The 62,403-nt window shown below is 38.7% G+C and overlaps 2 protein-coding genes across 2 annotated transcripts in view; both read right to left on the reverse strand.

Annotated features, from left to right (window-relative positions):
- The window catches only part of LOC127627809 (calmodulin-regulated spectrin-associated protein 1-B-like), a 30,897-nt gene extending 28,300 nt beyond the window's left edge, over window positions 1-2,597 (reverse strand). The window contains 2 exon segments of the mRNA XM_052104369.1: window positions 654-811; window positions 2,469-2,597. Coding sequence (XP_051960329.1) covers window positions 654-810 — 157 coding nt within the window. The 5' untranslated portion in view covers window position 811; window positions 2,469-2,597.
- Window positions 2,598-6,586: 3,989 nt separating this feature from the next.
- notch1a (notch receptor 1a) lies at window positions 6,587-46,467 on the reverse strand. The gene is made up of 33 exons (XM_052104368.1): window positions 46,137-46,467; window positions 43,896-43,968; window positions 35,249-35,511; window positions 34,713-35,051; window positions 32,503-32,625; window positions 32,149-32,382; window positions 31,911-32,066; window positions 26,947-27,132; window positions 26,731-26,844; window positions 26,522-26,635; window positions 26,109-26,342; window positions 25,174-25,284; window positions 22,747-23,085; window positions 20,685-20,798; window positions 20,187-20,306; window positions 19,858-20,010; window positions 18,650-18,878; window positions 18,140-18,341; window positions 17,885-18,038; window positions 17,576-17,760; window positions 17,195-17,327; window positions 16,786-17,043; window positions 15,282-15,394; window positions 13,171-13,742; window positions 12,638-13,051; window positions 12,227-12,375; window positions 11,910-12,120; window positions 11,121-11,202; window positions 10,869-11,031; window positions 10,439-10,737; window positions 10,189-10,336; window positions 9,960-10,057; window positions 6,587-8,661 (listed from the first exon to the last, which is right to left on the reverse strand). The coding sequence occupies exons 1-33, from the start codon at window positions 46,198-46,200 to the stop codon at window positions 7,483-7,485; spliced, it is 7,326 nt and encodes a 2,441-aa protein (XP_051960328.1). The 5' UTR covers window positions 46,201-46,467; the 3' UTR covers window positions 6,587-7,482.
- Window positions 46,468-62,403: the final 15,936 nt, after the last annotated feature.

Here is a 62,403-nt window from a genome sequence, read left to right on the forward strand (position 1 = left end):
CACACACACACACACACACACACACACACACACACCTCTCTCCTAGTCTGTGTGGAGCCATAGCCATAACACTCTGTGGGTTATGACTATGAATATTGCTGACTCAGAATCAACACACACACACACACACACACACACACACACACACACACTCTCACTGACACACACACAACCTGTCATTTTGGGACAATTGCATTTTTGTCAGTCACCACGTGTCATTGCCATCATCCCGGGTGGCATCACTTTGACGGATGTTATGAGTGTGTTGCGCCCAGCACAAAACAGTACCAAAAAGTACCATAAAAATGCAAAGGAGTTTTTTGGACATGGTACTCCCAAATATTGTCCCAACTAGCCTAACAGAGTTGTCTCAACAAATACTTTCATTTTGAACAATGTTGCTAATTTTAGAGTTCCCTGCATGCATTGCAATGACGTTTTGACTATTTATACTCTTGTTGTTATTTTTTTGTTACCACAAAGCCATTTTACTGAGGACAGTTATTAAAAGTGCATGCAAAAAATCTTACTGCATCATGTTTCATATCAAAGTACCACGGTATTGACATTGGGTACCGTCGCTGTACCATGGTACCGCTACAGAACTATTTTGAAAAGGCGGTTACAGTAGTAAGGGTGAGAAATGTACGTACCTTCGCCGTAAGCTTTGGCAAACAGCCAGCGGAGGTTGGCTTCTATCTTGGCCCGGGCGGAGTCATACATTTCCAGAGGAACAATTTCAAGGCCCCCATCAACCGAATCCACTCTTCTCGGGCCAACATCCCCACCTGCCAATGCTCCTACATCCATCCTAAACACATAATATTGTCAGTGAACGATATACAGTAGGAGTCATTGAAATCCTGGCTGCATTTGTCACTTAAATTGAGAACGGATGGTGACTTCAACCAAAACATGAAAAGTTTTAGTGAATAATGACCTAAATGGATAGTTCACCCAAAAACATTATTTACTCACCCTCATGCCATCCCAGATGTGTATGACTTTTTCTTCTTCTGCAGAACACAAACAAAGATTTTTAGAGGAATATCTCAGCTCTGTTGGTCCATATAATGCAAGTTAATGGGAGTCCAAAACTCTGAAGCTCCAAAAAGCACATAAAGGCAGCCTAAAATAATTCATATTACTCTAGTGGTTTAATCCATGTCTTTAGAAGCAATAATCGGTTTTGGGTGCAGAGCAAAATGAAACTCCTATTTCACTCTACATCTTGACACTGCAGGCTCTAGGCACCATCGTGGTTTCTAACTCGATTACACTTCCTTGTGCTTGACATATGGGCAGAGTTTTAGATGGCGCTAGGAAGTGTAATCAAGCTTAAAATCATGATTGCCAAAGAGACTGCTGATGTCACGATTTATAGCGATTTATAGTGAACAAGAAGTTACATTTTGGTCTGTTTCTCACCCAGAATTAATTAGTTAACTTCAGAGGACCTGGATTAAACCACTAAATTTGTGTGGATTACTTTTATGCTGCTTTTATGTGCTTTTTTGAGCTTCAATGTTCTGGTCACCATTCACTTGCATTGTATGGACCTACAGGGATGAGATTTTCTTCTAATATCTTCATTTGTGCTCTGCAGAATAAAGTAAGTCAAGAGGGTGAGTAAATAATGAGAGAACTTTCATTTTTTGGGTGCACTGTCCCTTTAAATTTCAGCCTGTTCGTTCCAGAAAGATAACATATTGCTTTAGAAGACTTTGAATATAGTGCGCAAGTCATATAGACTACTTTATGGTATTTCTTTGACCTTTTTGGAGCTTGACAGCTGTGGCAAGCAGTTACTTTCATTATATGGAAGGGTGCAGCCTGGACATTCTGCTAAACATCTCATTTAGTGTTCTACAGAAGAAAGTCATAAGGGTTTGGAACGGCACGAGACTGAGTAAATGATGACATAATTTTAATTGTATTATTTCTTTATCCTGTAAAGACAGCTAACATCTTACAAGCACTTTTTTTAAATGACCAGGGTATTACAGAGCCATGGAGTAACATGTAAATTACATGCTATTGAATATGGTAATCATTCAGTATCATATAAAAGTACCATGGTAAAACACTATCTGGTACCATGAATGTAGCTTGGAAAACCATGTAAATACCATGGTTTATCACATAAAAAATATGTTTTTATTTTTGTATTTAAATGCAATGTTTCAGTTACTGGTGAAATATCTCCTACCAATAACCTATGACATGACACAATCGATGAATGACTAGTTAATAGTGAATGCATGTTTTGAAATCATTTTGAGGCAGTTTATAAATGATGTATTTCCATGTGCATCTATGAGCAATCTACAACAAATAATGGTCAACAAACGAGAGATGATGAATGAATGAATGGGAGTGTTTTACTATCACCATTACAGAAAACTAATAGACGTGCACCTGTCAGCCGGACATCATACCGACCTAAAGACAATCTAAGGTCAAATTACCTTGAACGCCGCGTGAAATCCACGATCCAGCTTTGAAAATGTCCGAATATTCCCGATGCTTTTGATTAGAGATCTCTCAGCCGTCTGGTCAGTCCCCCTCCCCACCCAGCAACGCAATCCAATCCAGCGCGGCCTCCGCTACATGACAACCGCAGCACGCGACGCCGATATATTCAGGAATTATGACGTAAACGGATAAAACGAGATTCAAAAATTTAAGAATTCAAAAAGGCATATTTGCACGTGGCTCTCCCGCCACCCGGACGCCGTTACATTGTCTGGAACCCGTTGTCATGGGGAGACGCCGCGGACAGTCGGTGGATTCTCGCGGTGTTATTGTCACTATGGATATATGCTGCGCGCTCGTGAGGGGCCAGTGTACATGCGTGCGCACCTACCGGAGCGTCCTGAGATGATTCAAGCAAAGGACCCCATATAATCAGTGATGTCACTCATTCCTCTCATTGTTTTTTTTAATTTTTTTTTATTTTATATATATATACAAATCCAGTAATTTGAGTTTGTTAACCTGGTACTTTTACTGCAAATCTTATTTTCTTATTTAGATTCTTTTGTCTTTAAACATAGTTAAATATACTTGAGAAGCAATTTAATTTTTTTATCAGAATTATTTTAATTTGTATTAATGCTTAAAACAAGAAAAAAATATTTGACAATGAGGTAGAAAAGGTAGGAAAAATAAACGTAAATCAATGGGACATTTTTATTTATTTTATTTAAATAAACGTTTATTTTTCTAACCCACATTGTGTAATACTTATGTGTCATATCATTAGATATATATATATTTTTTTTACCGGAAAAGAAGATAAGAATACGAATAAAAACAGATATAAGAAAAAAAAATATTGCAGCTTAAACGGAGTAAATATCATATGCATAACAGTTAAAAAAATAAAGATTTTGTTTACATGTTTTTTTATTATTATTATATGAATACATTCTTGATTAGTATCATCCCGTATTATATTATCTTGCGATTTTGTTTGTTTTTTGTTTGTTTACTTCACTACAAAACTTATTTTCTTACTTAGTACTTTTATCTTGTTTTTTTTTTTCAATACAAATATTTTTATAATATTTTTTAAACAAGTTAAATGTACTAAAATTTGTACAATATCGTCTTTTACACACACACTGTATATAATATATATAAATATAAACTATTTGTCTATTTGTTTATTTTACAGCTTAAACAGAGTAGATATCATATCTGTTAATGAAAAAACAAAATGTATTTAACATCATCATGTGATCTATTTCGAATTTGTGAGAGAAAAATATTTTTGTATTATTTTAATGCATTCTTGATTAGTATCGTCCCAGGTTATTTTGTCTTGCTTCTTGCAATTTTGTTATTGTTGTTTTTGAGTTTGTTAATCTGAAAATGACAAAAATGAAATCAAATTAATTTCTTAGGATTTGTTATGTCTCATTTGTAGCATAATGACAGCAGTTAGACAGTCGATTTAAATGCAGAACTTTCTAGACTTCATGCATCAAAAACATCATAGTCAATAAATAGGTGACATATACATGAGATGCCTAAAATCTTAATCTTACAAACAAATTAGACCACAGTGCATCATCTAAACATAGCACACACTAATTCAGGATTATGGATGAAGGTACCAGAAGGTTCTTTTTAGCTCTACAGTGCCCTCTGCTGCAGACAGGGGTTGGGTAACATGTTCAGTCACAGAGGGCAAAGCAGCACACCATCAACTCATCTGACAGCTGGTTAGTCCCTTGTGTATTCTAAACCAGCCCCCTGCTGAGAATACTGGGAACCATCGATTCATGCTGGCCAGATGGATGTATGTGGTGTGTGTGACAGAGAGAGAAAGGGCACAAATGAGAAACGTGATTTGGAATTATCATGAAGTCTGAGTTTATTTGACATGATTGTGATCAGAACAAATCCACCGAATGCAAAATAGTCTTTCACAATTCCCAAAGTTTAAAACTCATCATAACTGTGAGTCTTCTGACTGTCAACGCGCATACAGATTAATCAGACACTTTCAGTTCACTACACATGTTGAATCGATTAAACAGTGTCGCTCAGGGACGGTCACTGACAGGAGCAAAACACAAACTAAAAGCTGCTCTTATTTAGAGGCGTGCTGGTCCTTTCATGTGGGCTAAATGGTAATGACAGATTTGAGATGTTTGGAACATTATTTTGGTCCATCCAGTCCCTTTTCAGAGTGTAAATGGGGTCGCCCCATTTCATGTTTAAACAGCCAATGGAGGACTGTAAAAGATTCATTCTGTGAATGTCAGTTTCCACTTCAAACTGGGAAAAGCATTTCCACGCAGGTATCCTGAGGGGTCAAGTCGATTTTAAAAACACAGTCACGTAACACTAAGTGGGAGTAAAATCCATCACAACCTTTTTAAATAGAAATACAAGTGAGATTATTAGATGAAAATGCTTTTTCTTTTGCTACAAATTTAGAAATCTTAGCCTATAAAAATGTTGTTGTGAAGTAAACAAAGCAGAAAAGATTAAATAAATTTTACACTAAATAAATTAGTTTATTAAGTAAGTATCTATCTGTCTATCTGTCTGTCTGTCTGTCTGTCTATCTATCTATCTATCTATCTATCTATCTGTCTGTCTGTCTATCTATCTATCTATCTATCTGTCTGTCTGTCTGTCTGTCTGTCTATTTATCTGTCTGTCTGTCTATCTATCTATCTATCTGTCTGTCTGTCTGTCTATCTATCTATTTATCTGTCTGTCTGTCTATCTATCTATCTATCTATCTATCTATCTATCTGTCTGTCTATCTATCTATCTGTCTGTCTGTCTGTCTGTCTGTCTGTCTATCTATTTATCTGTCTGTCTGTCTATCTATCTATCTATCTATCTGTCTGTCTGTCTATCTATCTATCTGTCTGTCTATCTATTTATCTGTCTGTCTATCTATCTATTTATCTGTCTGTCTGTCTATCTATCTGTCTGTCTATCTATCTATCTATCTATCTATCTGTCTGTCTGTCTGTCTGTCTATCTATCTATCTATTTATCTGTCTGTCTGTCTATCTATCTATCTATTTATCTGTCTGTCTGTCTATCTATCTATCTATTTATCTGTCTGTCTGTCTATCTATCTATCTATCTGTCTATTTATCTGTCTGTCTGTCCATCTATCTATCTATCTGTCTGCCTGTCCGTCTGTCTGTCTGTCTATCTGTCTGTCTATCTATCTATCTGTCTGTCTGTCTGTCTATCTATCTGTCTGTCTGTCCGTCCGTCTGTCTATCTGTCTGTCTATCTATAGTGCATTCGGAAAGTATTCACAGCGCTTCACTTTTTCCACATTTTGTTACGTTACAGTCTTTTGTTTGTACAAAATTTATTTTTAATTTTTTTACATTTCAAATAACAAGAACGCTTCTGATGTCCTTCAAGGTATATTTTACATCCTCAAAGGTTAAAGTTTTGCACAACATCTCTTAAAACTAACAAAATTATATTTAAGGCAGATTCATGATTAAAAATGATACTGTCTCTAATGAACGTGCTGAAAATATCACATGAATATCTGCAAAAACATACAAATCTTACAATTATTTTAAAAGGATTTCTGCACATATGCATAGACAAAAGAACCATTAATGATGCGTTACTTGAAATGTAGCATTAAATCAGTGTCTGGAATGACATGCAGTTTGCCCATAATGGTGAACAAACTCACTAGGGAAAATATCCTTTCCCTTATAATATCAAAAAGGTGTTTAATGCTTAAGCAACTAGTAGATATGTTACACAGAATAAATATATTAACTTAAACCAATAGTAGTTTTATTGAGAAAGCACTTTGTTTTTGTTGACATGAAATGTTCCACCAACTATAGAATGAGCCAAGTAGTGTTGTGCAGCTCTATATATAATTTGTATAAATGGCTATGTTGGGGAAGCCATTTTGAAATTGTAGCTACTCATTTACTTAAAGTTTAACAATCTACTGTAGCCTGACTGTAGTTTAAGTATTCTTTAAGTTACTGCGTCTATGTTATTATCTATGCTAATGTATTAAAGACAGAACAATTGATACTTCATACACATTTTAAAAAGTAATGTCACCAAACAGTGTCCTTTATTGTGTCAAGAATGGGTATTATACAAAATCATTGAACAAAATACTTATTTTTTTTACAAACTACAAGCACTGAGGTCTTTTTCATGTCATCAGTTACATTACAACATTTGATCTGCATTTATATAACATAGGCTAAGTCTGGAACTTGAATGTGTAATCGCATTGTGACACACACATCTGCACTGGTTACCCATCTCTCTCGCTCTCTCTCTCACACACACACACACACACACACACACACACAAACTCATATACATGTCTAGAATATGTACTAAATGTCTACAGCAGGCAATAAATAACAGTGATCACTATGCTACATATGAAAAAAGTTCCCCAAAACACCTTAAGCGAGGTACCATGGGATAAACATTTGGGTTCTACACGAACTCAGAACAGTTCAGTCACAAACCTTACGACGGCTCGTGTTCAGTGAACAGTGTCTACAGACAATACTCGGGTAACATAGCATAACTCAGTCATAAATGTGTAAATGTATGTGTGCACATGTCCATATGAATACATCCAAGCGTTACATCACAAAATTAAGACTCTTTTTCTACTTTTGTTCAAAGAAATCTAAAATTTTGGTTAAAAAAAAAATAAAAAATGCCCATAAAAATTCTAATTAATACTGAAATTTTAATTAAAAACAAAAACACTAGCATTAATTAAAATAATATTCTGGCATTATCATAATTTTCTACATTATTTTCAGAGCAGAATAGAAATAAATGGTATAAATAAAAAAAAAAAAAAAAAGCACATAAATAAATACAAAAATGAATAAAAAAATGGTTCTTAGCATTATATAAAATCATTTAAAAAGTCTTTTCCATAAATTCAGTACTTTAGCAACTAGCTTCACAATGCTGAAGCCCCGCCTACTTAAAGGCCTCGGGTATATGGTTCATCTGCATACTGGTAGGCGGGCTTGAGATCCCCTCTGACCAATCAGACAAGTTGGAATGTGGAGACGAGCTGGACCATTGGTCAGGAGAGCCAGGGGAGGGCGTGAGGAATGGGTGGTCAGGAACTTGCGGTTGGTGGTTGGGCGTGTTGTCCATGGGGTTGGAATAACTATGTTGAGAAGGCGGGGTTAGGAACTGTGTGCTAGAAAGGGGCGGGGCCATGCGTTGGGACTCCTGCGTCAGGATGGTCTGGATGGGGGCATGTCCTGAGCTGGACTGGAGGTCCAGCCCACTCAGGTCTCCCAGGAAGTGGTGCGAGAGGGCGGAGCTAGAGTTTTGGTGCTGCATAGTCACAATATTCTGGTGGGCGTGGTTATGCATCATGTGCGACGGCGCGCCGAGATGGCTGCTTTGCATCATCGGATAGCCCATGACCTGCGGCATGGACGCGGCAGGGTGCATTGTGGGTATAAGGGTCTGGAAACCTGCCTGCTGTTGCACCCTCTGTAGCCAATCACAAGCCCCTGTTTGAGCCCCGCCCCCATTGTTAGCCACTGGGAGATGGGATAAGCGTGGAGGGGCGGGGTCAAATGGCTTGCCCATACTCTGATGAGCTCCGCCCATGTGGGAGTCAGCCAATCCTTGGAGTTGATTCAAAGTGATGGGTGGGGACTGTTGAAACGGTGACTTCATCATGGGTGGCGAGGAGACATCTGATAGGTAACCGTGCGGTGACTCCAGTGAATCGACTGGCGAGAGAACGCCCACTTCCATGATGCCTCCATTCTTGCCCTCATTCTTCTTCTTTTTAATTCTCAACTCTTTACCTCCATCCTTCCCTCCTACACCTTTACCTCCTGGTTTCCGCGACTTCTTGCCCATGGTGTTGTTGTTGGCACCGCCCGGACTGTGTTTGATGCCCAGGTAGGTGTTCGGTGAGCAGAGGGGCGGCGATAGAGGCAGTTGTGGACTGCGGACCAGGTTGTATTCTACCAATAGACGGACGATGTCATGGTGCATGCGTTCCTGTGCGATGTCTCGTGGAAGTTGATCCAGGTGATCGGCAATGTCACGGTTAGCCAGGTGGTCGAGCAGGGCTTTTGCGGTTTCGTAACTGCCTTCGCGAGCGGCCAGGAATAGAGGCGTCTCCTCCTGCACAAACACACACAGTCAATATCAGTGCTTGTAGACCTTACATACAAAGATCCTGATGAAATGATATTGGCCAAAAATTTTACTTCCGTAATGTGAAGCATTTCTGAGTGAAACAGTATGTTACAATCAGGACTGGACTGGGACGAGAAATCGGCCCAGGATTTTACATGGCAACTGGCCCAAAAGCTGTTGAGCGCCGTCCTTTTCTGCTTATTGCAGCGCCGGATTGTGGTCCATTCTGCATAACGCGGCGGCTCATTTTAGCTTATCGTGGCCCATTTCGAGGCCGACCCACCGGCCCGCTCGGTTCTCCCGATGGCCAGTCCGCCCCTGATCGGCCCCAAAGTGCGTCGGCCCACCGGGAAAATGCCCGGTATGCCAGATTACCAGTCCAGCCCTGGCTACAATCCATCTTTATTTGCTATGATGGAGGCTAGCGGGTATTAACATTAAACAATAGCCAAGACAAAACGTTGCTTCAGAGGCGAAGCAAGTTACGAAGACAAACAACACCAACAATGTGTATTAAGGAAATAAACATGATCCATTTTCATTTCATGTTGAATTATAAAAGTAATGCTTGTAGTGTTAATGTCTTCAATGAAATTACAGATGAAAATAATGTTATTTTTTTAGACGATAACAAAAATGAAACGAAAAAGACGCATTATGAGAATAATCAAACAGTTGTTCATTAAGACTGACAAGAAAAAATACAGCAAGATATATTAATGATGCACACAAAATAAATACATTTTAATTTTTGATAAAATTTGTCAAATTAGTAAAAAACTAGAAAGATTTTAATCAAATAAATAGAAAATAGTATGTTGGAGATATCAAGACTTAAAATCTTAAATATTAAACAAATTAATCTTTAATTATATTAAGTACATTTAACTAATTATATTAATATTTATTATTAATTATATCAATAATTACTATTTATGTGAATTATATAATTATTGTATTAATTAGAATATATCATATATTCTATCATGTTATATTTATTATATTTACTAATATAATTAAATCATATTAATTCTTAATTATATTTGATTATATTAATATATAATGTTTTATACATGATTAAATAATTGTTGTTTATAGTCGTTTACACATTTAAAAAAATATTTGAATATTTGAATGTTTTTTTGTGTCAATTTGCACATTATTGTCAACAAAAATGTAATTTTTGTTGACTAAATGATATGCCATTTTAGTCAGAGTAAAATTGACAAACATATGAATATAACATGGAGGAAAAAAAAAGGAAAACAAATAAACACACCCACCTTGTTATTCTGTAGGTCTTTATTTGCGCCATTTTTCAAAAGAAAGACAGCAGCATCTACATTATTAACTGCGGCCGCCCAGTGAAGAGCTGATTTGCCTACAGAGACAAAAGTGAACGAAATTAGAGGACATCCATGCGCCTTCTAAATGAGGCTATAAAATGTGCATTTAAAGAAAAGCCAACTTTGAGTGTTTTTGACAGTGTGTAATGTGTGTGTGTGTTCATACCAGAATCATCAACAGCATTTGGATCTGCGTGGCAGTTAATGAGCTCATCCACCATTCCCTCAACAGCCAATCGGGTGGCCAGGATTAGCGGGGTTGTTCCGTCATGCATGCGGGCATCCAGATCTGTCGCTCGGTTCCGGATCAGAATCTATACCAAGTGGAAGGCAACGTTTTAAAACTGCACCCTCCTGAATGATAATAAATATAATCTGCATTTGGTTCATTAGTGTGACCGTAGGGTTGTTATTACCTGGAAGACACCCTGGGCATCAGCAGCAACAGCAGCGTGGAGAGGCGTGCGGCCCATGTTATCCTGAACGTTAGCATCAGCGCTCGACTCCAGCAGGCGTTTGGCTGCATCGGAGCGGGCGTAGCGGGCAGCCAGGTGCAGCGCGGTCTCGCCCGTGCGGTCTGTCTGATTGTGAAGGTTGGCACCGTGGTAGATGAAGTCAGTGATGACATCAGTGGACGGATCATCTTCTCCCTCGCCATTTTCATTCTCAAGACCGCCACCACTGCACGATGCAATCATTAGTGGAGTGAAGCCGTCTAAGAAAGAGAGGATTGTTTAAGAATATTACAATACACATATAAAATTGTGGAAAGCAATATACATTTTAAATGTTTGTGTTTTTGTGTTATTTCTATGGCACACGACGAAAAGGTGTAAGTTCACTTACCAGGCCCGCGGACGTTGACGTCCATGCTGTCATTCTCAATTTCTCCTTGTGGAGGCGTTGGGGCCATAGAGTTCAAACGCAAGTCAGCGGCATCCAGATGCTGTTGTGTCCATTGACGATGATCCAACTGGCCCGTCATGTCCAGAATGGACTGCTCCTCAAACTACATGCATATATAAACAGTTATACAACCAACAGGCCAATAATATCAACCAAAAGACTATTTGCTCAACAGTTAGAACGTGCACTCACCCTGAAGCGTTTAGCGGTGTCATCTTCTGCCCATTCGTTCAACTGTTCGTCCATTAGAGCGCTGTCAGAGTGTTTCAGAGGTCTGATGGGACATGAAGTTGCATGTTGTTATTTTGAGGTTTATATATCATCCATCATTTTGTTTTATAACTTTGGAATACATCTAAAGATTGGGTAGTACCGACTACATTGGACTCAACAGCAAACCTTCAAAGCGTGAATGATGCAACTAATTTAAATGCAAAAACGTTGACAGATGTCTTAAAGGAACAGCAGCAAAAACAATCATAAAATCTACGATATCTAACGGGGCCTGGGTAGCTCAGTGCTAAAGACGCTGGCTACCACCCCTGGAGTTCGCTAGTTCGAATCTCAGGGCGTGCTGAGTGACTCCAGCCAGGTCTCCGAAGCAACCAAATTGGCCCGGTTGCTAGGGAGGGTAGAGTCACATGGGGTAACCTCCTTGGGGTCGCTATAATGTGGTTAATTCTCGGTGGAGCGTGTGGTGAGTTGAGCGTGGATGCTGCGGTGGATGGTCTCCACACTCGCTGTCTCCGTGGCAACGCGCTCAACAAGCCACGTGATAAAATGAGGTTGACTGTCTCAGACGCGGAGTGTAAAGCCCTTTGAATTACAATTATGTATAACGTGCTACAAATTATCTTGCCTTAACCTAATACATTCTATAACATATTTTTGTTTACATGGAAAAAGGTATTTGAGTATTATAATATTAAAATATGGAAGTTTAAGAAATGGCCACTTTAAATCAAACATTTGCAAACTCACTTGAGTCCGACAGAATCCTCTCCCACTGGTTCTCTTCGTTTCTTTTTGGGTTCTGTCACTTTAAATCCCTCGGGGAACCAGAGCTGTCCATGTTCCCGTTTGCGCTTCCTGGACATCACAACGCCCACAGCGGCCAGGGCCAAAATGGCCAAAGCAAGCAGCACCAGGAACATGGGGTACATCTCGCCCGCCTTCGGAGGTTCACCCTCACCTGCAGATACACACACTATTAATATAGGGTGTGATTGAGTGTGTGTGTGTGTGTTTTCAATCATGCTTTTTCCTTGGAGTACATTAATGTGTGTTTGGGTACTCACTGGTGACTGCCTCAATGATGTAAGGAACATTGAGATTCCCGCTAGAGGCCAATGCTCCGAGAAATGCTGCCACATCTGTAGCGCTCTGGAAACACTCGTCAGATTGCTGATAACACTGACGATTGTCGATTTCTAAATAGACGATAGACCTGCAACAAACGCTTATTGTTACTATAATACAACATAAATAATATCACTAAAATATAATAGACTATAATAAAATGTAATATTATATTGCAAAACAATTAAATATAACTATAATATATATGCAATACAAAACAAATCATAATACAAAAATAAATATGTCTTATATTATATAAATACAAAATATCCAAAACTATTTAGCACGTATTTTAGCATGTACGTGAGAAGATGTGATTTTATCGGTCAAAATTGCAATCGCTCACTCACCCTTTGATCTCCATTTGATCCAGCTCTCGTCGTAGGCGTGGCTTTATAAATGACGTCAGGCTCCTCCTGGCGCGCTGCAACAGCTGGGCAGGGTCAGCCCAATCGGCACGTTTGTGTTTACTCAGCTCATGCTCGTTGCCATAGTACGGGAAAATGAGTGGTTCTCCATTAGTGTCACGACGAAACACTACGTTCGTATGCAGCAGTCTGCTGAGCTCGCGGAGGAACGATGAGGAACGGTTGTGAAGCTCCTCCGGTGGGATATGGACCACGAGAACCAGACTTCCCACAGCGAGTTTCTGAGGAACGTCCTCAGCGCAGTCAAGACCGTCCCATTCACACTCTGCGTTATTACAGCCCTGATCACAGTGACCATCCGCGTAGTGATCCTTACAGTATTGATCATACAGCGGACTGGAGAGAGAAACAAACAGAGAAATATTTAGGGGGAGATATTTCTCAAATAAAATCATAAAAAAAAATGATTTGTCCTCTTGTATGTTTGTGTGTACATGTGTCTGTATATCACTTACTTGCATTGTCCTTCTAGTCTTTGGCAGTCAAATCCATCGTAAAGGCAGCCAGCGTTAGCGCACTGCTCGTCGCATTTTCCATCATTAAAGTACCTCCAGCACTGCAGGGCGGCACTACAGTTTTGCCACGGGTCGTCGAAATTCAGAGAGCAGTCGCCGCCGTCCCAACCACAAGCATGATTATTACACTGCGTATCACAGATCGCGTTTCCACCCCTGCCTTCACACTGAGCGATTTCACATCGGATATCGACCTCTGGAGGCGGGGCTATGTCACGGCCCTGCCCACCATTGAAGGAGTAGTCGAGGATGTGGCAAAGCAGCCCGTTGAAGTTGGCAGGGCAGGAACAGCGGTAGAACGGCGCCTCGTTGATTGGTTGGCAGGTGCCTCCGTTGTAGCAGGGGTTGGTCAGGCAGGGTGAGTCCATCCGTGTTTGGCACTCGTGCCCGCTGAAGCCGGGTGGGCAGAGACAGCGTGGATTCAAGTGGCCAGAGACGCAGGTAGCACCATTACGACAACGCAAAGAGCCGCAGGACTGGGCATCGTAATCGCAGGAGGAGCCAGAGTAACCCTGAGAGAGAGTAACAGAATGAGACAATATACAACAGGTATGAATGCTATAAGAGTACGTAAAAGGTGTCGGAGATTTCGACAATTCAAGCGCAAATCAAGCTTGGTTAATTAGGTTGGCTTGACGAAACCAACATACTGTTATTCAGTAGCTTTCAAGCTACATCAACCAAACTTGGTACAGACCTTCAGACTGTTCTGTCTCGCATTGCTACCAATTTTCTAACTGATCGGAATAACGGTTTTCGCTCAATAGACGATCAAAATATTGAAACATTTAATATGGCGAATTCCAAACTGCGTTTTTGCGCCCTTGAAGGGCACTGAGGCAAGGGGATACCACACAAAGGGGTGTTCCAAATGAAAGTGAGCAACTCAACACCCTCCATAAAGGGCCCGTTTGTGAAGGGTACATGCGATGGTCACGTCGAGGACATTTTACATTTACATTTATGCATTTGGCAGACGCTTTTATCCAAGGCGACTAATAGTGCACTCATACAGGGACAATCTCCCCGGAGCAACCTGGAGTTAAGTGCCTTGCTCAAGGACACAATGGTGGTGGCTGTGGGGGTAGAACCAGCAACCTTCTGATTACCAGTGATGTGCTTAAGCCCACTATGCCACCACCACTCATTTTACCACTTATGATCACATGACCCTGGTGGCGTGTCCTCGGGATATACTTTAAAGCAAGGTCATCGGTCAGAACATATTACATGTTCAAACGCTCACGCAAGCGCTATAGCCCTTTTATAACAGATACTTCTCCTCCGCTGTTTACATTAGTCCTCATACATAAGATAGTAGACAACTATAAGCAGAGAGATGCTCCAAAAACAGGGTCCATTTTTTCATGTAGACTAGTCTAAACCCTGTGATTTATTATTTATTTATTATTAAAACCTCTCTTGCACCAAATAACGTTCGGCAGGAAATGTTCATTAGTGTATTTTACATAAATGTATGTATAGATATATTACTATTACTACTATATTATTATTATTAAAATAAATAAATAATTTAAATAAGACACAAAAAGGCAATGTTTGAAAATAAATACAAAAATTATAAAAAGTCTAGCTGCGCTGCGTCGTCATGGTAACGTTTTAGGCGAAGATACAGTGGAAGTCACGGATGTCTTTCATCTGTCTGTCCCTTCATCAAGTGTGTTCCAAACTGCCATACATGAGACGCGTGTGCCCTACTCCCTTCCAGAGTTCCCAATTCAAGGGCTCAGCGCTTCGGAAGGAGGAGGGCATAGGGATGCTCACTTCCATTTGGAATTCACCCATAGACTTACATTGACAGAACGTTTAAACAGGCCAGCGGAATGCTCGTTAATTCAAACTCTAAAAAGAACTCTTAATTCAAAAAATTTAAATGTAAACAAACCCACACAAGACCTGCCAGTTCAATACAAACTATCCATTTATCAATCTTTCTGAAGGTTTTATCTGACGGTCTACTTGACAAACTTTTTAAAAAGATTTTGTCTTGACAAACGTTAGCGATCTAAATTGAAGTTGCTGTTACTCACCGGCTGACATTTACAGATGTATCCGTGTTTAGTGTTGCTGGCAACGGCACATGTTCCTCCATTTTTGCATGGTGTGTCTTTACAGCCATTAAACACAGTTTCACAGCGTTTGCCTACAGAGACAAAACAATTTAAAAACATTTAGAAACCTGTCAAAAACTTTCTACAAACACTAACTACTAACACCACTTACTGGATTGATATGGAGCAGACTCAAAGATACATATTCTTCTTTTTTTAAATAAGTAGAGAAATGGTTTATGTTGATTGTCACGATTTTCATGTGATTTTGGTTCTCTTAACTGTTCTTAAATGTCTGTATTCTTCTGCTCAATCTAAAATACTTTGCAGCAGCATTGCAAAAAATATTGTCGATATTAGTAATTAAATATCTAAAAAATAATGCAATTAATTGTGCCCACTGACGTAAATGTAAATTCCGTAACAAAAGTACATATTTTCCTACCATACGAGCAATTTAAGGTTAAAGTACATCTGTTTTAGTGGCAGCGAGCCTCAACAAACCTCCCAACAAGCAGCGCAGCCAAAGAATAACAACTGTTCACTAAGCACTACAGGTGCATGATTTTCAAAGATTGCACTACTTTTTATTTAACAAAGCATCCTCAAAATGTGCCATTTGTGACACTGAATAACAGTGAGATGCTCCAAACATGTCCGTCTGAGGCATGCACGTGTACATAGAGCGACGATTAAAAATAATGCAGACGGAACGTAAGAGCACGTACTGTGAGAATTGGACATATTGTAGGCTTGTTAAATGATATGAGAATATCAATATATTGAGTTCTTAAGCCACTTTTTGCATTGCCTAATCAATGCTTTATCTGTCATAATAATGCAATTTATTTCAAACTGAATTTCAATCCGTATAATATTTACATTTATGCATTTGGCAGACACTTTTGTCCAAAGCAACTTACAGTGCACTTATTACAGGGACAATCGCCCCAGAGCAACCTGGAGTTAAGTGCCTTGCTCAAGGACACAATGGTGGTGACTGTGGGGATCGAACCAGCAACCTTCTGCTTACCAGTTCGGTGCTTTAGCCCACTACGCCACCACCACTCCAGATATATTATAGGCATTATTATGCATGAATTATATGAATTCTCTCATTTTCGTGGCCTTTCTTAGCAAATAATGATGTATGCGATTAATTTGATTAATCGGCATGTCAAGCAATGAAATCATTTTAAAATGTTAGTCGAATTACAGCCCTAGTTTTAGAAATGATATGCTTCTTTTGCGTTGTCCTTGTTGCGCTCAACAACAAACATACAGTGCGACCAGACTAGTCAGATTTGACTAGTTCTGATATAGTCAGATATTACTTTTCTGTCCCGGTTATTTTAATGAATCTTTCAAAATGACTCGCATCTCTGTCTTTAACTCATTAAACAACCAGAATCGTTAAACTGCAAACAGTATGCAGCTCCAAGTGTTTGTGTATATATAAGAGTGCCTCTTGGTTTGTTCGTACCTGTGTATCCTGTACGACACTCGCAGCGGAAATCGTTGTTAAGCTGGACGCAGTTGTAGGATCCGTTGGGGTCACAGGGGTCAGACAAGCACTCGTTAACGTCACCCTCACAGCGCTCGCCGACAAAACCGGCCGGACACACGCACCCGTATCCGCCAACACGGTCCACGCAACGCCCGCCGTTGAAGCACCGTGACTCGCCGGTTAACGGGTCCACGGCCGGGGAACAGTCGTCAACGTCAATCTCACAGTGAACTCCTGAAAAGACACGCAGAGAAAACATTTCACTAATTGCTTCCTTTTTGCAATTTTCTCAAAATCCCACAACATTTTCAATGAGGTCTCAGACTTTTAGACCCCAATATTTGTGTGCGTGTATGTCCGTACATATACGCGAGTGTGGGCGTACCTTGCGTTCCTCGTGGGCAGGAGCATTTGTACGTGTTGACAAGGTCGATGCAGGCTCCTCCGTTCTGGCAGGGTTGCGACAAACACTCGTTTATCTCCTTACTGCAGTTCACACCATGATATCCAGGAACACACTGAAACGGAAAGGCCCTTATTACACGGCTCTCTGGAATACTGGATTCTGATTGGTCAAGATACATTTTACATACATTGGAATTCTGCGGTCCTCCATTTTTGGATCCACTCCTCTCAGTAATTACAATACAATCATTTGTTAATTTAGTCTTGTCATAAGTTCCGTGTTGGGGTCTGATTGGACATTATCCCTTACTTATATGATGTGAGTTATTATTGGCACAGGCGTGTGTCTTTATGTTCATACCTCACAGCTGTATCCTCCCAGGTAATCGGTGCAGGTGGCTCCATTCTGGCAGGGGTTCGGCATACACTCATCCACCTGCTCCTGACAGTAGCTGCCCGTGTATCCGGCCTGACAACTGCACAGGTGCGTGTTCCCAACGTCAACACACTGACCCGCATTGCGACACAGAACCGTCACGGACACTCCTGAGAGAGAGTTCATTTAATACGTATATATATATTTAAGACTTCATAAGTGGGTAAACTTATAAACTATTGTAATCTAACCTATGTGCCTACCGTAAAGCCAAACAGAAACGTTCTTTGCTACCTTGCTGTTGGGCGGCGACCTCACAGCTGACACTGGGCACGTCACAGTAGATGCCCGTCCAGCCACTGGCACACTGGCAGGTAAAAGACGATCCCTGCTGCCAACACGAGCCACCGTTCTTACAGGGGGTGGAGTCACACCAGCGGACCAGACTCTATAACATACAAAAACATCAGTTATGTATTAAATACGCCTACATCATACATTTAAGCTTAATAAAAGTTAAATTAAGGAGGAGTGTGTGCGTGTGTGTACCTGGCAGTTGAGTCCGGTGTAGCCGTGCGGGCAGGTGCATTTGTAGGTGCCGTATCCATCTTGACAGGTGCCTCCGTTTTGGCATGGCCGCGAGTCGCACTCGTTCACATCGTGCTGGCAGTAATTTCCGGTAAATCCCGGCAAACACACGCAGGAGAAGGAGTTTATGCCATCCACACATGTGCCGCCATTAAAACAGGAGCTGAAGAGGGTAACAAAAATGTATTGAGATTTTTGTATACAAACAAAACAGGAAATGTTATATGTTTAAAATGATTTGAGGACAGTATACTGTATACTTCCTACTGTCTGTGAAACCATATGCAGTATGGAATGATAAACGTTTAAACGAGTACTATGCTACATAATCTATATAGAAATATAAATGAGATTATTTTGTATTTTCAAATGCAATTTTGTGTAAAAAAAAGTCATAACTTATTATTTGATTGGAGCGGCAAAAGTTAAGTAAGGTACAGTATAATTTTGCACTTGTATGATAGAATGTACCTCTCAGTGCAGTCTGGTGTGTTGATCTCACAGTTGATGCCACTGAATCCAACAGGACAGCTGCATGTGTAGCTGTTGACACAGTCGGTGCAGTTCCCTCCGTTGCGGCAGGGGGCGCCAACACACTCGTCGATGTCTTCTGTGCAGCGCTCTCCACGGAAACCAGCCAAACACACGCACACAAATCCATTCACACGGTCCTGACACACACCGCCGTTACTGCAAGGATCTGAGAGAGAGAATTGATATTATTTTTCATCTTTTTGTAAAAATCATTGGCATATTTAGTCTTTAGTCTTAGTTAATGTTACCACCATAATGTATTCCTTTGTAAAATTGTTAAATGCACTTTGATTATTTTTATTCTAGAATTTAATATAAAAACTTTTATATTATAATATAAAAAAAAAAAAAATATTTATTGTTATTTTTGAATATATTTGTATTACCTGTATAATGTTTTGATAAAAAAAAAGACTTTTTTACCCAGCACATTTATTATAATTTAAATATAATTAAATATATATATATATAATTATATATAATAATTTTTTAGTGCCTGTATACCTTTTTGTAAAATAAATAAATAAAAATACACACACACATATATATATATATATATATATATATATATATATATTTTGTCGTAGTCTGCACATTTATTATTGTTTTTAATTACATTTTTTCCAATTGTAAATTAAAAAAATATTTAAAAATGTAATATTTTTTTTATCATTACAAAAAGAATTAAATGGCATATTTAGTCTTATTTTCCATCTTTACCTTTACATAACTGTTTAATTATATAATTTAATCCTTTGTAAAATTGTTAATTTCAGTTTAATTTTTTATGCTTGTTACTATAATTTTTGTCAAATAAATTAATACTTAATATTATATATATATATATATATATATATATATATACACATACACACATACATACTGGTATTTTATTATTATAAAAATAATAATAAACTCTTTAAAAACTAATAATAATAATTTATACCAGTAATGTGTGTTATGGTACAAAAAACTAAATAAGATATGTATATAATTTACAGTATGTATTTGACCTAAAATGTATTCATTTATTTACTCTCTTTGTACTATTTACACTTATAGCTGCTGCAAAATCTAGTGAAGTCCCTAACTACACAGCATTTTTGGGCATCAGTTTTTCAACACAAACTTTGTGAGTGTCTTACTCTGTGCGCAGTCGTCACTATCGGTCTCGCACAGATCTCCAGTGAATCCCGGGTTACAGCGGCACTGAAATCCACCACGCAAGTTCTCACACACTCCTCCATTAGTACAAGGATTCCTCACACACTCATTAATGTCCACCTCACACGTCTGACCTGTAGAAAAGAGGAATGGAAAGTGTTATTATAATGATGAATGTGTTAAAGGTACAGTTCACCCACAAATTAATATTGTGTTGTCCCTTTTCCAGGCCTAAAATAATTATTTTAATTCCCATAATTTCCAGGATAGCAAGAGACGTTTTTAACGAAACCACGTCACACAGTCTTACCTTGCCATCCAGCAGGGCAGGCGCAAGAGAAACTCAGAAAATCTTCCGATTCGCGACACACACCTCCGTTCTTACAAGGGCGTGGAGCACAGGGGGCCAAGACACTTTCACACACCTCACCTGAGAAACACATACACAAGCGTGTCAACATGAACACAATTCACTTGGCACAGACACATGCATTTCTCTCTGCCTTTTGTTATTTCAATCTTCCTCTTCTATTGCCTCATTTTTCCAGCTCAGTTCCTGCAGACACTTCCTTATCTGTTTCCACAGTGACCCGCCACAGCAGGAAGTCACATGCTGTTTCCTCCTATTGTCAATTCTTGACCTCAACAGGAAACAGGAAGGGGCCAAACAGGAAATAGACCTATTTGAGCACCCACCCTTGACCCAGCCGTGTTATTTCATGTCTCTAGACAGCCAATAATCTTTGCAAAGTTTGCAATTTCAAGCAAAATAAAAACCAGCAGAAGAGCAGAGAATTAAAAGGCATACCCGTGTAAGGCAGTAAGCAGTTACACTTGAATCCAGCCACATCGTCGATACAGGTGCCCTGGTTCAGGCAGGGGTTGGATGCACACTCATTAATGTTAGTCTGGCAGTTAGGACCTATACACAAGAAAATATATAACGTCAAGCTCACTAAACACGCAAATGCAATGCAAGCACACAAATAAGCCCACACAACTTTCAAATAAATAGTTAACACCTGAAATATTTTTGCGTGCCCATGCAATAGGTTTTACAAAACCCTATTTCTGCCCAAAACAAAACATGAAACTGACATGGTTACCATGTTAGAATGTGTCTGTGAATTTTCCCAACAGACCCAACAGATCATTTATTATACCATGTTGAAAATGCCAATTTTTGGGTGGGAATAAAAACGAGCTGTTTTTGTGTGTGCGTGTGTGTGTCTTTAAATGCAAATAAGCTGCTGCTCCCCGCCCCGTATCCAGAATAGGGCGGAGCTTTGACATCTCTGCTTCGGATAACAAGACATCATAAGCAATATGACTGTCAGTGAAAACAGAGATGTTCAGCCCTATAAGTTTGAACCGGAGTCAGACACTGATGAGGGAGAGACTCTTTGAGAATGAACCAGGAAGTTTCCGAAAGGTTATTTGATAAATGTATTTACTTGTTGTAGAGTATTTTCAGCAGTTTTGCAACGATGGATGAGCAACACACACACACACACACACACACACACACACACAAATACAGTTATAGCGTTCGCTATACGCTATAATGAAACACACAAACAAACATGTCTGTTGGCAGTGTCCGTCAACAGTCGGGGGCGGGGCCTGTGCAATGTGACATCACTTTGTACAGAATCTGCGAATGGCTTGTTCTGATACAGTGCTTATGATTAATGGGGATTAAAAAAATAGAACTGGGTGGATTTTTAACATTATAGGGAGGTTGTGCACACACTTGCCAACACACATTTATATTCAAACACCAAGTAAAAGTGAATTTTGCATAACAGGTCCCCTTTAAAACATGGAAGGGAGCGCAGAATTGCAAGGGAATGAAAAAACAATTCCTGAACTGTCCTATAAGGGGCTCCGTAGTAAGTACATCCTTGAGTATGTAGTAAGAAAGTGCAGAACTGTAACGTATGACCACATCAATCAACATTGTGAAGAAAAATTACAACAAGCTAAAAAATTACCTTAAAATGAATTGCTCGCTTTTGTAAATAAGCATTCACAACCTGCTACTGCACGGAGAGAGAAAATCATTATTTGTCTTTTTTAAAAGACTGTTTAATGAATGTATTACTTTTTGTTAAATTTGCTTATTGTTAATTTCTCATTTTACTTTACACTTTTTTTTATTATTTAAATGTATTTTTTAAACATTGTAAGTAAAAATAATTTTAAGCAATTGTATTTATTTAATTTTACTAGAAAAGTTAAATTATTGGCATATTTAGTCTTACTTTTCCATCTTTATTTCAAATAATGTTTTATTAAATATTACCACTGTATTTTATTACTTTAGTTAATTGTACGTTTTTGTATTTAACTTTTTAAATATTTTTTTTTGTGTAACAATATTTTTTAAAATACATGTTTTTATTTAAAATGTATTTTGTTTCATTTCATTACTAGGAAATTACTATTATTGCCATATTTCATTTATTTCTCATCTTTAAGTAGCTCTTTAATTAAATGTTACCACCATAATTTATTCATTTTTGTTAAATTTGCTGAATTCAAATTTTATTTATATATTTTTAGATCTAAATCTAGCTAAATAGTTGCCATTGCATTTATTGCTGTTTATAGTTGTAGTTTGAAAAATGAAAGTACAAAAAGAACCATTATAAACTCCTCCTCTTCCATACTGCAAGGAGTTGTGGGTAATATTAGCCATAAAAACAAATTCGTACATTTTGGAGAAACCACTGGACATCACATGCCATCAGAGTACCTCAAAATAGTGATAAGGAATTTACTAATCCTGATTGTGGATCCTACATAATATGCATAGTGTGTAAATTGGCACACAGCCTCAAATTTGGGACACACTCTTGCTCTCTTACCGCTGAAGCCAGCTCTGCAGGTGCACACGTATCCGCCGGTCATGTCCTTACAGGTGCCTCCGTTAACACACGGGTTCGACAAACACTCGTTGATGTTGATGTCACAGTTGCGACCCGTCCAGCCCGCCTCACACACACACTTATAGCTGTTGATCTGGTCCTGACAGTTGCCGTGGATACAGGGGTTGCTGGAACACTCGTTGTGTTGAGAAAGGCAGGTGGCATCACGGAAACCCTCCGGACAGAGACAGGTGAAGGTGTTGACTCCATCGATGCAGGTGCCCCCGTTATGACAGGGGTTCAACGCGCAGTCATCAATGTTGATGTTACACATTGAACCTGTTGGAGCAAAACACAGACAGTGTTTTTTAATAAATTGATTTTGAGCATGAACATTTTTATAGTGATTACAACATAAAACGCATTTCAATGCGTGAGGCAGTCAATGTAGCGTGCTGAGATTACTGTTTTTTTTATTAATCATGTCCCCTGACTTGTCAAAATAAACCCCCACAGGATGATCAGGATCATCCTGAAGGGTTTTATTTTGCAATAACAACTGGCCAATAACAACTGACTCGCAATACACGGATGACCGGTCTTATATGCCCAAATCCCTGGATGTGCGGTTGTTATTTAGAAATATCAGACCACTAGATGGCGCCATTGACCAATCAGAATCAAGTATTCCAGAGAGCCGTTCAATAATATTGTTTAATATTGCATTTTTCTGACCATGTGGTCTTTGTTACCTCAGTGGAAATGAATAGTTGTTTCAGTGGTGGATGATTTATTAAATTTCAAAATGTTATAAAATGTTGATTTTCTTTTTTTTTTGAATAACATGCACTGAATCGTTAAACGTCCACACAAAATTTTCATAAAAAAAAAAAAAATGCATCAAGTTTTCTACGTTTACACCTCTCATCTACATCGGAACGGCGTTTTCCTTCACAGTAAATGTAGACTTTTGAAAACGCTCTTCATACCCTAATACTTTGGCGTTTTTATTACACGTTTCAAATGGATACGGATTAAAGGAGTGTGTCACACATAAAGGAGTTTTTTTCACATTTTTGGAGGGTTTAATCCCAGAAATGTGGTTTATAATTTTATAAAAGCACTTACATTAATTAATCTGTTAAAACTCATCTATTATTTGAGCTGCAAATTTGTTTATATAATAGATTTTAAGGTCTTGACTACATCGTCATGGCAACTAAATTATAAAATTGGATATAACTTTACACAGAAAAAGTTAGTAAGTGATTTTGTCCCTGTAAAATCATATTAACACACATATTGTTTATGTCTTGTGGCTAAACTTGTGAAACCGTGAGTACTTTAATGTTTAACGTCTGGCCCCATTGACTTCCATTGTAAGTGCCTCACTGTAACCCAGATTATTACTGTTTTAAAGAAAAGCAGGGACGAGACGAAATTATTTTTTATGGTAATCAACATATGCCACAAATGCTGTCGATTGAGCTTAACTTGTATTGAACCTGAAATATTCCTTTAATGAGGAGGTGGCCTAAAACAGTAAAAGGGATCAGAATTGATGTCATGTTGTCTTTAAGGTTAATACCACATTATCTTCATCTGTATTATGAAACAACTTAAAGGCCAGATATTTGATTCACATGTGTGGCGAAAAACCCCCAACCCTGATCTTACAGTGTATTTAGCAGAAATTGTCATACAACGTTACTTACAGTGAACTAATCGCAAGTTTTAAACTTAAAATTAGCAAGAAGTTAAATCACATAGAATTGAAAACATTATAAAAACTTTCCGTACTAAAGGAATTTTCCTTCGGACTCAGATGTGCATTGACCTCTTTGTATGTCTTTGTGTGTGTGTGTGTGTGTGTGTGTGTGTGTGTGTGTGTGTGTGTGTGTGTGGCCCCATCCCAAAATCTGCAACCCTGCCCCAAACACACAATGGATTTCCTCCACCCTTCTGTGCTCTTTCATTCTGTCTTTCTTACAGAACCGCTCACACACTCGCTGGGGGGAGGGCAGGTCTTACAGAGGGCTGTTTGCAGATACAAAAGGGCAGACCCCATTTCACACATGAACGAACAACAATTACGCCTCAACACACTCACAACTCTGCAATGCAGGCTAATGTGTAACTTTTTGATTCTCTTATAACAATGTAACTTTATTACGGTCTCACGTACACAGAATTTAGAGGCTCTGTGAGCACCCACATGATATAGATCTTTACCATACCCAACACCTCCTTGGTCACCATTAAATGTCAAATAAACCTTTGTGTGTGTCCCAGTTGGGAAAGGCAGTCTCTGTCCTAACTCATATCTGTTATCGGATACACGAGCTCTGCTTTTCGCTGGCCACCTGTTCGCCTGCTCTCTCTCTCTCTCTCTCTCTCGCTCGCTCACACAGACGCTAACTCTCTCACCTGTGTATCCGGGCTCGCACACACACTCGTAGCCATTTATCTTGTCAATGCATTTGCCGTAGTCACATGGGTTACTCTTGCAGTCGTCAGTGTTGATCTCACAGTTGATACCTGGAGACACAATTACAACACAATGTTAAAATAGAGGGATAGACAGAGAGACAGTGATATAAAGCCTCTTAAAGGGATAGTTCACCCAAAAATGAACATTGTACATTGCAAAAAGCTATCGTATGGCATCAGAAGCACAAGTCATATGGACTACTTCTATTGACAAGTCATGGTCACCATCCACTTTCATTACACATACATATATACATACACACACACACATATGTGTATTAGGGCTGTCGATTTAATGTGTTAATTCAGTGCGATTAATTATATAAAAAATAACGTGTTAAAAAAATTAACACATTTATCACGTCTGTGGACCGTAATTAGAAATATTCCTTATATCTGAGCAATTCAAGATCGGAGAACAACCCGTTTTCTCCAGGGAGCAGTAAGCGAAACTTGCTGTTTAGGCAACGCACAGCTTTCACCAATCAGCCACAACATTAAAACCGCCTGCCTAATATTGTGTAGGTCCCCTCGTGCTGCTAAAACAGCGCCAACCCCGCATCTCAGAATAGACATTCTTCTCAGCACAATTGTACAGAGTGGTCATCTGAGTTACCGTAGACCAGGGCTGGACTGGTAATCTGGCATACCGGCATTTTCCCGGTGGGCCGACGCACTTTGGGGCTGATCAGGGGCGGACTGGCCATCGGGAGAACCGAGCGGGCCGGTGGGTCGGCCGTGAAACGTGCCGAACGGGCCACGATAAGCCAAACCAGTGACCTGAGGGCCAGCAACTGACCTATCCCTATAACTGTATTTCTTTATGGCACGCACAGGTGTATAAGTATTTTGTGAGTGTGTGTGTGTGTTACCTGTGGTTCCTTTAGTACAGGTACAGATGTATGCGTTCTCCCTGTCCTGGCAGGTTCCTCCATTACGACATGGCTGGCTCAAACACTCGTTAACGTTGGTCTCACACAGTCGACCGGTGTATCCAGGGTGACATTTACAGGTGAACGAAGCCACACCGTCCCTACACACGCCGTAATGACACGGACTCGACGCACACTCGTTGATGTCCGACTCACAGTGAGGGCCGGCAAAACCTACAGCAACAGAGAGACAAATGGGTTAAGATACACACACCTGACGAACAAGCCACACACCCGACTTAAAAAGCCGTTAGCGGACTTCATTTACATATAGAAGTCTTAAAGGTACAGCGACAAAAAAACTACGGATTTTGATGCAAGAAACATGTGGCCCCTTAACAGTATGTTTTTACCTGGTGTGCATTCGCAGGTGTATTTGTTCGGTCCGTCTGTGCACTTGGCACCATTTTTACACGGTGTGCTGGCACACTCATCCACGTCTACCTGACACAAATTCCCAGAGAAACCTGGAAAAAACAAAACATGCCATGTTTGTTATAAATGCTCAGCCACAATGTACCTTATGAGATAATACACAACAAGGCTTGTTGTATTTAGGTACCTTTGGGGCAGTCACAGTGGAACGAGTTGATCTTGTCAATACATTTGCCGTTGTTGAGGCAAGGCTGTGATGCACAATCGTCAGTGTTTATTTGACAAAACACCCCCTCATAACCTATAAACAAACAAATGACAGAAAGTCAGATGATAGAACTTGTGATAGAGCAACTTCCAAACTCATGATGCTTCTGTAAAAAACAAATGGTAGGAGCCAAACCTGGCATGCAGATGCAGTGGAATCCGCCAATTTGATCGAGGCAGGTGGCATCGTTCTGGCAGGGGTTTGACTTGCACTCGTTCACGTCCATTTCGCAACGCGGCCCTTCGTAACCTTGAAGACACTTGCACTGGAACGAGCCTTTGGTGTTAAGGCAACGTCCCCCATGCTCACATGGGTTTGCCCCTGAAATGCACCAAATCACAAACGGTTTCTACATGCACACCAGCCAATTAATGAGGAGTGTTACGAATACTCCCTTTGATAAGGGACTCGCCGTCACCAGAGTATTAACTGTGCTTACGAACTACGATTCCCATGAGCCTCGATCTCATTTCATGGACTACGTTAGCACTTCAAACACAGGGTTCAGTGCAAAGTCTTGTTATTGCCCTGGCTAACAATTCTGCCTGTTATTATCGTTTTGATTCTCTGCTGCCTTCCTTTTGACCTTGATCTGTTCCTGGAATACTCTTTGTCATTGTTTTCTGCCTGCCTCGACCCTCTGCCTGTTTTGTGACCACGATTATTAGATTTGCCTACGGTGCTGTATATTTTGGATACTGACCTCTGCCTGTTGTTTATTCTCTGTGACTTTATAAGTAAAGCTGCAAATGGATCAATGTTACAATGAGCTTGTACATCCCTGTCCAACTAAATGACTAACCAACTAACTAACATTCTTTAAAAAACAACTAACTTACCGACTGACTAACCAACTAAATGACTAACCAACTAACTAACAGTCTTTAAAAAACAACTAACTTACCGACTGACTAACCAACTAAATGACTAACCAACTAACTAACAGTCTTTAAAAAACAACTAACTTACCGACTGACTAACCAACTAAATGACTAACCAACTAACTAACAGTCTTTAAAAAACAACTAACTTACCGACTGACTAACCAACTAAATGACTAACCAACTAACTAACAGTCTTTAAAAACAACTAACTTACAGACTGACTAACCAACTAAATGACTAACTAACTAACTAACAGTCTTTAAAAAACAAATAACTTACCGACTGACTAACCAACTAAATGAATAACCAACTAACTAACAGTCTTTAAAAAACAACTAACTTACAGACTGACTAACCAACTAAATGACTAACCAACTAACTAACAGTCTTTAAAAAACAACTAACTTACCGACTGACTAACCAACTAAATGACTAACCAACTAACTAACAGTCTTTAAAAAACAACTAACTTACCGACTGACTAACCAACTAAATGACTAACCAACTAACTAACATTCTTTAAAAAACAACTAACTTACAGACTGACTAACCAACTAAATGACTAACCAACTAACTAACAGTCTTTAAAAAACAACTAACTTACCGACTGACTAACCAACTAAATGACTAACCAACTAACTAACAGTCTTTAAAAAACAACTAACTTACCGACTGACTAACCAACTAAATGACTAACCAACTAACTAACAGTCTTTAAAAAACAACTAACTTACCGACTGACTAACCAACTAAATGACTAACCAACAAACTAACAGTCTTTAAAAACAACTAACTTACCGACTGACTAACCAACTAAATGACTAACCAACTAACTGTCTTTAAAAAACAACTAACTTACCGAATGACTAACCAACTAAATGACTAACCAACTAACTAACAGTCTATAAAAAACAACTAACTTACAGACTGACTAACCAACTAAATGACTAACCAACTAACTAACAGTCTTTAAAAAACAACTAACTTACCGACTGACTAACCAACTAAATGACTAACCAACTAACTAACAGTCTTTAAAAAACAACTAACTTACCGACTGACTAACCAACTAAATGACTAACCAACTAACGAACAGTCTTTAAAAAACAACTAACTTACCGACTGACTAACCAACTAAATGACTAACCAACAAACTAACAGTCTTTAAAAAACAACTAACTTACCGACTGACTAACCAACTAAATGACTAACCAACTAACTGTCTTTAAAAAACAACTAACTTACAGACTGACTAACCAACTAAATGACTAACCAACTAACTAACAGTCTATAAAAAACAACTAACTTACAGACTGACTAACCAACTAAATGACTAACCAACTAACTAACAGTCTTTAAAAAACAACTAACTTACCGACTGCCTAACCAACTAAATGACTAACCAACTAACTAACAGTCTTTAAAAAACAACTAACTTACCGACTGACTAACCAACTAAATGACTAACCAACTAACTGTCTTTAAAAAACAACTAACTTACCGAATGACTAACCAACTAAATGAATAACCAACTAACTAACAGTCTTTAAAAAACAACTAACTTACCGACTGACTAACCAACTAAATGAATAACCAACTAACTAACAGTCTTTAAAAAACAACTAACTTACAGACTGACTAACCAACTAAATGACTAACTAACTAACTGTCTTTAAAAAACAACTAACTTACCGACTGACTAACCAACTAAATGACTAACCAACTAACTAACAGTCTTTAAAAAACAACTAACTTACCGACTGACTAACCAACTAAATGACTCTAACTAACTAACTGTCTTTAAAAAACAACTAACTTACCGACTGACTAACCAACTAAATGACTAACTAACTAACTGTCTTTAAAAAACAAATAACTTACCGACTGACTAACCAACTAAATGACTAACCAACTAACTAAAAGTCTTTAAAAAACAACTAACTTACCGACTGACTAACCAACTAAATGACTAACCAACTAACTAACAGTCTATAAAAAACAACTAACTTACCGACTGACTAACCAACTAAATGACTAACCAACTAACTAACAGTCTTTAAAAAACAACTAACTTACCGACTGACTAACCAACTAAATGAATAACCAACTAACTAACAGTCTTTAAAAAACAACTAACTTACCGACTGACTAACCAACTAAATGAATAACCAACTAACTAACAGTCTTTAAAAAACAACTAACTTACCGACTGACTAACCAACTAAATGACTAACTAACTAACTGTCTTTAAAAAACAACTAACTTACCGACTGACTAACCAACTAAATGACTAACCAACTAACTAACAGTCTTTAAAAAACAACTAACTTACAGACTGACTAACCAACTAAATGACTAACTAACTAACTGTCTTTAAAAAACAACTAACTTACCGACTGACTAACCAACTAAATGACTAACCAACTAACTAACAGTCTTTAAAAAACAACTAACTTACCGACTGACTAACCAACTAAATGACTAACCAACTAACTAACAGTCTTTAAAAAACAACTAACTTACCGACTGACTAACCAACTAAATGAATAACCAACTAACTAACAGTCTTTAAAAAACAACTAACTTACCGACTGACTAACCAACTAAATGACTAACCAACTAACTAACAGTCTTTAAAAAACAACTAACTTACCGACTGACTAACCAACTAAATGACTAACTAACTAACTGTCTTTAAAAAACAACTAACTTACCGACTGACTAACCAACTAAATGAATAACCAACTAACTAACAGTCTTTAAAAAACAACTAACTTACCGACTGACTAACCAACTAAATGACTAACTAACTAACTGTCTTTAAAAAACAACTAACTTACCGACTGACTAACCAACTAAATGACTAACCAACTAACTAACAGTCTTTAAAAAACAACTAACTTACAGACTGACTAACCAACTAAATGACTAACTAACTAACTGTCTTTAAAAAACAACTAACTTACCGACTGACTAACCAACTAAATGACTAACCAACTAACTAACAGTCTTTAAAAAACAACTAACTTACCGACTGACTAACCAACTAAATGAATAACCAACTAACTAACAGTCTTTAAAAAACAACTAACTTACCGACTGACTAACCAACTAAATGAATAACCAACTAACTAACAGTCTTTAAAAAACAACTAACTTACCGACTGACTAACCAACTAAATGACTAACTAACTAACTGTCTTTAAAAAAACAACTAACTTACCGACTGACTAACCAACTAAATGACTAACCAACTAACTAACAGTCTTTAAAAAACAACTAACTTACCGACTGACTAACCAACTAAATGACTAACCAACTAACTAACAGTCTTTAAAAAACAACTAACTTACAGACTGACTAACCAACTAAATGACTAACTAACTAACAGTTTCTTTTAAAAACAACTAACTTACCGACTGACTAACCAACTAAATGACTAACCAACTAACTAACAGTCTTTAAAAAACAACTAACTTACCGACTGACTAACCAACTAAATGACTAACCAACTAACTAACAGTCTTTAAAAAACAACTAACTTACCGACTGACTAACCAACTAAATGACTAACCAACTAACTAACAGTCTTTAAAAAACAACTAACTTACAGACTGACTAACCAACTAAATGACTAACCAACTAACTAACAGTCTTTAAAAAACAACTAACTTACCGACTGACTAACCAACTAAATGACTAACCAACTAACTAACAGTCTTTAAAAAACAACTAACTTACCGACTGACTAACCAACTAAATGACTAACCAACTAACTAACAGTCTTTAAAAATATTTAACTGATATTATTAATTAAAACAAAATTATTAATACTAACAGTTTAAAAAACAACTAACTAACCGGCTGTATTTAAAAAACAATTAAATAACATGATAAAAAAAAAAAAAACAGTTAACACTATTTAAAAAACAATAAACTTAAATGTAATTAAAAAACAGTTAACACTATTTAAAAACTAACTTACTGCATACCAGACAATTAATGATTAGTTTGTACATCCCTGTCCAATCAAGTGTTTTTACATTCGCTAAAACATAGTAGTCATTTATAACCAACCAATAGCAGGTGAGTTACAATATAATATTACATTGAAATACACAAAACATTTTTGTCCAGTCCTAGTTCATCTAACATTCTCTCTAACCAATCATTAGGGAGCACCTAATCGCTCCACTCACTGTGTGCTATTCTTACCAAGCGAGCACTCGTCAATATCCTGGTTGCAGGCAGATCCCGTATAACCGGGCGGACAGGTGCAAATGGCTTTTCCGCTAACCGGGTTCGTGTCACAGTTTGAGCCCTTCTGGCACGGATTACTGATGCACGCGTCATCAAGGTGACACAGAAGACCTTTGGGTAAACAAACAAATTTAGTATGAATTAAAAAAATTAAGAAAATCAAATATAATGCAAATGGCACAAACACACTTACCCGTGCGTCCATGCGGACACTCGCAGAAGAAGGATGCGACTCGGTCGTGGCAGGTGGCACCTTGGGAACATGCTGCACTGGCGCAGTCATCAATGTTCTCACTGCAGTCATCTCCCGTCCAGCCGTTCACGCAAACGCAGTGGAACCCGCCGATGGTGTTGTGACACGTTCCTCCGTTTTGACAAGCGTTAGGCGAGAGTTCGCACTCTTCTACGTCCTCCTTACAGTACTGACCTGAAAGAGGAAGGGGTCAGAGGTCAAAGGTTAAGTATTCATTCAAAGATGTATTGCTTTCTATTATTATAGTGTAGCTGTTGAGTTGTTAGTGTGCATTAATGTATAGAAATGTCGTACCGGTCCAGTGTTTGTCGCAGTGGCAGTTGTAGGTGTTGACTCCGTCTATACATCTGCCGCCGTTCTCACAGGCATGCTGGGTGCAATCATCAATGTTGTGTTCACAAGTTTGACCCGTGAACCCTGAGAGACACAAATGATTCATATTCAATACACATCAAAGAGTCTGATCCCGTATACGGATTGGGTTTGTGTGCTTCAGTGAGTAACTAAAGTCATCCAGGTGACTTATTGGGATTAATTATAAACTAAGACAAAAAAGTGCCGCATTCAATGCAAGACTGATCCGCTGTTAATGAATAACGGTGCACATGCACACCTGGGTTACTGGGGCATTCTTAAACAAAAATATTAGTTTAAAAACATTTTCATGAACTGAAAACAATGCAAAATAAACAAATAACTAAAAAGGAACCAAACTAAAAACAGGCTGAAGTTTTTATAGACATTTAAAACTCTGAGATGCCATAAAGTTATTGATACTCGTAACAAAAGTAACGGCAACAAATAAAAATGCAACTGCAAGTTGAATGGCAGAGAACTCTTCTTTGTTGTAAACAAACTTTCATGCAGCTTTTTTTGCAATGATTTCATCCATATCAAATCACTTAAACGTAAAATGTCAAATTATTATAGTATATTATTTACTATTATAATGTACAACAAATTTGTTGTACATTATAATAGTAAAAAGTATTAAAAAAATAAATTAAAACAACAGCTAACTGCATTTCAAATAAAAAAACTATTAACTAACTAAACATATTAATATTAACAATTAACTTACTAACTAAATGTATTTTAATAAACAACAAACCGTATGAAAAAAAACTATAAACTTACTAACTAACTGTGTTTTAAATATATCAATTAGCCAAATAACTAACTGTATTTAAAGAAACAATTCACTAACTTAATGAATTTAATATAGCCCAATTAACTAATTAGCTAGCTAACTAACTATGTAAGTTACTAAATACAACTAAATAACTGTATTTTAAAAACAACCAGCTACATTTATTTAAAAACAATTAATTATATATTTAAATTAAAACAACAACAATGGTATTTAAAATATACCAATTAACTAAGTAACTGTGTTTAAAAAGATTACTAACTATATTTAACCTGTTGATACGAGCCCCCTTTTTGAGCACAAACCACGAAAATGACATACCTGAACTTAAATGCTTGTATTTACGGGACCCTTTGGAGTATGGACACAGTTGTAGTATCTTTTGAAAGAAGACACTTTGTGCTTTATTTCACAAGTTTCAGAATTAATATATGTTGTTATTTGTTAAAGTTAGAGAAGCTGAAGTTTATAGTAATGGAAATATTTTGTGCTGCACATGTTTTTATAATCTAAAAAAAACAATAGAAGTACCAAGACACCCCAGAAATACAATGTTTTCAAAGTCACGAGTCTAAAGAAGTTACGTTTCAAATTTGGAGATGATCGAACACAAAATGAGGTTCCTGTGAGCTTTTTTCTCTGTAAAATCGCTGGAAGTGTTCAGAGTAAAATTAAGGCTCCGCCTCTCAAGTCAACACTAAATCTGACGGCACTGCTCGACTATTATGAATTATTTAAAAAATAGACTTTGGAGACGGCTGGTTTTGTTTACGAGACTCTAATATATAAGATCATATACAGTTTTACAACATGAATGCTGCTCAGATTATATAGTTTGTTGAAGAACGATGACGAAGGGTAATTCTTTCAGGCGAGATCTCATGTAAACAATGGAGAATATATCAATATTTCTCAGATTTATCACTTTTATGGGAAAAAGTGCTATTGGATGTTTTTCAATGAACGCTTGTCATGGACAACTGACCCAAGTGTGTTGAACTGGATTCATCTGGCGATCGTGTTTTCATAATAAAAGTCCCGTTTTGATATTGCATGTTTTCATTTGTACTCCTGGCACAAATAACTAAATGGCTGTTTCTGGAGCATTGCTATCCTGAAACAGAGATATATCGGATATCAATGTTGAACCCTTAGACCTTTGAAAAGATGTAGAATTTGTTAACATTAATTACATTTATAGACGGTGAATTATATTGTAAATGTAAGCAGAGTGACGACACTCCTGAGTGTGGGGAAATTGCGTATCAACAGGTTAAAAAATACTAAATAATTAACAGTATTAAAAAAACATGAAAATGCAGAACTGATCATTTTGATGCACACAAACACTTACCTTGTACACAGGAGCAGGTGTAGCTGGTTTCACCGGTCTGTAAGCATGTGCCCCCGTTCCTGCAGGGTGATGGATGGCATGGGTGGTACAGCCGCTCACATTGTGTGCCCGCATACTCAGGTGGGCACCGACAGCGATACGAGCCCACCTCATTGATACAGGTTCCTCCGTTCCGACAGGGTGAGGGTAAGTGTGCGCACTCGTTCACGTCTTGCCGACACGTCTGGCCGTGGAAGTTTGGAGGGCAGGTGCAGATGTAGTGCGAGTCAAAAGCAGAACACTGCCCTCCGTTGGCACAAGGGTTTGACGCACATGGGTCGGCTTGTTGGCACGTTTTACCTACGAACAGAGAAAGAGAGGTCAACTTACGGCTTATGATTTCATCAATATATTTGATGTAAATATATTTAAATGTGTTTATCTGCTAAAAGTTTTAGGAGTACACTAACATATAGATGGCATCAAAGCTAATCCATTAATCTTTAATCCAAAAGGAAGAGCATTCGTCTACACAGGTGATGTGTGCATGTACATACCTGACCATCCAGGTGTGCAGTGGCAGGTAAAGGTCTCGAGTGTGAGCAGAGAGCACGTCCCTCCATTGCGGCAGGGGTTGCTCATGCAGGCGTGATTGACAGGTGTCAGACAGAGCGGCCCGCTGAATCCCAACACGCAGTCGCAGGTAACCTCCACATCATTCCCCTGCGTCCGTGCACGGCACACACCTTCGTTACGACATGGCGACGGGCTGCATGGATTCGGGAACTGACACTGGGGGCCGACAAAGTCTGCAGGACACCTAAACCGACACAAAACACAACCAGAGTTAAAACATGCACGCTTATTCTGCAACACACACATGCATTCAGCACTGAGTTTCTTTAAAAATTTAAAAAAAACTATAAGTTGGGACTAGTCTGTGGTAATTATAATTAACTTTATATAAAAACAAAAGTCGTCTATGGCATGTCCTCATATAGATGGCCAAGTAAATGTGTGTGTGTGTGTGTGTGCGTCTGTGAAAGAAAGACACTGTTCTAACTCATCTAAATTCTCCTCAGTGGCAATCAAGAACCACAAGAACACACACTCTCATACAAACACACACATATTCCAAAATGAACATTTGTATAAAAGCTGAACATTTTATTCATTTTTATTAATCGCCAGAGATTTATCATTACAAAACGTGAATATGTGAAAACAGGGAACAGAAATAAAGTGTATTCGTCTCATATGAATGTGTGTGTGTGTTGTGTATTTGTGTTCTGCAGCAGGTGTGTGCATAAATAAGGGCAGCTGTGCGGGAAGCCCCTCCCACTGCTCTCTGTCCCTCCCTTTCAAGCCTGTTGCCATGGCGAGTGGCATAAGGTCACCAAGGCAGCTCCCAAGAGAGAGCAAAACTCCACCCACCCAAACTCCTGCTGCCCAATAATTTCACCTTTATCAGGACAGTATCTTAATTGACATTTGCTCATCAGCACTTCTCAAATTTATCACAACTTGAGCTGTAAATACATTTAAAAATATTCACAATAAACCTCATGTTTTTTTTAGTTAAAGCAATTAATAAAACAGCATTTAAATATATGATAATTAATTAAATGCAATGATATATATTTTATAAAATTAGATATATTACATTTAAATATTTTTAATTATCATTTTTTAATGAATATTTACATTTTATTTATTTAAGAACAGAAAACAAACGAATACACCAGAATGTTTTTTTATTGATGCCACAGTAGTCGTTTTGGTGGACCATCGACAGTGTATTTCACTTCTAAGAGGATATTTTAGACATGTTGAGCTCAGATGATTATTCAAAACTTTACTAAATTCACAGGATTTATTTACACATCATTTTAAAAACCAAATTTTCCGCAGCCCTAATCAAAAACACGGTTATTAAAACACATTTAAATTCACAAAACTTTTAACTCGCTAACTTCGGTAGCCCTTCTCACAACACATTTGCCAACCATAATGCAGCAGTTTAAAAATAAAGACATCCCATCACAAACGCTTACATGCGTAGATGCGTGCATGTGCTTGTGCGTGTTTACTTGTGGCATTAACGCAGTCGCTCTCTTTGTCTCCAGAGACAGCAGCAGAAGTCATCTACAGCCCGTCGGGGCAACAGGTCTGATAGCATGAGTGTGTGAGAGTCGACTCTGAACAGATGCTGTGGTGACCTGTGACCCCTGAGCACATTTGTGACTGCAGGGAACACACACACACCTAGTCCAGTGGGCCGGTCTACCATCTGCTGCTGCTGCCTTCTGTGCATCTGCATGTGTGTGTGATCACACCACAGACTTCCTGTCCCGGAGTGCAAATCAAAACAACAAACTTTCGTTTTCTCCGTCTGGCCCTCGGCCTTGGGTTCTTTGGTGTGCAAACACGAGACATTGAGTGTTTGTCTGTGCAGGGGCTGGTCTGTGTTTGTTTATGGAGTATGTTGATGACCAATGGATGTTTAGAACCAGAAGCCAAAATGGAATCTTCCAAAGATTTGAATAGTTACAATTCTAAAATCCTCATGGTTACTAAACAAGATGGGATTCTAGAGTGAGGATGTTTCTGTAAACAGTAAATGTCAATACGCCCCCAACTTTTTGACACAAAATGAGAACATTTTTGGTTTTACTGGCTTTCCTTAATATTTAAAGTTTTCACTGCGCTCTCCCAGCAAGTTCAGGTGTCAAGGCCAACTATCACAAAATTAAGAGATGGTCCACACTCTACAATGTTTCCTTAACTATATTTACATCCATATAATAAAAGGAATTATTCCCCTGTTATGTGCTTGTATATTAGCATTAAACTTTGTCACTCAGAGCATCATTTATAGCTTTATCCAAGCATCGGTTTACTTTCAAGTGCATATAATCAATCAGTTTGAGTGTTTCCTGGGAATCAAACCCATGATCTTGTCATTGCTAGCAGCATGCTCTACCTGTTGAGCTACAGGAACTCGAAATGAAACGCACTTAATCATCCCCGACGGGAACTTTGTCTTGGACTTGGTGCATACATGTACAAAGTCTGGTCGTTCTACTTCAAATAATTATATAATAAAACCAATAAATATTAGAACAATAATACCAGCTAAACAGTCTCCCATTTAAAACCATAAAATACAAAAATATTAATTTTTAAATAGTTTTACATTTATGTTTAAAAAATATATTAAAACTATTATTTGTAAGGTTTTTGCATTTCAATTCATAACAAATTGCATAACAGTGTGTGCATGTTTTATAGCCTGTGGATGTGTTAATCCTACAAATATCTTTAGTAATACACAACATCTCTACAAAATACAATATGATCTATTCCTAACACACACACACACACACCTACTTAAGATCAAACTTAAAATTATGACACAACCAAGCGCTGTCAACATTCGAACCCGATCGAGCTACAGAAACTCAAGAAGGATTCTGGAATTCATATGGCAACGTTGGAATTCCACGCTTCCAATTAACATCCCACCCTCTGACATTCCAAAAGTTCCAGAACTGATGTCAGGTGGTTTTGAAATGATTAGAAGTCCTGGACCACCTCACCGAGTCCATAAACGTAGACTCCCAAAACAGAGGGTACATGCATTGCATTATGAATTGGAATGCAATGACGTGTGGATCTAATTGCACATCTACAAAGTCAATAAGTACGCTTGATTGTACAGCAATATGCGGAAAACATTAAATAAATCAGCTTATTCAACAACAACAAAATAGACAACAAAAGAAAACCTAGTTTACATTGAAATCATTGGATCGATCACTGCATTTGCCATCAAAAATGTACACAGAAATGGGCACAACACTTACACACATTGGATAATTGGCAACGTAAAAGAGTGGTAATGGTCAAAAATCGACATGTATGACCTTACCCCCATAAAGAAAAAAATTTAAGGCATCTACATGACCTTGCCTGTCGGCTTGTAATATTGTGCATGTAAATGCGCTCAATGTGCACTATAACAATTCCAGAAACCTAAGTGAAAAACTTTTAATATTAGTTTCAATAACAGATTCTCGAACCAACATGCCCGAGCAACCACTCTGATAGACATGCAAAAAGCATGTTTTACAAGATCAGAGTCAACCCCAACATGACCTTAGCTCAAGCATAACAACAACACAACTCCGGTCACACCTTAAAATAAGTGGTTTTAATATAAAATCATCCCTAAATAAAGAAAGCACATTTTTTATTCCATAAAACCAGCCAAGAACAACTATAACCTTAGATTGTTATCACTAGAGATTTGAAGGTTATCTGATTTGATAATGAGTAAACCTCCTCTCTCTGTCATCAAACACCATTACTGGCAGAGATGGGACTTTTACCTCAACATAAAGTAGGACATCCGCTCACTAAATGTAAAAAGTTCACACAAAGTTTCATTTCAGTCATCGATGCAACTCAAACTTCTACTGGATTTTCTGTCCAAATACACAGAGAAAATGTACAAACAATTTCCAAGGTTGAGAACTAGACGACAAAGGAAAGGTATCAAAGTTCAGATGGGATATTTCTGGGAGAAAAAAAGATTAAAATATCTTTGTTCATCCTGTTTATGAACGGGGGTCATCACAACAGGATATTAAGAGTTTGGCCCCTACATATGCTTGTGTGTGTTAAAGCAACTCAACTCCCCTTCACAATGAGAGATAAAATCTCTCTCTTCCTTTCTTCTTTGATAAACTGATTTGTTCATTCATAAACTGGTATTACTCATACTTTTGGTAAACTTTGTGCATAAGTCATCCTTCACCGTTTGTGCTATGGACATGAAAGATACCTCAAATCATGCGGTTTGTTTAGAAGAGGTGTGCTATTACTTTCTTAGCAATCAGATTGTAATTTAAATTGAGTCCCTCATTCATTGCCTTGAAGGAGGGCCTCAAGACATATCCAAGGACCAGAACTTTAGACAAAGGGGTCGGTTCTTTTGATTTGGGCCGGTAAGCAACCACCTGGCAACCACACAGAACACCCTAGCAACCATTCACGGCAATGTCCTGGCATCAATCTACAATGGCCTAGAATTGTGCCGATGACTTTCGCCAAATACTATTTGGCACGAGACGGAACACTTGTATTTAAATGAATGGGCGAAATTGGAACACCCAATATTAAGGATGTAAAAAAGAGACAAGGACACCACCTGTCAGTTAAATCACATTGGCTGGATCAGCCTGAAAAACAGAGTTTTTTTTGTCTTCGTCTGAGATAAAAAGCATATTTACGATAGTATTGTTGTCAGATTTTACAGCCGATTTGTACTGTTTTGGCGATTTCGGTCTTTCCCCATTCAAGTAATTAGGACCTGTACTTGTACGCCACTTGTATCCATAGAAAATTGCTGCCTGGGAAGATGGTGGCTGAGTGGACTGATCTGCCCCCACCCCCCCCCCAAATAACAAATTTGTTGTGCTTTCATTTAGTTTTGAATTTTGCTGTAGGTGTGAAAGTGAGGACAAGTCCACACTAATCTGTTTTCATTTGTCAACTCAGTTTTTGGTTTCCTAAAGTCATTGTTAACAAAGGTGTGTGGCTATGTTTTTCGAAAGTCAAATATTCGGTAGAAAAAAAATCCCTGCCGTTCTAGTGTGGATAAAAAGGCGTAAACATAGCATAACCGTTGCGTTTTAAACGAAAACATACTGGTGTGGGTGTAGTCAGAGTCGGGTTAGGTGTGACGTCTTTTAGATTGCAAAAAGCGTAATATGAAAGGAGAAAGGAATAAGGAGAGATGTGGCTAACAGTCCCTCAAGACTTGTTTACTTTCAAATTTTCCCCCTTAAAGCAACACACACACACAGGCCATTCTCAGGAGTTCCTGCAATCTTACCCCCCCACCCCAGCCATCTGCCCTCCAAAAAGGACACCATTCATTCATTCACACACACACACACACACACACACACACACACACACACACACACACACACAGGCTTCCGAGAGTGTGTAAGAAAAACAACGAAAGAGACTGCGAATTAAACTACTTTTAAATAAAAGGTGCCCAGATTTGTATGCATAAATTGTACTAACTCTTGATGTAAGTGTCCTATGAGAGCGTAGTCAAGTTTTATTCTGTGCTAAGACTGTGTGTGTGTGCGTGTGTGTTTGAGACAATAGGAGGTGAAGGCCAGCTGTTGTTCTGAATGGCATGAATAGACATTGACAGAAGCAGCGTCCCACTGCAGCAGGGCACCAACGGACTACTCAGGGAGGATTGGTGGGGGGTCTTTTATCTAAGTTTGAAACAGAATGACTATGGGCGCGTGCACGTTCGCGTATGCGCACAAACACACTCACAAGCTGCTGTGAGCTTTGTGTGGTTGCTAAGAAGGGGTCCCATCCTAAAGTCGGAATCTCAAGCTTGAGTATCCAATACCACACAATTACACACATTTATACAGGTACTGTTTCCTGCAATGAGTCACACTACTCTTATACTCTTTTTTTTTTTTTTTCCCTCCCCTTTTTCTCCCAATTTGAAATGGCCAATTCCCACTACTTAGTAGATCCTTGGTGACAGTTCTCAGTTGCCTCCACTTCTGAGACAGTCAATCTGCGCATCTTATCACATGACTCATTGTGCATGACACCGCGGAGACTCACAGCATGTGGAGGCTCATGCTACTCTCCGCGATCCACACACAACTCACCACACGCCCCATTGAGAGCAAAAACCACTCATCGCGACCACGAGGAGGTTACCCAATGTGACTCTACCCTCCATAGCAACCGGGCCAATTTGGTTACTTAGGAGACCTGGCTGTAGTCACTCAACATGCCATGGTTCAAACTCACGACTCCAGGGGTGGCAGTCAGCATCAATACTCGCTGAGCTACCCAGGCCCCCTACTCTTACACTCTTAAAAATAAAGGTTCTTCAGTGGTTCTTGGGTTCAGCAAAAGAACCTTCGGAAGATGAATTCACGTTATTCGTTGCGCCATCCACGCACAACTCCGCACAACCATGCAACCCACTGAGAGCGAGAACCACATTATAGTGACCACGAGGAGGTTACCCCATGTGACTCTACCCTCCCTAGCAACCGGGCCAATTTGGTTGCTTAGGACACCTGGCTGGAGTCACTCAGCACGCCCTGGATTCGAACTTAAGACTCCAGGGGTGGTAGTCAGCATCAATACTCGCTGAGCTACTCAGGCCCAAAACTCTTACACTAAAAAATAAAGGTCTTCAGTGGTTCTTGGGTTCAGCAAAGAACCTTCTTCCAGTCAGGAAACAATTTATTGGGTTCTTGAGTTGGCAATATGGCTCTTCGGTAGGGCTGGGTATCAATAATTATTTTTTATTACTGATATCTTGACTCCGATACCGGTTCCTAAACAATACTTTTTTCGATACCAATTTTATGAAATCCGTTTTAACAAGATTACACATTACCTCAAAAAAACTTTGGTTTTATTTTTTCAGTTTGTTGACTTTTTTTACAGACTCAAAGACTCATCTCCTGTGCCTTCTGGTCTCCTCATGCCAGGATCGGCAGTGGCAGAGGCTATAACATTAATGTGAAGAGGGAAAAAATCCAAAACAAGAAAGCTAAACTGTTAATTCAGCCAACCCTAAGGATAAGAACGGTTTGACAAGATAACTAGTTTAAAGTGAATTAAACTTGATCAGTTACTGTCAACCTTAAAGCATTTTTAGCATATTTAGCTAGCTAGCTACAGCCATACATCCAAACAATATCTAACGCTACGTAGGTCCCTGTTTATAGGACTGTCACCGTGCACAGAAACGTTAATTTAACAAGTACACAAGCATGTACCACTACAAGTTAGCCGATTTTGTTAGTTGTTTTTTTTGCTAAACGTTAACCTACCGGTCAGAGTCCCAGTCATAGCACCGCTGCATTCATCAGTAGTTTGAGGAGGACTCATTTGGTGGGCATGTTGAAGGAAGCTCTGTGGCAGGAGGACGCTGAGAGGATGACTGCACCGGCTCGGTCTTCTTGCAGTCGAAGACGGAGCAACTTTCTGCTCTTAAGTTTATTCCGTGCACTGTCAAGTGCTTCATCAGATTTGTCGTGTTGCCGGTCTTGGCAGCAATTATCTTGTTAAAATATTGCATTGCAATATCGCTGTTGGCATCGAGCCTGGTGAAATGTAGCCACACTTTTGATCTTTTCCACATCTTTCACATGTATGGGGCTTGATACTCATACACACTACAGCCTCACGTGTGAGCCGCGTCTCTGGGCGTATCCGGCATAAACTAGTGTTTTTCCTTGATGCCTAAACACAGCCAATCACTGGCACTAGATTTGGGCACATCTAGCATGCTACATGCTTATCACTGATGTTGACGAGATTAACCCCTTAGGTATCAAAATTTGGCAGACGCTTTTATCCAAAGCGACTTACAGTGCACTTATTACAGGGACAATCCCCCCGGAACAACCTGGAGTTAAGTGCCTTGCTCAAGGACACAATGGTGGTGGCCGTGGGGTTAGAACCAGTGACCTTCTGATTAACAGCCCTGTGCTTTAGCCACTACGCCACCACCACTCCTGGTACATAACGACAAGACATTTTTTGATACTCTGTTTAGAGGCAATTCGGTAGGTGTTTAAAATGTATCGAACTCGATACCCAACCCTGCTCTTCGGAGACTAAAAACTTTGTTTACATTACATTTATAGGTTTTTTATAACAGCATGTTGGTTTCTGGGTTCATTAAAGCACCAATACATTGATTTGTGGAACTTCAAATATATATATACATATATTCTGTGTTCAATACAAGTTAAGCTTAATCTACAGAATGTTTGGCATAATGCTGATTACAAAAAAATAACATTTCGACTCATAACTCTTTTTCTTTAAAAAAGCAAAAATGGAGGTTGCAGTGAGGCACTTACAGTGAAAGTGAATGGGGCCAATTTTTGGAGGGTTTAAAAGGGCAGAAACATGAAGCTTATCATTTTATAAAAGCCCTTACATTATTTGTTTCTGTTAAAACTTGTTTATTATTGGAGGTTTTAAGTTGTTTAAATCTTCAATTTTACGGTTATTCAAGGGTTTACAGCTTTATGTTGTCATGGCACCATAGTAAACATTTTTACAATTTGTGACTTTTTAAGAAGTACGTATTTTAACATTCAAAATGATCTTGCAACTCACCTGCATGATGTGTCTCCGCTTGGCTTGTGCTCACAAATTCCTCCGTTCTGACAATACTCCAAGCATCTCTGACCTAAACACAAACACACACCTGTTAGCACATCTCAACGCTCAATTGAACCTGTACAGAGTATACATCAACTGCACTAACTGAGGTCAAGCAATGCTCACACCCACCCACCTGTACAATCATACACCTGTCAATGGAAACACACATGCTACAGATCTCCTTACAAAAGAACCTCACCACCTATAGACATCAATAAATGGCCCGAGCCTTTTTATTGTGGCCCCGAAGGAGAGCCACTGGCCCTTTGTTGGACTCTGAATAAGTGACTTTGATGGAGGAGTAGAGGGGGGGTCTGGACTATTCATCTAAAAAGATCCTGAAAAATCCAGTTATCCAACACAGAGCCTGGAAATAGCTCCACATTCCCAACAATTCCCTATCTGTGTGGCCTTTAACAACGGTTTAAACTCAAAATACAGTCCTTCCTGTTGCAGTATTAATATATCAGCTTCACACTAGTTTAAGTTTAGCTGACAGTGTTGGATCATGCACTTCATTTTTGCGGTCTGGGGGGTCCAAATGGTGTCCATTTTTGGAGCCAAGTACATGTGCATGCATTCATTTATTATTTTAAAGTATTTATTTATTTTTAGGAGCATGCATCGTTGCACTTTAAGGATTAACGGAGTATCTAAAGGCCAGTCACCATACAGACTGCAGTTGTACACTTGTTGAATGAAAGCAGCTGCCTACAGGCTGTCTTTAATTGGTAATGACTGTCTAGAGACAAAGCTCAGACTTAGTCAAGCCCTCTAGCCCTTATTATGGATTAAACCACAAGTACTACCAGAACTTTTCTTTCTTGATCTGTTTATTTTAAGCCTGAATTTTGTGACTGGTCCATACAATGGATGGTAACAAAATGCATCTTCTCCAAACCATGTTCTACCTTAACAAAATGAACCATGGTATAGCATTCCCAATGAGTTTCCCAGTCATTGGTGATTACATTTCATATACCAAGTCAATACCATGGTATTACCACCACTAAACCATAGTACCACCACTTTAGTCAAGATAATTACTTTGTGTGGCAATATATTACACTTCAAAGAATATATTGCCTGTCCAAAATTCCACGTTATTACAATGTCCATAGAAATGCTACTTTTCTTTCAATGCAGATTTCCTGCTTGATAAATGCACTTTAATAAATGTCCCTTTCGTTTCCTGTCTCTTATGTGTAGTCATGTCATTTCTCTCGTCTGTCGACTTATCCTCGGTTCCTCTGCGGATTTGTGGCCTGATGGCTAGGCCCGCGCGTGTTGGGGATGGGGGCCTCGAGACACACGCGCGATTGACGGGAGCGCGCGCGACAGCTGCAGAGCCCACGCCGCGCCGACAAAAGAAATCAGAGTCCAGCACGAGCCCATTAAACACTGTCTCGAGCCATTGTTTACCAGCGCGCGAGAACAACAGCGCGCGAGCACCCCCTTCCTCACCCTCCTCCAACCTATTATTCACTCAGGGATCGCTTTCCTCCAGACTCCCTCACACACACCCCGCTCCCACGCCATAAAAAAGCCTTTACACACACACACACACACACACAGAGAGAGACAATGCATCTTAATCAACATCAGAAACTAGGAAAACCACAGACAACTTAAGAAATCAAGCACTTATTTTAAGTGACACAATACAATCAGAGTGATGCTCCTGAAATTAATAAACTTTAACGTAAATACATTTAACTTTACGGTTATGCACGATAACTCTGAAACAGAAACTATGTCGAAGTTAAAAGAGTGAATGAACTCTATTCATCATGCAGCATCATGCATTCACCCTATAAAGCTAAACTTTGATTTCACGTCGCTGGATTCAATATAGCCTCATTTATTCCACCGGTGATAATCAATGCATTGAAGAGCATTATTCGTGATTCAGTTTAGGAAAATCACACTTTTGAACGCTGCACAACTAAATAAACGAAGAATAGAAAGAAAAAAAAAGAACATACAATCTAGTGCAACAAGTGACGCTCAAAGCAAAAGTTAATCTCAAATATCATAATTTAAAGACACACGACACCCCCTTTACGTCTCAAAGCAAAGCAAAACATTAGAGTCGGGATGCATTTTTAAATCATTTAAGATATTTATAATAATACATGTATGCACGTCATTTTTAAAGTTATGAGATATAAAGAGTGTAGTGATCTCCGATACCTTGCACCACCGGCGCGAGAGATGCTGCCGTCAGTAGCGTTAATTTCACCAAGAAACGGTACATAACTCCGCTTCGGCGTTACAACTTCAGTAAAATCCTTCTTGAAGTTCTCATAGATCCCCAGAAAGTCTTCTCAGATCTCCAAAAAGTGCAAAAGAATTTGAATAAATATCTGTATATTAGTTTAATAAATATATCCCAGCAATCTCGCGAGCGTCTCTTCTCTTTGCCGCTCGTGGGAACTCTGACCGCGGACTTCTGAACGACTTCCAAAGTGCCCGCCCCTGTTATCCCTCCGCGCAGGTACAAGAGAGGGGGAGATTTCCTTCCAATAGGCTATATGGGAATATGAGGAAGAAAAAAGAGAAAGAGTACGCTCCCTACACAGTTTAGTTTCACCGCAAGGGAAGAGAACAACTTTCACACACTTTCCCAGAGTAGATGTGGGATGTGCAAGTTAATTCCTGTTCCCCTGACAAAAATTGAATAGGGACTAGGGCGGATCACTGATTTCTGCTGGCGCCAGTTCTGACCCGCAGCTAAGGGCGAGAGCTCATTAACAATTCAAGACCCCATATTTTATATGAGAATTTTATTTGAATGTCCATTGGAGAACTTTGGGTCCCATGCAAATACAATGGAACATGGATTTGGTCTTTATTTAATATTATGAAACATATTAAAGTACCATGTTAATGCCATTTGAAGCAAAATGGGATATACATGCATGGGGACAAGGAGACAATGGTGATATTTGGTGGTTTAAAATGCTGTAAAATGTTTCAAATAATTATTTTAAAACAACTTTAATATGCTTAAAGTTTAAATGGGGTTATTTATGTCAAAGACAGCTTTAAAATTGATATTGTTTAACATGTTAAGGTGATAAGATCATAATATTTATGGGGAGGGGGGCACCAAAGGCACCAAATGTCAATAAGATGTTAAGATCAATAATGTCACAGGTATTCCCCTATATACCCTATAGAAACCACACTGAACCAACTTAATAGCATTGAGTTGGTTCATTTCTTAAAGGGATATTCTGGGTTCAATGCAAGTTAAGCTCAATCAACAGCATTTGTGGCATAATGTTGATTATCACAAAAATGCCTTTCAACTTGTCCCCCGTATATTTGATAAATGCATAAAAAATGCAAACGTAAAAAATGCATAAATTGCAGTTATAGTGGGACCCTTACAATGGAAGTGAATGGGGCCAATCCATAAACATTCAAATACTTGCTTGCTTGAAAAGTATAGCCACAAGTCATGAACAATATGTATTTTGGTGTGATAAAATCGCTTAATAGGTTGCCATGATGACATTATAATAAAATAATACGGTTCACATTTCTGCCCTTAAACCCTCCAAAAATTGGCCCCATTTACTTCCATTATAAGTGCCTCACTGTAACCTCCATTTCCACTTTTCTTTAAGAGTCAAAATGTATTTTTGTGCCGCAAATGCTGTCGATTAAGCCAGAACAACGGTGTTGCATTTGTTCATCTTGAAGTGTTTAATGTTTGCTTTCTTTTCCCCCCTTTTTTTTTTGGCATGAAACTGTGTGTGTAGTTTCATCGCCTAAGGAATTACAGTAATGACACATCATGTTTGACAGCATGCACGATATGTGTGCGTGTCAGTGTGTATCGGCCCGTGGGAACCGTTTCATTGTGAAATCTGCTACCGCAGGGCATAAAAAAAAGAGTTGATTGACAGGGCGAAAGAAGACAGTTCATATCAATACTGTAACTGACCGATGTTAGATACGTTTTGAGATCAATAGAGACTAATAAAGTCTTGGTCACACGGCAGAAGCAAATGCAAATCTGCATGTGTTTTCAAAGAGTTTAAGGTTTAAAGAGTCACTCAAAACACTCAGCCCTCATTGATTTGAGACGAGCGGCACTTCCTTTTTCCTCTGTTTCTAAAACTCCCTTCCTTCCCATTTGAACACATACACACATACACAGAAAGTTTGACTGAACTTTGACTGCATGCAGGAGAGTTTAGTGCATTAAAAATCTACATTGCACTGTACACAAAAAGCAATTTTAACGACCATAAAGGGCTTTTTGAGTCACACATACTAAGAAATGTGAATTACTTTGACATTTGAATTATTTATCTACATAAAAACACATTATAGTCCAAGAATATTCCCCAAATGTTGCCCCAGTTAGCCTAAATGTTTCTGAACAAACCATTTTATTAAATGAAACAATGCAACTGATTTATTAAGGACTTGTGAGCTCAAGTCCTGCATTGCAACATGAATAAATAACGTTATAGAGTTGTCGTTATGCGGTCTGCTGACTTTGTGCATGCTGCTGCTGTTGTTTTCGTCAATGCTATTAGTTATTTGTTGTGTGGTGATGTTCGGAGCTCATCTGTTTACTTTATGATGTTCGATGATTATCAACGTTTTTGAGGTGTGTTATGTCTTGAGGTCAAAGCTTAAACCAAAATTTGTTTTACAAAATGTTTTTTCCCAACATAAGCAAAGATCGCAGAGTTCTCTTCATATAAAAACTCATTTAAAAGGAAATTATGACAAATACAAGTTTATAAGTGATCATATGCTGAATGAGAAATCTGTAGTTGCCTCGACAAGTCTTCATTGGCTGAACAAGTCATTTAGCATTTTGCACCGTAATGCATTATGTTGCATTGATTTTGCTCAGCAATTCCTTTTCTACAATATTGTGAGACATGCTCATGCAGTATAGAGGTTAACATTTTGTCCACAAAGTTTTCAAGTAATCAAAGTCATTATAAAATGATTCATGCAGTTCTTTTATTAAACTGGACATTCTTCTTTGTTGCTTCACTTGTTTTGCAATTGTCTTTCTCAGTTATGAAATGCAAAAGTGCAACAACGATGTCCCGTTAACTACCCTACAGGACAGTTTAACTTGCAAATTGCCCCATGCATGATCAAAGACCAGGATAAATGTATGTGTGAACAAGTTTAAAAGGTGTCTGTCACCTAAAAGCTGTTGAATGAGAGGAGTACTGTTATCACCTGGCACATCTCACACATACACACTGTGAACGAGTCCTCACACGCTGCCCTGATGCATCTGTGCCATTCCCTGCCCCCTTCTGGAAGTTTGAATAATAAAGCTGTATTTGCATTTCTAAAGCTGATGACAGAAGTAACCCCCATTGGAGAAATCTAAAATCTGAGTTGAGCATGCCTGTACTGTAAATCCAGCACTGCGTATGTGTGCAGAGGTGCATGTTTATTCATGTAGGGTAAATAAGCATATTGGAACAGCACATTAAAGATAGACCAGACTGCAGTCTTTTAACACTTTTACACACACACACACACACACACACACACACACACACACACACACACACACACACACACACACACACACACACACACACTATATTCTGTGCTGGTGAGAAAAGAGACACCTTGGAGTTCATGGCAGGAAACGAGTCCAATTCACACCAGGCAGACAGAACTGAGCAGACCTGCACTGACAAAAAGTGGATTGAAAGATTAGCTGCTTAGATCCTGAACATACAGGATGCAGCTGTAGTCCATTTAAGGTAGAATGCTAAATAATTACTTCAATCGTATAACAACTGTCCTTAAGAGACCTTAATAATCTCTGAAAAGTTATTGACTGTTTTATAAGGCATGAAAAAATTAGTCACATTTAAGACACACCTAAAAAACACCTAAAAAAGTAATTATTGCATGTGAGCACCCACACGTTTTTAGCATTCATGAGCCCCTACACAGCAATGAAGGCTGATAATGTTCTCAGTCACTTATCTGACCAATAACACCAGGACAATATGTTTTTATTTCATTTGCATGTTTGTTTCGCAGTTTATGTGAATACAGTTCTCATATTGTTCTCATTAGGTTGAATCCTGCAGTTAATCTGCACTGTATTGAAAATAACAACTCATCAATCTGAAATCTGTTTCTGGTTTCAATGGTTAAACTTCTCTGAGATTCTCATCTTTTCTGTTGTAATCCGGAATCTTCTGTTCTGGGCCATCACCACATGGAACAGAACAGTTCAGACCAAAACAGAACATAAAAAAAACTGTTCAGAACAGAACAGTCAAGACCAAAACAGAACATAAAAGAACTGTTCAGAACAGAACAGTCAAGACCAAAACAGAACATAAAAGAACTGTTCAGAACAGAACAGTCAAGACCAAAACAGAACATAAAAGAACTGTTCAGAACAGAACAGTCAAGACCAAAACAGAACATAAAAGAACTGTTCAGAACAGAACAGTCAAGACCAAAACAGAACATAAAAGAACTGTTCAGAACAGAACAGTCAAGACCAAAACAGAACATAAAAGAACTGTTCAGAACAGAACAGTCAAGACCAAACAGAAGATAAAAGAACTGTTCAGAACAGAACAGTCAAAACCTAAACAGAACTGTTCATAACAGAACAGTCAAGACCAAAACAGAAGATAAAAGAACTGTTCAGAGCAGAACAGTTCAAGACCAAAACAGAACATAAAAGAACTGTTCAGAACAGAACAGTCAAGACCAAAACAGAACATAAAAGAACTGTTCAGAACAGAACATTCAAGACCAAAACAGAACATAAAAGAACTGTTCAGAACAGAACAGTCAAGACCAAAACAGAACATAAAAGAACTGTTCAAAACAGAACAGTCAAGACCAAAACAGAACATAAAAGAACTGTTCAGAACAGAACAGTCAAGACCAAAACAGAACATAAAAGAACTGTTCAGAACAGAACAGTCAAGACCAAACAGAAGATAAAAGAACTGTTCAGAACAGAACAGTCAAGACCAAAACAGAACATAAAAGAACTGTTCAGAACAGAACAGTCAAGACCAAAACAGAACATAAAAGAACTGTTCAGAACAGTTCAGACCAAAACAGAACATAAAAAACTGTTCAGAACAGAACAGTCAAGACCATTTCTGGTCTGGATTGTTCTGTTCTGTTCTTTTCTGATCTTTACTGTTCTGTTTTTGTCTGGACTATTCTGTTCTTTCCTAGTCTGGACTGTTCTGGTCTAAACTGTTCTAGTCTGGACTGTTCTGTTCTGGACTATTCTGATCTATACTGTTCTGTACTTTTCTGGCCTTTACTGTTCTGTTTTCATCTGGACTGTTCTGGAATGTACTGGTTTAAACTGTTCTGGTCTTGACTGTTCTTGTCTTTACTGTGCTGTTTTCATCTGACCTATCCTGTTATAACCTGGACTGTTCTGTCCTAGTCTTGTCTAAACTGTTTTGGTCTGAAATGTTCTGTTCTGGATTGTTCTGTCCTTTTACATTCTGGATTTTTCTGTTCTCTTTGGTGATGATCTGGACTGTTCTGTTCTTTATATTTCTGGTCTAGAGTTTACTATTCTGTTCATTACTGTTCTGATTTGTTCTTGATTGTTCTGTTTTGGTCTTATCTGGTCTTTACTGTTCTTTTTTGTCTTTACTATTCTGTTCTGATGTGGACTGTTCTAATCTGGACTGTTCTGTTCTTTTCTTGTCTTGTCTTTACTCTTCTGTTTTCATCTGGACTGCTCTGTCCTGGTCTTGTCTAAACTGTTCTGGGCTGTCTTTCCCAAAAGCATTACAAGCTTGAGTTGATCATAGAGACCACTGGCACAATCTACTTTGGCTTACAATGCTTTTAGGAAAAGCAGCCCTGGAATGTTCTGTACTGTTTTGATCTTTACTGTTCTGGACTTGTCTGTTCTGGTCTGAACTGTTTTGTTCTATGTGGTGAAGGTCTGGACTGTTCTGGTCTGAAATGGTCTTCACAGTTCAGGTCTGCACTGTTCTGTTCTGAACTGTTCAGGACTTATCTGTTCTGGTCTTGACTGTTTTGTTCTTTTCTCACTTCACTGTTCTGTTTCCATCTGGACTGTTCTGTTCTGGTCTTGTCTAAATTGTTCTGGGCTACATTTCCCAAAACATTGCAAGCTCAAGATGATCGTAGAGACCACTGGCACAAATGGTTTCTACAATCTACGATCTAGGCTTACAATGCTTTTGGGAAACAGCCCTGGAATGTTCTCATCTATACTGTTCTATTCTGAACTTGTCTTTTATGATCTATTCTGTATGGTGATGGTCTTTACAGTTCCGGTATGGACTTTTCTGTTCTGGATTGTTCTGTTCTGCTCTGAAATTGTCTGTTCTGTTCCGTTTTGGTCTGGATTTTTTTGTTCTGTTCTAAACTGTTCTGATCTGTTTGGTCCTGGTCTTGACTAATATGTTGGACCGATCTTTTTTGTACTCCTCCTCTTTTTGTGTATTGTCCTGATGTGACTCATCTTGTGTCTTCTCTTCTGGTCTAATCTCATCTTTTCTCTAAATCTTTGTCTCTTTTCATTGCATCTCATCCTGTCCCCTCTCCTCTTTTTTTGTCTCATCTCATATTCTCTTCTCTACTGTTCTGTTCTTGCCTAAACGGATTTGGTCTGAAATGTTCTGTTCTGGATTGTTCTGTTCTGTTTGGTGATGATCTGGACTGTTCTGGTATGAAATGGTCTTTACAGTTCTGGTCTGGACTTTTCTATTCTGTTTTTTACTGTTCTGATTTGTTCTTGATTGTTCTGTTCTGGTCTTTACAATTCTGTTCTGGACTGTTCTAGTCTGGATTGTTCTGTTCTGGACTGTTCTAGTCTGGACTGTTCTGATCTGGACTGTTCTGGTCTGGTCTGAAATGTTCTGTTCTTTTTCTTGTCTTTACTTTTCTGTTTTCATCTGGACTGCTCTGTCCTGGTCTTGTCTAAACTGTTCTGGGGTGCGTTTCCCAAAAGCATTACAAGCTTGAGTTGATCATAGAGACCACTGGTACAAATGGTTTCTACAATCTACTTTGGCTTATGATGCTTCTAGGAAAAGCAGCCCTGGAAGGTTCTGTACTGTTTTGATCTATACTGTTCTGTTCTAGATTGTTCTGTTCTTTATTGTTCTGGACTTTTCTGTTCTGTTCTGAACTGTTTTGTTCTATGTGGTGAAGGTCTGGACTGTTCTGGTCTGAAATGGTCTTCACAGTTCAGGTCTGCACTGTTCAGTTCTGGATTGTTCTGTTTTATTTTTTACTGTTCCATTTTGCTCTGGACTTTTCTGTTTTGTTCTCAACTGTTCAGGACTTATCTGTTCTGGTCTTGACTGTTTTGTTCTTTTCTCACTTCACTGTTCTGTTTCCGTCTGGACTGGTCTGTCCTGGTCTTGTCTAAAATGTTGTGGGCTACATTTCCCAAAAGCATTGCTCAAGCTTAAGTTGATCATAGAGACCACTGGCACAAATGGTTTCTACGATCTATTTAGGCTTACAATGCTTTTGGACAATGCCTAACACAGCCCTGGACTGTTCTGAGCTATAATGTCCTGTTCTGGACTTTTCTGTTCTGGATTGTTTTGTTCTGTTCTAAACTGTTCTGATCTGTTTGGTCCTGGTCTTGACTAATATGTTGGACCGATCTTTTTTGTACTCCTCCTCTTTTTGTGTATTGTCCTGATGTGACTCATCTTGTGTCTTCTCTTCTGGTCTAATCTCATCTTTTCTCTAAATCTTTGTCTCTTTTCATTGCATCTCATCCTGTCAATTCTCCTCTTTTTTTGTCTCATCTCATCTCTTCCTTTCATGTTGGGCCTTGTCTCATGTCTTGTGTCATCTCAGTTCTTTTCATCATTTCTTGTGTGGTCCCATCTCATCACGGTGCATCTCATCTCATCTTGTTTCGTCTCAACTTCTCATGTGTTCTCATGTCTGAGACATTAAGGACCTGTCCTTGAGACATTTGGTATGTTTGTCACTTGGTGATGTGTGTGTGTGTGTTCATGAGGGTTTTGTTTCTCAGCTGTTCACTGTATCGTTTTCTCTAAGTCTCCGACAACTGCTGTCCAGACCTCGCCCCTGGGGTTGGTCCCTCTCACTTTCCAAAAACAGACTCATCGGGGCTTTCATTTACTTATGGAGCGTGTGTGTGTTCTTGGATCTTGCCAGCTTTTGGAAATTGCAATAACTTTTGCTCTGTTCTGCATGCACTCTCAAAATTAATCTCATACTTTTAAACTGGTCCGTATTTAGATTATATGGACTGTGTCCTTGAGACAAACTCCTGAACTTAACATCCTCCAAAATATCTTGCAGCATTCCGCTCATAGCATACCGCCATCTCTCTCTCTTCTCCTCTCCTTGACCCCTCTATCTTTACTTTCTCCTTCTTAATGTCGCTTTCTTGCACTCTCTGAGCGGATGTGTGTCTTTGCCAGGAGTGTGTTGAGCATATAACATTTCACTCCATCAATGAAAGGAAAATTTGAGTAGACGCTCTCTCTCAGTGACATACACACAGTAGGGATTGTATGTACACATAGCATGTTCATGTATCATTCTCTAAGTAGATGCATCAGCACATGGGACATCAAGTGTGTGTGTGTGTATGAATATGTGTGGTTAAATATCTTATTGCATGCAGGGTCCAAAATTATTTATTTGCTAATTATTTATTTGCTACACCAATTTTCCAAAATTTGAAAATTGGTGAACCAAAAAGTTTCTTACTGGTTGTGAAACTCTATTTTGCATAATTGTATTAAAATGTATTAAAATACAGTATATGAAACAATTTTTCAACACAGAATTATATTAAACACAATGCAGAATTTGAAGCTGACACCCCTGAGCAGTAGGCCGGAAGCCAGGGACTTGGAGGATCTTGCAGGCTGGAAGCTGACTTGGAGGATCTTGCTGTAATACGTCGATCCATCACTGCCATGGAGACGAATTTCACTAAGGTGGTTACAAGAGTGGGGGATGTCGAGCAATGGATCGATTATCTGGAGTCATCGGAGAGGGAATTAGCTGCTAATGCACTAGCGACCAGGGTGGATTTGGAACACATCTGGGAGAAGCTAGAGGATTTGGAGAACCGTAATGGGAGGAATAACATCCGAATGGTTGGAATTCCTGAGGACGAAGAAGGTCAGGATATGGCTGCCTCTTCCTGAGTCTGCTCGACAAAACAGGCCATAAGCTGGAAATCGAGTGAGCTCACAGGGTTCCGGCTCGGCGATCCGCAGAGGGAGACAGGACCCGATCAATTCTGGCCAAATTTCTGAGATCATCCGATAAAGATCTCGTGTTATGCGAGGCGAGGAGTAAAGGAAGGCTTTCTTGGAAGAACCACAGGATCCCTGACTTTGCGAATTCGACAAGAGGGAAACGTGATCGATTCAAAGAATGCAAGAAACTCTTACATCAACGGTAGGTCGCTTTTGCACCGATGTTCCCATCCAAATTAAGAATTGATGCTAAGGATGGCCGTGGAATATTTACATGTCCCCATCAAGCAATGTCCTTCATGAAGTCAATAGACTGAGTAAGTTATTTTCTGGTACTCACGTTGCAGCCAAGTGGGCCTGACTCACTGTACATCCACTTGACCATCCGAGGAAACTAGGTGCCTTTTTTGTTTCTTATTGTGCTGGTTCCGCCTAGCGGCTGGAGTTTGTTTTGTGGACTGGCACTCCTTCGGGACAGTTATGTGGATGAATCTGCACGTTCTTTGTACTTATGCCTCCTATTGGTTGGAGATTGTTTTGTGGAGTATTTCTTGCAGAATATTGGAGTGATTGGGTCATTTGTTGCACTCATGTAGCAGTTGAATGGGCCGGCTCACTAGACATTCGTTTTAAGTTATGTTGTTGTTGTATTATTGTGCTGGTTCTGCTAGCGGCTGGAGATTGTTTTGTGGTGGAACACACCTTCGGGACAGTTATGTGTATAATTTACACATTCTGTGTGTTTATCCAGCCTAGTGGCTGGAGTTTGTTTGATATATTATCTTCTGTTGTGTAATTCTGGGTTTGATTGTTGCACTATTGTTGGAATGTGATCTTTATCATTTTATTTTTGACACACAATACATTTTTTCTAAAATGTCAAAATGTTAATATGAGTGGGTTGTCTCTCTCCACAGGGACAAAGATCCAAGCATGTGTAAGAGCTACCGTCCAATTTCACTGAGATGCGCTGAAGACTGTTGTGGGAATTTTCAGGATTTTCAGAAAACACTGCATGGTCATACACTATTTGACATGACTATTGACTGTTTGAGATTTCATTTGCAATTTTGCTTCCCCATCGGCATTATGTTAATAAATGTATGTTGCCGTCTGCCTGGTTAAATTTAGTCTCGCATGTGTGAGTTTGTGTGTTGTTGTGCTGTAGTTTATCTGTGTGAATGTGTGTATGTTTATGTGTGTGTGGTTTTGTGACAGCATGCATGCATTAGGGCCACTTGGAACAGACAGCTGTTGCAGTGAAACGCTAACCATGCTAAATGCTAATGTATTTAAGGGCGTCCGGATACACAGCCAACTGATAGTCTCCTGAACATGACACTACAACCCCCTGACACACACACACACACACACACACACACACACACACACTGTTAGACCCTCACTGGAATCCTGGGATGAAAACAGGAAAAACCCATGTGACCACAATCAATCAATCAATCAATCAATCAATCAATCAATCAATCAATCTATCTATCTGTCTGTCTATCTATCTATGTCTATCTGTCTGTCTATCTATCTGTCTGTCTGTGTCTATCTATATATCTATCTGTCTGTCTGTCTATCTATCTGTCTGTCTATCTATCTGTCTGTGTCTATCTATCTATCTATCTATCTATCTATCTATCTGTCTGTCTGTCTATCTATCAGTCTGTCTGTCTATCTATCTGTCTGTCTGTCTATCTATCTATCTGTCTGTCTCTCTGTCTATCTATCTATCTATCTGTCTGTCTGTTAGTCTATGTATCTATCTATCTGACTGCACTGTAAAAAAAAATAGCTGTAAATTTACGACCAAATTCCTACAGCTTAAATACAGAAGTTTGCTCTTAAAAATGTTGCATTCTCGGGAGATCAAGAGCAGGCTCACTGTGAAGTGACTACTTTTACAGTAAATAGCTGCTCTATGCAATGCATTAGGGAAAAATTAATTTAAAATCATATATCATCTTGGTGAAAGCTATAGTGACATTTTGAAATGTATATTTTAACCCCATGAAAGTTTGGTTAAAATTTTTGTTTGTGGCACATGGTTAGTGTTTCTGACCAACACCTCTGTTCTTTCTCATCTCACATCAGCCTTCACTCGTCTGCCTGAGAAGTCAAACAAAAAATTACAATTTTGCCAGGATTGAACTGTGAATGTTTTGTTTGAAGGAATGTCTGATTCTACCTTGCAAATGGCACTATATGTGGCAATAGTGATGCATTACACATAAAAAATAAAAGCAAAAACAGTAAAGGTTATTTCAGCAAAATAATATCATCAAATTGAGTGTTTGATGTCTTTGATGAACTTACAGCATAACTCAACTTGTTAACAAGACACAGAAATCAACTCTCTGCGTACAAAACACAACAGTGTTGACGATAAACAAACATACTTTTATGTAAAGACTGGTAATCTGGCATACGGGGCATTTTCCCGGTGGGCCGACGTACTTTGGGGCCAATCAGGGGCGGGCTGCTCATTGGGAGAACTGAGCGGGCCGGTGGGTCGGCCACGAAACGTGCCGAATGGGCCGCGCTAAGCAAAAATTAGCCGCCGCGTTATGCAGAAAGGATCACAGAACATAGCTGTTACTTTCAACAACTCTAGATAGTATGTAATCTGACAACTATATGCTGCTAAATTACAGTTGTAGTAGTACAGTGGCATTTTGTTAATGTAGTACAAATAGTTTAAAGAGACTTTTTTTATTTTGTTACAATCCATAATAAAGACTAGTCATTCATAGTACCATCTCCATAAAAGTAAGCTAACACCATGACAGTTTTGTTAGTACTGTCAATCTGTATATCTTTCCGTCTGCCTATAAATCAATGTATATGTGTGTTTTTTCATGCATTTGCATGCACCTGCATGCATGTGTACACACGTCTGCATTTCACGTAGCCAGCATCTCAGGCTGTGTGAAACTGCGCAGATAACTGGTGTGGGCGTGAATGATGATGGTAAAGAGCGTAGCCTCAGGGGCACTCTGATGATGCATACAGGTTTGGGCCTGAGGCAGTCACACTTCAGGTAATGACACGCTATGTCTAATATTGTCCAATCAGACAACCCTTCCGCAGGGTGAGGAGATTAGAATCCGAGAAGGTTCTCACAGTGGAATTGGAAAAGGAACAATAAAAACATGTCCAAAACATGACCATTACGTGCCACTGATGGGTCATTACTGATCCTCTTGAGTCAGTGTGTTGACTGATGATATTTTTGTGTTTGTTTATTAGGCATCACTGTTTATTTTGTCATTAAGGAATTAAGGGTGTATTGAATTATATGTAGTTTTAGGGGATCTCTTTCTTTATATGTTTGAAGGCAGGATGTACCAGTCACAGGCTTTGAGAAAAGAATCACTCAAAATAGAGATTCACCTCCATTTCTGTACACTAGGTGCATCCTGAGATACTTTTTAAACAGTATTCAGTATTAAACAGAGTTCACATGCATGATGAAGTGTTGGTGAAGATACAAGAAGTACTCATCACTTAATGTAGCCTAATTAAAATACAGTCAGGATACTTTAAATAAAATACTATAGTTACTAACAAAACTACATTGAAGCTATTTAAAGAAAAAACAAACACTATTTTTAAACAAATGATATGATTTAATTCTGCACTCTCAAAGTGCAGAAATGCAATTCTGCATTTAATTCTTCAGTATTATGAACTCTCTGAAGGAACCGATTCACTTAAATGAATCGGAGTTCCCAACGCAATATATAAGTGAATCGGCTCATTTTGATATGAACTCTCTGAAGGAACCGATTCACTCAAATGAATCGGAGTTCCCAACGCAATATATAAGTGAATCGGCTCATTTTGATATGAACTCTCTGAAGGAACCGATTCACTCAAATGAATCGGAGTTCCCAACGCAATATATAAGTGAATCGGCTCATTTTGATATGAACTCTCTGAAGGAAGCGATTCACTTAAATTAATTGGAGTTCCCAACGCAATATATAAGTGAATCGGCTCATTTTGACATGAACTCTCTGAAGGAACCGATTCACTTAAATGATTTGAATTTCGCAGCGCTACATTGCAGGATGGGAAACTGAGTGCGTTTAATTTTTCTGGCTGCTCCAGTGAAGCCTTTATGTGAACTAGTACATGAACTGTCCAAAACATATTCCAAATAATTGAAGACCCCGTTTCCACCTGGTATGAAGGTGTGTTTCAGGTGATCCCATCACATGTCACATGTGGTCAGCCCTAGGTACAGGTCTAAACGGGGTCTAAAACGTTTTGTGATCGGATCACAAAAACCACATATGAGTGTGGTCAAAAACGCATGTGACCAGATCGCATTTGAGGTGTAAATGCTAATCCGTCCTGTATGCATCAACAGCTGCGCTAAAACAAGGGTTTAAAGTTTGCCGTTCGAATTTGAATCGTAAACTATGAAACTTTGAAAAAGCAGATACACATACAACCATGAGAGCTTCACAAATCTTTTTTAGTGTGTCTGATATGAAAACAGATGACAAGTACGAACACCTGAAGCTCCTTTAATAAAGGTAATTCACTAAAATAATGGATAATTCTGCTTGACTGGAGGTGTTTTTGAGAGAGAGAGTTTGTTTTATTCTAAAAGGTTCCATCTTATTCCCAATAATTCATCACAACTCTAATTAACCAAACACTCTTTTGTCCTCACACACACCTTACCGTTCACACGCCTCCCTGTCTCTCTCTCCTGCTCAGACCTGTCGACCGAAACTGCCTCACTCAGCAGTGTGTGTGTGTGTGTGTGTGTGTGTGTGTTTGAATACAACGCTACTGGCACTCATGCTAATTTCCCACTCTCACTCTATCTTGTCTTTTATTTCCAAACAAACACACCTTGTACCTTTATTAGCCTTAAAAGCATGCTTACCTGACACTGATCCACACACACACTTATGTGAAACCTTAAATAGTATATGCTTTAAACAATTTAATATCAAAAGACACAATATCACAAAAATATCTGCTGTACAAATTACATTCTATGTGTAATTACACTGTAATTACAATTTAAACATGTTCCATATTTTATAATTACTACATGCAGACAGAAATGTGATCAAAGATGAATTTGGTTAAATTTAAAACTGACCTTAAAGGATTAGTTCACCCAAAATTGAAAGTTCAGTCGTTGTTTACTCACCCCTGTGTTGTCATCACTCTATATGACTGACTTTCTTTTTCTCAACACAAAGGGAGAAATTGTGAAAAACTGTTGTGCTCAGTGATGTCATACAATGGCAGTTCATGGTGACCCCCTCTTCAAGCTTCAAAAGAACACAAAAGTATCATTCAGAAGTCTAATAAATGATTCCATGAGACTCATGATTGTTATGAAAGTATACGATACTGAAATCGAATGTATTATTTATTGAAAATGTCACTGAGCATTGATCTCCTGTGCCTGTTCATGATAGGACACAAGAGCAACAGTTCACACAACCCCCTCACGACATTGGGGCATTCAAGCGAAAACTCGTTTTGTTTATCTAAAAACAGTGATAGTGACAACAGAACACAACACACCTGCACACAAAACAGAGAACAGAACTTACTAAACATGTCTGAAGAGTTTGTAGTCCAAGAATTGATGCATTTCTATGCCCAGCCTTTTTTTTGGACCGTGGATGGAGTTACCCGCACAATGGTTGAAAATAGAATACAAGTGATCGATAGAATGTACCGTCACTCGTCACTCTGATTAACGTAGAGAATATTCCTTTTATCTTGTGTTGTTTGCCGTCAGGTTTGGACGCGGTGTGACTTTGGCGGCCTGTAGCCTCCTCGATATTTCTGTTTGATTTCTGAGTACTTCATTTAAAAAATAAGACAGGAGAATAACAGTCAGTGAATATTTTTACTAAACAATACATTCGATTTCTGTTTGTTTCTCACCAAATCTCATCGTATGCTTTCATGACAATCACGAGTCTCATGGAATCACTTATTAGACTTCTGAATGATACTTTTGTGTCCTTTTGAAGTTTGAAGAGGTGGTCACCATAAACTGCCATTGTATGACATCACTGAGCACAACAGTTTTTCACAATTTCTCCCTTTGTGTTGAGAAAAATAAATAAATTCATATAGGGTTATAACAACACAGAGGTGAGTAAACAATGACTGAACTTTCATTTTTGGGTGAACTATTCCTTTAAGCAATAACACTTGCTAAAGCAATATAAATCAGTATTCAAAAATACAGATTTCAAAATGTTTGATGTTTGGGATCAATTACACAGAAATATTTAAGCCAGTAATCTAAGAAATGAAACAAATTAATGGATAAAATGGAAATGCATCCCTGCATTTAAATTTCAAGCATTTATTTTTCTAAATAACGATGCTGAAAATCAGACACTGGCCCTAAAATGTGTTAAAAACAAAATTACTTTTTAAAATGTATGAATGCCGTTGCATTAGATAAAAAAAAAAAAAAAAACAAATCACACAAAGTAGCACAAGCACACACTATATATATATATATATGCTAAAACAAAGATACTGTACAAAATAAAAACAAGTAAAGAATATATTTGGTTGTCACAAACTAGTGGAAGATGTCCATAGTTAACTAAATATCACCAGCAAAAATGACATAAAAGTGTAGATAGTTCTTAGAAAAGTTCTAGCAGCATTTCAGCACTGATGCCACTTGCTTTGATACTTTGTTACCTAATGCAATGAATGACATTCAGACTTGCCCAAATACTTTCTGGGGCATGTTTAAGTTGTAAACATGACTGTAAGTGGACTTCACCGATGATTTAAAAGATCATCCACACATGAATACAAAAATAGCCTGTTGCCAAGGCAAGTGCACATTTAGTTTTGCTGTGACGTCAATCGCCCCCTACTGTCTAATCTACAACATTGCATATTTCGTTTATCTACCCATAAAATGTTACATGGTGTTCCCCTACATGTCACAAAACAATCCTACACAGGTTAGGACAACAGCCCTTGATGAATAACCAGGAGCTTATATGAGCAAATGGAAAGGTTTAGAAGTTGGTAAGGAGTAATGCTTTAAAGCATCAACAGCAATTTAGAACATTATTGAGGTGTTGTACTGTGGGTTTTAAAGGGACTGTTTGCACAAAAATGTAAATCCTCTCATCGTTTACTCACCCTCATCCCATACCAGATGTGCATGACTTTCTTTCTTCTGCAGAACA

The sequence above is a fragment of the Xyrauchen texanus genome, chromosome 34 (genome assembly GCF_025860055.1).
Source record: "Xyrauchen texanus isolate HMW12.3.18 chromosome 34, RBS_HiC_50CHRs, whole genome shotgun sequence".
In the NCBI taxonomy this organism is placed as follows: Eukaryota; Metazoa; Chordata; class Actinopteri; order Cypriniformes; family Catostomidae; genus Xyrauchen; species Xyrauchen texanus.

Bases quoted from the DNA above. Each gene is read 5' to 3' on its own strand.
- notch1a (XM_052104368.1), bottom strand. From the start codon at position 46,200: ATGTACCGTTTCTTGGTGAAATTAACGCTACTGACGGCAGCATCTCTC. The intron at 26,636-26,730 runs GTACCTAAATAC...TGTTTTTTCCAG, and splicing joins CCACTGTGACTGCCCCAAAG to GTTTCTCTGGGAATTTGTGT. The intron at 17,328-17,575 runs GTATGAACATAA...TTTCCGTTTCAG, and splicing joins TGGGAGGATACAGCTGTGAG to TGTGTTCCTGGATATCATGG.